We start from the raw sequence: 72,089 nt of genomic DNA on the forward strand, positions 1-72,089 counted from the left end.
GGAAATTTTACTTTTCTTTCACTACCAATGCATACCACCCTATGCTTGGTGTTTTCCCATAAAAACCCTAACTCACATCTTCTAGCCCAATAAAGGTAGCTAAGCTATGGCCACTCTTGTATTACCTTAACCTCCTCTCTTAAGAAAACATTTGAAGCTTTGGACAAAAGTCACCAAACATCTTTTGTTTTGTCCTATGACTCAAAATAATAATTCAAAGGATCTTGCCAAAAATATTTCTTTTAAAGTGGCTATGGTCACCTCAGATCATATTATCACAAAAAGGTTTCTATATATATTTTGTTTTGACCCAAATAATTTTCCAAGTGGCTTACCCATAAATTGTGTATCTTTAAAATTATATAAAAGCTTTTATATGCAGTCTTGGTTTCCTAAGGAAAATGGAATGATCCATTTTTTTCATAGATCTTTGAACTCTTAACACATCCTCTCTCATTTCCAAATATTTCAAGTAAGCCTATTTATCTAGTTTAAATCAAATCAAGGCCATAGGCACCAAATTAAATTTTAAAGACTATTTGATTTGTGATCAAATATCCATGGTCATTGCCACTAATACATCACCATGATATTTGTGCAAGCCAAGGTTCCCACTACTACTCTCGTTCAAAAACCTCCTCTTTTTGCAAACAAAACGATTTGTCTCTCGTGCCCTATACAATTCTTTCACTCTTTTCTTGTTTCATTTTGTTTGCTTAAAATGAGGTTTGAAGATAATTTCTTCACTTATTCTTCCAACTTTATTCCTATTTGAATTTTGTTTCCTCCCTCATTTTCCACTTAAAACTATCTCTCCGGTTGGTTATCAAAAAAATTTACAAAGTGGTTTTTAGCGTTTGATATCAAGAAAAGAGTGTGAGGAGTAATACCTCATTAGTTTTCTAAAAATAATATTTAAAAATGTATACTCTTATTTCGAAATGGAATGATGTTTATATCATTTCTTGCATCAAAACTTATATTTTAATATATGGTAAAATTATGCAATACCACAATTAGGCAAAGATCATAACTGGCCCAAGGACCATCTTGGTTATTTTCAAACTTTCCAAATCCCCAACATTATATCTACTTTGAGTTTACTTCGAAAGCAAATAACATAAAAAGAGCAACAAAATCTTTTCTGAAAAATTTCCAAAGAATTGTGGAGTAATGCACCACACCTTTTCATAGCTTTTGCACTAGGAAGAATACACCTCTTGAGTTAAGAGTTTTGGGAATCTTTTTCAAACTCAAATTTTGAGAGTTTTGGACAAAACACGTTTCTTCTTCTTTTCTTCTCAACCCTATTTTTCTTGAACTCTGCACTTCATCTATCGCACATCCTTTTTTTCTCTCTCTCTCTCTTTTCTTGGACAGCCCTGCACTCTTCCCTTCCTACAGCTATCTTCCTCACATTCCTCTCTATTTTGGCAAGAAATATAGGGGAGAAGCAGGGAGATGGCCGAGGCAGAGTTTCAGCCAAACCTTGTACGTACTTGCCATTGCCCAAATCATTACCACTTGAACAAACTAACCTAGAAAACCACGACCCAGAACCACCACGGCAGCAAGCCAGAACGCACGCAGCCACACACGACCTGCCCGTGCTCATCACGCTCGTTCGTAATCGCCACGAACATGTCCTAGAACGGCACAGTAAACCAAACCTGATCGTCCATTCCCTGGACGCAAATCCTCGCGCACACACACGACCCAGACCAACCCAACACGGACCAGGTGCACCCTGCCGTGTCCGACGCTCCCGAACGCTCAGCACACGAGCGCACGCACGCAGAACTCCTCCCCTGCTCGACCTCTCTCCTTTCCCGCGCTCGTGCCGTCCTCTGCTGACGCAAGCACCGCGACGTCATCACCCCGCGCCGCCCAGACGTCAGCAAACGCGCGGCCATTGGCCAATGCCACCGCCGCGCTCCACCATTGGTCGAGGTCACCGCCCACCCCCGCCTGCTGCCTCCCGCTCGGCTATAAAAGCCGCCACTGCCACTCCTTCTCCGCACCACACCGCTCCTCTCCACCTCCCAGAGTCCGCGCAAGAAGCGCAAGAACGCTCCCCTGGTCGCCGGCATGGTCGCCACCATGGATGGTCACCGCGAGGTGGCCGGTGAAGGCTGCAGTCGCCCGACCCCTTTTTCCCTCCCTATTTATTCCATTCTGATTGCCATAATCTTCCCGTCCTAACGCGTGCCTCCGCGTCGTCCAGGTTCGCCGGAAACCGCCGCCATCAACGCTCGTCCGGGAGCATCTGCGGAGGAGCCGCCCGAGCCTGCGTCGGAGGGACGGCTACAGGAGGAGAAGGAGCCTCCAGACGCGTCCCTGCGCCCACCGCCGTCTGCCGGAGCTCCGCCGCCGTCCGCTGCGGCCGCCGGTGAGCCTAGCCCCGCCCCTCCTTTTCTTCTCTGTCGCTGCCAGCCGCCCGCCCGCGTAACTGCGTGGCCTCATGAAGACGACGAGGGCGTGGCCTCCCGATCAAGATCCCACGGGCTGCATGGCCCATGCAGCCACGTAGGCCATGCAGGCCTGGCCCGCCTGGGCCCCTCCTCCCTCTCCTTTTCTTTTGTTTTTTTTTCTCCTCCTTCCACCTGGAAAAGCCTCCTGGGCCGGCCCACTCCTCAAAAACCGCACAGCCCAGTATTTTCCCGCCCCCTTTTAAAATTTGAATTACTGAAACTTTTTGTTAAAACCAGTAGCACTGTTTTGAGTATAACTCGAGATCCACAAACCCAAATCGAGTGAAACCAATTGTATTAGTTTATAAATTTGAATACCTTTCCAATGCCACTGACCTCATATTTTTAGGATTTTTGTACGAATTTTAGTGCATTAAACATGATCACTGCATTTTGTTTAGTGTTTGTAATTCCTAAAATTGTAGGATTAATACTTTTGGGTGAATCCAATTGGATTAGTCTTGTTTTAGTACTGGCCATCTAGGAAAAATATTGGTAGTCTCTGTTCATGCATATTTGTTACTGTTTGTGTTAATATGTGTATCGCATGAAATGTTGTACCAAAACTTTTGTTTATTTAAAATCTTTAACCAACTCTTTTTATTTAAAAATGGTCAACCTATGTTTTATTCTTGCAAAACAAAACCTTTTCAACTTAACCTTAGTCCTATTGTTTTGCTTAAGTTTTCAAAAGAGTGTAGCATATTGTTTACCTCCTATTTTTGTATAGTGTCTACTAGCCAAATAAACTAGGAAAATGATTTCCTACTTTTACAACAATGTTTAAAAATAAAATATGAATGCTTTTGATGCCTAACCAATGCACTTGTCTTCTTTGTGGTGTTATATACCAGGGGATAATTAATTTATGCCATGGTGATACCCAAGGAGGCAATTGATAATTGGTGAGGCTCTTATGCCCTTATTAGGTGAATAAATTGGGTTTTCTAAAATCAAAACTCTTAAAGTTGTTTTGTAGTATCTATAACGCCTTAGTATGTTATCCCTTAGTAGAGTGGTTATCTATTGATTGTTGATTGTTGTATGTTGTTTTGTTGGTCCAATGTGTTGATTGTGTTCTTTTTATATTTTCCGGCGATAGATGCGAACAATTCCGGGAAAGAAGAAGAAGTGGTTTGGACAAGGATTTTATTTATATTGTTGGGATTCTTATATTGATGGAGTTGAAGAAGTCCAGGGACAAATAAGCCAAGGCAAGCCATTTTTTGATCTCTTGCTATTTATCCTTCTTGTTGTGTTCATTGTTCCATTACATACTTAGTTCCTTGTATCATGTGTGATGTTTGGTCCTCTACTCTATGCATACTTATTCCCAAGTATGTTGAACCCCTTGTTGATACTATGCATACTTACTCCCAAGTATGTTGAACCCCTTGTTGATGTTAGGCATGCTTACCCTAAGCATGTATGCCCCCTTGACCACATATATTGTCACCTTCTTAGTGGTATGATGATTAACACCATGACCCTTGTAGAATCATCTTATTTATGATGTCCCTATGCATGCTTATCCTAAGTATGTATGATCCCCTTGACACCTCAATTATAATCTCCTTAGTAGTATGATGGCTAGCATCATGCGTTGATGTATCTTAGTTCATCCATAAAACTATAGGTTGGGAACCCCCTTGGAAAAATACCTTGTTGAAAAGAATTTTTGAAAACCTTGGGTGAGTTGGACTTACTCAAGCGTGTGTTTATGAAAGGAAAGGATCTTGGCAAAGATGGTTGGAAATAAAATCTGGTTTTCAAAAACTTTGGCGCCTAAGTATTCACCCGTGACAATTAACCCGCGCAACCACGTCTACTCCAACGTGGGCACGGAGCTTAGCTTGACGTTTGTTCTTCTTAGCATGAGGCACCGCACAACTATACAAGGGTACGGTTACCCCCGAGTCCGGGTTGTCATGGTTGGGACAATAGTATAACGGGAGGCCTTCGGGGCTGACCCGTCCGGAAGACACTATGGGTCTCCTGGCTTGGCGGTGGAGCCACGCTCAAAGGGAGGTGAGCTGCCACGGTGCCGGGGAGGTACATACTCCATAGGGTAGGACCTCTTGCTAAGTCGAATGGGCGAAAGGCTATGTTCGGGTATCCGTCGTGGCATATGTTGTTATGCGGGGATGATGCCCACACGATAGGTATCCGGATAGAGGTGGGGAAAGTGTGCAAACTCTGCAGAGTAAAATCTATTCGAATAGCCGCGTCCGCGGTCATGGACGGTTGGAATGGCTGTTGCTTAGCCTGATGAGTTTTGTTTTACAAAAATTGTTTGACAAAGGAAAGGAAAGAACTTGTTTTGAAGTACCGGAAGGGTACGGGAGAGGATGTGTCGACCATATGGAGATGGTCGGGAAGGATAAATAAAATTGGGTTACCCCATCCTAGTGTTTTATGTTGTGGAACTCTTTTAAAAGTATCTTCTTCAATCAAAGATATAGAGATGTCATAGAACCCTCTTAGTGTCCCCTTCAACTGCGATGTTGGGATGCTATATCCACAAGAGAAACTGGTTCTCTTTCACATGCTATATCCACAAGAGAAACTGGTTCTCTTTCACATGCTATATCCACAAGAGAAACTATTCTTCCTCTCTTGTCTTCTTTAGTTAGAATTGTTATCACCTTCTTGATGGTTTGCGAGTACAATTCCAAATGTACTCACGGCTTTGTCCCTGGCTATTTACTTGGCCAGACTTGGAGGAATTCGACCAGAAGAAGAAGGAGTTGACGACGTCTATGCGAGCTAGGAACGTCTTCCCAGTCAGTTGCCTGTAGGGTTATGGCAGATGACTTGGGCTCTACGCTGATTGAAGTGTTTTCGCGACTCTGATGATTAGATTAGGCCCTTCAAGGCTATTATGTAAAGATTGGTCATGTGACCGCATTGTAATTTTCTTATTCCGTTTTGTAATGGATGATGTAATTTGATATCAGTTCAGTTATGTGTTCACGGCGTACTGATCATGGGATTGTGAACTGTATACATAACAGGGTATTTCGGACAGTTAGTCCGGGGTCCCCACAGAGCTGGTATCAGAGCCATCCTGACTGTAGGAGACCTTAGTTAGCATGGACGTTAGCTAGAAAACAAGTACTTGGGAAAAACTATTTACGAAACAAATTTCTTTCTTTAATCGAAAGAATAGCTTCTACTCCTCTTACTTCTTCAAAACTTCTAAATTCTTATCTCCCCGCTTTATTAAAATGTTTGAAAATTCTTACTCTATTGTCTCATCCACTTCAAACCTACATATTGGACGATGTCCCCAAATCAGACCGGAGACTCGAAATCTAAGATGGATCAACCTTACATGAAATCTCAAGTATCTCCAACGACATCTATTGAAGATTGGATGCCGACTTAGTCATAAAAGGGATAATTAGATCATGTCTTGGGTTATCGCCAAAGTCTGTCAAGGAGCTGACCTTGTTCCTCCATGGACTTGCACCTTTTTGCAGTCGTCTGGGATCAAGTCCTCAGTTCTTGACTAGTAATTTTTAGGCCAGCCACCAGAAGTTGTCAACTTTGGGAGTTCCTCAACAGCTACCCCTCTGAAGACCTCATGTCCCCGGGATGTTGAGACTAGAAGATCTACACAGTTTTCGCCTCCGTCTCAACATCGACGACACAATACCAGGCCCGCTCCACCCCCAAGTGTTCCGAGAATCCTTGTTGAAGTCAATGTCAGCAAGATGAAGACATCAACATATGTGACCAGCCCCAAACCTATAGGATGGATAGGACGAACTCAATCACTTTGATTAAGATACCCCCACGTATTAGGTATCCCTAGCTACTTAGAGTGCCTTGTTTGGTGTGATGATTGCTTGTTGTTTCCAAGTGTGCTGCCTGGAGTGTTTTTATCTGTTTGTTGTGTGTATGATTGTCTTGGTCTTTAGGCCCGAAAAACACTCTTGGTGTGATAACCTAGCTTACAAAGCCTCCCTAAGATGTTTTCACCCTCATCTACCTCGCCGATGAAGTTGCTAACTGCTAGTTAGTTGGATAGGTTACCGAAAGACTCTAACTCTAAACCCGTTAGCAGTTGTTTTTCAACCATCAAAAAAAAAAAACTAACCCAGACCCCTATCTGCACTAACTATTTTCAAGATCAGCGGGAGCATCTCTAATACGCCAATAAAGCCGAAACCCCTACCTTCAAGAGTGACTGCACCTCTGCGAGAAGACATACTAACTTTGTCTAACCTTGGAGTATAATCGAGCTAACCTCGAGGATAACTTTTTGAAAACTACCCTCTAACCCCACCGTCAAACCAACTGAGAAACAATAGCGCCAAAGCCAAGCTACATCACATGGTTCATCTGGTCCTCATCAAGTGAAGCTCCTGAAGATACCTCAAGACTCCAGATTAGGTGTATTTTACCTGCTCACTTCTTAAGTGGTATAAGTCAGCACCGACCCTCAAGCAGATTGTCTTCGATGACCTTTGTTGCTGCTTCATATGGATACCAACCACGCGTTTCGTCGACTTACTAACTCACCGCGCGTCCCCTATAGTTTAGTTAACACCGTGAGTGCCTTTTTCAAGTTGTGGTCTGCACGTCGCCCCCGAAGATTCTTCAGCTAAACAAGGAAGACCGATGACTTCTTCAGAAGCCCAGACAGAACTACAAGGCAGAAGCTCTGAGTTTTTCTGAGAACCCGATGAAAAATCTTAAGGGTGGAAGACTTCGTCTTCCACTAAAAATAGGAGCTGACCCTTAAATTTTAAACCTTTCTAAAACACCGTTCGAAACTTGGGATGCACTAACTCCCCTTGAAGCCGTGGACTGCACATCGCCCCCCTGAAGATGTTCAACTCAAGACGAGAGATTGATGACTCCTTCGAAGGCACCGACAAGACCCGTGGCTGAGGCTCTATGATTTCAGGAACCCCGCTGAACAGTCTTAAGGGTGGAAGACTTCGTCTTCCACTAAAATCAAGCTAACTCTAAAAAAGTTTTCAGCCCTGCTCAAGCACCGTTGGGGCGCACTAAATCTCCTATAATCATAAACCCCGCTAGGATCGTTAAGAAGCTTCAGATCTAACACCTGCATGGAGTAGGCAACCTCTTCACGAAGCTTGCCCTCGGTAGAATCTTATCATGTCTCTCGAAGCTATGACCCCGACGACAACAACACATCTACAAGAAGATGGAGTCTAACTTAAGTCGACATATACAACCTCCCTAGTCCTACGCTTAGTAATCTCGGGACGAGATTATTTTAAGGGTGGAAGATCTGTCACACCCCAACTTTTGCAACCTTGATTAGTTGTCCATATTTTAAAAAAATCAGGGGGAAACAAAAACTTTTTCTATAAACTAATTAGATGAATTGCCTTAATCTGTTTGTTATAATGATTGCTTTGATCTGTTGGTAGATGAATTGTCTTGTTCTGCTTGTTGAGTTTTGTCTTGAGCTACCTCAAAGAACAACACCCCTAGTGGTAAAACAAACCAACTCACCTAACAAAACACATGTGTGGCCCTGGAAATTTTACTTTTCTTTCACTACCAATGCATACCACCCTATGCTTGGTGTTTTCCCATAAAAACCCTAACTCACATCTTCTAGCCCAATAAAGGTAGCTAAGCTATGGCCACTCTTGTATTACCTTAACCTCCTCTCTTAAGAAAACATTTGAAGCTTTGGACAAAAGTCACCAAACATCTTTTGTTTTGTCCTATGACTCCAAATAATAATTCAAAGGATCTTGCCAAAAATATTTCTTTTAAAGTGGCTATGGTCACCTCAGATCATATTATCACAAAAAGGTTTCTATATATATTTTGTTTTGACCCAAATAATTTTCCAAGTGGCTTACCCATAAATTGTGTATCTTTAAAATTATATAAAAGCTTTTATATGCAGTCTTGGTTTCCTAAGGAAAATGGAATGATCCATTTTTTTCATAGATCTTTGAACTCTTAACACATCCTCTCTCATTTCCAAATATTTCAAGTAAGCCTATTTATCTAGTTTAAATCAAATCAAGGCCATAGGCACCAAATTAAATTTTAAAGACTATTTGATTTGTGATCAAATATCCATGGTCATTGCCACTAATACATCACCATGATATTTGTGCAAGCCAAGGTTCCCACTACTACTCTGTTCAAAAACCTCCTCTTTTTGCAAACAAAACGATTTGTCTCTGTGCCCTATACAATTCTTTCACTCTTTTCTTGTTTCATTTTGTTTGCTTAAAATGAGGTTTGAAGATAATTTCTTCACTTATTCTTCCAACTTTATTCCTATTTGAATTTTGTTTCCTCCCTCATTTTCCACTTAAAACTATCTCTCCGGTTGGTTATCAAAAAAATTTACAAAGTGGTTTTTAGCGTTTGATATCAAGAAAAGAGTGTGAGGAGTAATACCTCATTAGTTTTCTAAAAATAATATTTAAAAATGTATACTCTTATTTCGAAATGGAATGATGTTTATATCATTTCTTGCATCAAAACTTATATTTTAATATATGGTAAAATTATGCAATACCACAATTAGGCAAAGATCATAACTGGCCCAAGGACCATCTTGGTTATTTTCAAACTTTCCAAATCCCCAACATTATATCTACTTTGAGTTTACTTCGAAAGCAAATAACATAAAAAGAGCAACAAAATCTTTTCTGAAAAATTTCCAAAGAATTGTGGAGTAATGCACCACACCTTTTCATAGCTTTTGCACTAGGAAGAATACACCTCTTGAGTTAAGAGTTTTGGGAATCTTTTTCAAACTCAAATTTTGAGAGTTTTGGACAAAACACGTTTCTTCTTCTTTTCTTCTCAACCCTATTTTTCTTGAACTCTGCACTTCATCTATCGCACATCCTTTTTTTTCTCTCTCTCTCTCTTTTCTTGGACAGCCCTGCACTCTTCCCTTCCTACAGCTATCTTCCTCACATTCCTCTCTATTTTGGCAAGAAATATAGGGGAGAAGCAGGGAGATGGCCGAGGCAGAGTTTCAGCCAAACCTTGTACGTACTTGCCATTGCCCAAATCATTACCACTTGAACAAACTAACCTAGAAAACCACGACCCAGAACCACCACGGCAGCAAGCCAGAACGCACGCAGCCACACACGACCTGCCCGTGCTCATCACGCTCGTTCGTAATCGCCACGAACATGTCCTAGAACGGCACGAGTAAACCAAACCTGATCGTCCATTCCCTGGACGCAAATCCTCGCGCACACACACGGCCCAGACCAACCCAACACGGACAAGGAGCACCCTGCCGTGTCCGACGCTCCCGAACGCTCGACACACGAGCGCACGCACACAGAACTCCTCCCCTGCTCGGCCTCTCTCCTTTCCCGTGATCGTGCCCTCCTCTGCTGACGCCAGCCCTGCGACGTCATCACTCCGCGCCGCCCAGACGTCAGCAAATGCGCGGCCATTGGCCAATGCCACCGCCGCGCTCCACCATTGGTCGAGGTCACCGCCCACCCCCGCCTGCTGCCTCCCGCTCGGCTATAAAAGCCGCCACTGCCACTCCTTCTCCGCACCACACCGCTCCTCTCCACCTCCCAGAGTCCGCGCAAGAAGCGCAAGAACGCTCCCCTGGTCGCCGGCATGGTCGCCACCATGGATGGTCACCGCGAGGTGGCCGGTGAAGGCTGCAGTCGCCCGACCCCTTTTCCCTCCCTATTTATTCCATTCTGATTGCCATAATCTTCCCGCCCTAACGCGCGCCTCCGCGTCGTCCAGGTTCGCCGGAAACCGCCGCCATCAACGCCGTCCGGGAACATCTGCGGAGGAGCCGCCCGAGCCTGCGTCGAAGGGACGGCTACAGGAGGAGAAGGAGCCTCCGGACGCGTCCCTGCGCCCACCGCCGTCTGCCGGAGCTCCGCCGCCGTCCGCTGCGGCCGCCGGTGAGCCTAGCCCCGCCCCTCCTTTTCTTCTCTGTCGCTGCCAGCCGCCCGCCCGCGTAACTGCGTGGCCTCATGAAGACGACGAGGGCGTGGCCTCCCGATCAAGATCCCACGGGCTGCATGGCCCATGCAGCCACGTAGGCCATGCAGGCCTGGCCCGCCTGGGCCCCTCCTCCCTCTCCTTTTCTTTTGTTTTTTTTCTCCTCCTTCCACCTGGAAAAGCCTCCTGGGCCGGCCCACTCCTCAAAAACCGCACAGCCCAGTATTTTCCCGCCCCCTTTTAAAATTTGAATTACTGAAACTTTTTGTTAAAACCAGTAGCACTGTTTTGAGTATAACTCGAGATCCACAAACCCAAATCGAGTGAAACCAATTGTATTAGTTTATAAATTTGAATACCTTTCCAATGACACTGACCTCATATTTTTAGGATTTTTGTACGAATTTTAGTGCATTAAACATGATCACTGCATTCTGTTTAGTGTTTGTAATTCCTAAAATTGTAGGATTAATACTTTTGGGTGAATCCAATTGGATTAGTCTTGTTTTAGTACTGGCCATCTAGGAAAAATATTGGTAGTCTCTGTTCATGCATATTTGTTACTGTTTGTGTTAATATGTGTATCGCATGAAATGTTGTACCAAAACTTTTGTTTATTTAAAATCTTTAACCAACTCTTTTTATTTAAAAATGGTCAACCTATGTTTTATTCTTTCAAAACAAAACCTTTTCAACTTAACCTTAGTCCTATTGTTTTGCTTAAGTTTTCAAAAGAGTGTAGCATATTGTTTACCTCCTATTTTTGTATAGTGTCTACTAGCCAAATAAACTAGGAAAATGATTTCCTACTTTTACAACAATGTTTAAAAATAAAATATGAATGCTTTTGATGCCTAACCAATGCACTTGTCTTCTTTGTGGTGTTATATACCAGGGGATAATTAATTTATGCCATGGTGATACCCAAGGAGGCAATTGATAATTGGTGAGGCTCTTATGCCCTTATTAGGTGAATAAATTGGGTTTTCTAAAATCAAAACTCTTAAAGTTGTTTTGTAGTATCTATAACGCCTTAGTATGTTATCCCTTAGTAGAGTGGTTATCTATTGATTGTTGATTGTTGTATGTTGTTTTGTTGGTCCAATGTGTTGATTGTGTTCTTTTTATATTTTCCGGCGATAGATGCGAACAATTCCGGAAAGAAGAAGAAGTGGTTTGGACAAGGATTTTATTTATATTGTTGGGATTCTTATATTGATGGAGTTGAAGAAGTCCAGGGACAAATAAGCCAAGGCAAGCCATTTTTTGATCTCTTGCTATTTATCCTTCTTGTTGTGTTCATTGTTCCATTACATACTTAGTTCCTTGTATCATGTGTGATGTTTGGTCCTCTACTCTATGCATACTTATTCCCAAGTATGTTGAACCCCTTGTTGATACTATGCATACTTACTCCCAAGTATGTTGAACCCCTTGTTGATGTTAGGCATGCTTACCCTAAGCATGTATGCCCCCTTGACCACATATATTGTCACCTTCTTAGTGGTATGATGATTAACACCATGACCCTTGTAGAATCATCTTATTTATGATGTCCCTATGCATGCTTATCCTAAGTATGTATGATCCCCTTGACACCTCAATTATAATCTCCTTAGTAGTATGATGGCTAGCATCATGCGTTGATGTATCTTAGTTCATCCATAAAACTATAGGTTGGGAACCCCCTTGGAAAAATACCTTGTTGAAAAGAATTTTTGAAAACCTTGGGTGAGTTGGACTTACTCAAGCGTGTGTTTATGAAAGGAAAGGATCTTGGCAAAGATGGTTGGAAATAAAATCTGGTTTTCAAAAACTTTGGCGCCTAAGTATTCACCCGTGACAATTAACCCGCGCAACCACAGCTACTCCAACGTGGGCACGGAGCTTAGCTTGACGTTTGTTCTTCTTAGCATGAGGCACCGCACAACTATACAAGGGTACGGTTACCCCCGAGTCCGGGTTGTCATGGTTGGGACAATAGTATAACGGGAGGCCTTCGGGGCTGACCCGTCCGGAAGACACTATGGGTCTCCTGGCTTGGCGGTGGAGCCACGCTCAAAGGGAGGTGAGCTGCCACGGTGCCGGGGAGGTACATACTCCATAGGGTAGGACCTCTTGCTAAGTCGAATGGGCGAAAGGCTATGTTCGGGTATCCGTCGTGGCATATGTTGTTATGCGGGGATGATGCCCACACGATAGGTATCCGGATAGAGGTGGGGAAAGTGTGCAAACTCCGCGAGTAAAATCTATTCGAATAGCCGCGTCCGCGGTCATGGACGGTTGGAATGGCTGTTGCTTAGCCTGATGAGTTTTGTTTTACAAAAATTGTTTGACAAAGGAAAAGGAAAGAACTTGTTTTGAAGTACCGGAAGGGTACGGGAGAGGATGTGTCGACCATATGGAGATGGTCGGGAAGGATAAATAAAATTGGGTTACCCCATCCTAGTGTTTTATGTTGTGGAACTCTTTTAAAAGTATCTTCTTCAATCAAAGATATAGAGATGTCATAGAACCCTCTTAGTGTCCCCTTCAACTGCGATGTTGGGATGCTATATCCACAAGAGAAACTGGTTCTCTTTCACATGCTATATCCACAAGAGAAACTGGTTCTCTTTCACATGCTATATCCACAAGAGAAACTATTCTTCCTCTCTTGTCTTCTTTAGTTAGAATTGTTATCACCTTCTTGATGGTTTGCGAGTACAATTCCAAATGTACTCACGGCTTTGTCCCTGGCTATTTACTTGGCCAGACTTGGAGGAATTCGACCAGAAGAAGAAGGAGTTGACGACGTCTATGCGAGCTAGGAACGTCTTCCCAGTCAGTTGCCTGTAGGGTTATGGCAGATGACTTGGGCTCTACGCTGATTGAAGTGTTTTCGCGACTCTGATGATTAGATTAGGCCCTTCAAGGCTATTATGTAAAGATTGGTCATGTGACCGCATTGTAATTTTCTTATTCCGTTTTGTAATGGATGATGTAATTTGATATCAGTTCAGTTATGTGTTCACGGCGTACTGATCATGGGATCGTGAACTGTATACATAACAGGGTATTTCGGACAGTTAGTCCGGGGTCCCCACACCCACTCTTAATCATTTGGTGTTAGCACACAGAAGTCCTGAAGCTGCAGCACAGCACATGGATAGCTGTAAGTCTTTATTGACCACGATGTATCTTTTACACATGAAGATGAGAGGTGAGATTGACCACATGCTAGCTGAGTTCACGGACCCTGATAAAGTCCAAACTCGGATGCGAGATTTGAGGGCACAACCACAACATACTACACCTTTCTTTAACCCAGAAAGCGATGTAGATTTGAGTGACCAGTGGTTCAAAAGAAATCTACCTACAAGAGATCCACTTACACCTAACTTTGTTCCGCACTACCCACACGTGTCAGCATCATATGATACTGGATATGGGGAGACCACTCATGGAACATAAATTGCTCGGAGTCACCAATCGAGAACTCGACGGGTTGGCGTTTCGGGGAACCTTTTGGTGATGAGGAGGAGCCAATTCCATGTGATACGAGGAGATGAGAGTGGTGGGGTTACCCAACCCTACGGGCGGGAAGAGAAAGGTACCGATTCCATTTCTTTAGATTTGGAGATGGGATTATCTAAACCATCACAGGTACGAAGTAGGTGAGAGTTACGGAACCAAGAAAAAGAAGAAGAAGAAGATGAGGGGTCGAGTGAATAGGAATCCTTCATGGATGATCGAAGAAGGAGGTATGTATCCTATCGGGGATATGTACGAGTCATTGTCTAGCTACTTAGGCATGACTGATCTCTGTCTCGGCACTTCGTCCGATTCAGATTACATACCTACTGGAAGGACCTTTGTCCCGGATGGTGTCCGAAAGACAAGTCGCTGTACCGGATGGACCCCAGGGATGTACGCGGAGGCGAGCTATGATGATGGGGAGTAGAGCTCCAAGGAAGAATAAAGTAATCTAGGTGGTATTGTAATAGAACGTATTTTAAATTCCCGTTGGCTTGGGCTTTGAGCCAAATAAGTGGTTTATATATACCACATGTAATATACGTTTGTGAGTGTGTTATGTATTATACGGTGTATATACATAATAAATGTTTGTTTTGGATTTGCTTCTTGATTTTATTGTGTGACTAGTTCTGGGCAATGAGTTGAGCTCAGAAAACATTTGCATGGTGTAATTATGAGTAATCGCTCTTTGTTACAGGACTAGGGGGAAATGGCGTTAGTAGAAACCGAAGAGGCTCGCAGAGAGCGGGAAGAAAGAGAGAAAGAGGAGGCAGATGCGAGCAGCTAGAGCGAGAGAACGCACCACCACCACCACACCCAATGTTGCACCCGGACTTCCAACGGTATATGAGGTCAATGGAGGAAGATAGGAGGCGTTACCAGGAAAGCCGTAACAAGAACATGCAAGATTTCTTTACCCATGTCATCAATGATAGGGGTAATGAAGGCAAGGGAGTAACACTATCGGACTTCCAAAATGCAAGACCACTACCATTCACATCAGCCCCAGAACCAATGGACGCTGAAGATTGGCTTATGGATACTGAACGGAAATTGAAGACCGTTGGTTGCAACGATGAGGAGAAGATCAGATATACCACTTATCTGTTGTCAGGACCAGCAGCATCATGGTGGGAGAACCTTGTAGCAGTACACCCTCCAGATAAAGTATTCACCTGGGAGGAGTTCAAGAAGAAGTTTCGAGATGCTCATGTTCCGGACAGCGTGGTGGAGCTGAAGAAGAGGGAGTTTGAAGAACTGAGACAGAATACTGCACCAATCATGCAGTATGTTCGGGATTTCAATAGGTTATCCAAGTATGCACCTGAGGATGTAGATACAGAGGAGAAGCGGAAGAAACGGTTCATGAAAGGCATGAATCCATACATGAAGATGCAACTAAGGTTGACAAGGACTGCCGAATTCCAGGAACTGATTGACTCGGCAATCACTTTCGAGGATGATTACAGGCAAGTCCAAGAGGACAGAAGGAAAAGGGCTCGTATAGAGCCAAGGAAGTACCCAATAAGTAAACCAATACCTGATCGGAGTTTCAAACCCCGATACAGACCTACTACTGGTAACCAATACAACCGGGGAGGTCAGAGTCAGAACCCAATCAGCCAAATCATCTGCAACAATTGTGGCCTAAAGGGTCATTTGCAGAAGGATTGCCAGAAACCCAGAATCATCTGTTATGGTTGTGGGAAGGATGGACACATCAAGCCGGAGTGTCCAAACAAGTCGTCGTGGAGCGGACAGAGCTCTGGAGGACGAGGTGGAAACAACAACAACAACAACAACAACCGCAACAACAACAACAACAACAACCGCAACTACAACTACAACAACAAGAAGGGAAAGCCTTATGGAAAGCTGAATTGCACATCTTTGGAACAAGCGGAAGAGTCGGATCAAACAGTCTTAGGTACGCTAAGCATTCTTACTCATCCTGGCAAAGTATTATTTGATACGGGAGCAACCACATCATTTCTTGCATTGGAATTTGTGGAAAAATTCGGGCTTAGATGTTCTAAGTTAGAAACCCCTATAACTGTCCTATCCGCGGGGGGAACGATCTTAGTAACCCACGTGAAAGAAGCACAAGTCATAACCATATGTGACTGTGTGTATTTCGCGGACCTATTCATCATACCCATGAAGGACATATCAGTCATCCTAGGGATGGATTGGTTGACAGAAAATGGAGCGGTGATTAACTGTGGAGACAAAACAGTATCACTTCGCAACTCCATCGGAGGTCGAATAGTGTTCCAAGGAGATAAGTACAGTGAGTTGGAGATCGGATTGGAACTAAATAGTCTAAAGGAGGTGAGAATTGAAGATATTCCTGTAGTGAATGAGTTTAAGGATGTATTTCCTAAGGAACTACCGGGAATGCCACCCGATAGAGAGATAGAATTCACAATCGACCTGATTCCAGGCACAGCACCAATAGCACAACCACCATATAAGATGGGGCCAAAGGAGTTAGTGGAACCGAAAGCTCGGATAGATGAGCTGGAACAGAAGGGATTTATTCAAGAAAGTGTGTCACCATGGGGTACACCGAGTTATTTTTGTGGATAAAAGAGATGGAGGAAAGAGAATGTGTGGAGATTACGAAATTTGAACAATGTAACTATCAAGAACAAGTATCCTTTACCTAGAATTCAAGACCTTTTTGATCAAGTTCAAGGAGCGAGGAGTCTTCTCGAAGATAGATTTAAGGTCAGGATACCATCAAATCAAGATCAAGAAGGAGGATGTACCAAAAACAGCATTCGTATCAAGGTATGGACACCATGAATACTTGGTTGTACCATTTGGACTAACAAATGCACCAGCAATTTTCATGAATTTGATGAACAAGATATTCATGAAGTACTTGGACAAGTTTGTGATAGTGTTCATAGATGATATTTTAATCTATTCCAAAGATAAAGAAGAACATGCCAAGCATTTGAAGATAGTTCCGCAAACTTTGAGGGAACATCAGCTATATGCAAAGTTCAAGCAAGTGCAAATTTTGGTTAGATAGTGTTGAATTTCTTGGACATGTCATAACCAAAGAAGGCATAGCGGTGAATCCAAGCAAGGTTCAGTCCGTATTGGAATGGAAATCACCTAAAAATGCTAAGGAGATACGAGGATTTCTTGGTATGGCAGGCTACTATCGGAGATTCATAGAGGGATTTTCGAAGATTGCAGGACCAATGACCAAGTTACTCAAGAAAAATACTCCATTTGTGTGGACAGATGAGTGTGAAGCCAGTTTCCAAACACTCAAAGATAAGTTAACCACAGCACCTGTGTTAGCAGTTCTCGAACCAGGAAAGGATTACACAGTGTATTGTGATGCTTCCAAGAATGGACTTGGATGTGTTCTGATGCAAGATCGGAAGGTAATAGCTTATGGATCAAGGCAGTTGAAACCACATGAACACAACTACCCAGTACATGATCTAGAGTTAGCGGCAGTTGTGTATGCTCTGAAGAGTTGGAGACAATTTCTATACGGATCCAAGTGTGAGTTATACACCGATCATAAAAGTTTGAAATATTTCTTCACTCGAAGGAATTAAACATGAGGCGAAGAGATGGTTAGAGTTGATTAAGGATTACGACCTTAAGATCAACTATACCCCGAGCAAGGCTAATGTAGTAGCAGATGCCTTAAGCGAGAAGAGTACGGAGAATCAACCTATGGAATGGGAGATTCCAAAGGAACTTCGGAAAGAGCTAGAGGATGCTCGGATTTTGTTTATTCAAGGTGATGTTAAGAGAAGTGTAGCAACCATGAGGATTATGGATGAGATGTATTCAGATTTGAAATATGAGATTATCCGAAAGCAAGCGGATGATTTGTTCATCCAAGAGGAAATCAAGAGGATTGGAGAAGGAAAACCATCGAATTCCATCTAGGGGATTTTGATTCATTATACTTCCGGAAAAGGATCCGTATACCGGATGATCCGAAGTGAAGTCAATCATATTAAAGGAAGCACATGAAACCCCTTATTCAATACATCCGGGAAGTACTAAAATGTATATGGATTTGAAGGAAATGTTCCGGTGGAATAACATGAAAAGAGAAATAGCACAATATGTTTCGGAATGTCATACATGTCAACGAGTGAAGGCGAGAACATCGAGTCTCGCGGGATTACTCAAACCACTAGAGATACCGGAATGGAAATGGGATGAAATCGGAATGGATTTTGTTACTGGTCTACCAATGACTAGTAAGAAGAAGGATATGATATGGGTAATAGTGGACAGGCTTACCAAGAGTGCTCACTTCATAGCCGTAAACACAAAGGATACTGCAGAAAAGCTTGTGGATATATATGTAAAGGAGATTGTGAGTAAGCATGGAGTACCAAAGAAGATAGTCTCAGATAGAGGTTCAACTTTCACATCAGCATTCTGGAAACAACTACAAGAATCTTTGGGATCCAAGCTGGATTTCAGTACAGCATATCATCCACAAACCGGAGGACAAACCGAAAGAACCAATCAGATACTTGAAGACATGCTTAGAGCTTGTGCTCTGAACTTTGGAGGTTCGTGGGAGGATCATTTACCTTTAGCGGAATTCTCATATAACAATAGTTATCAGAGTAGTATTCAGATGGCACCGTACGAAGCATTGTACGGAAGGAAGTGTAGATCACCAATTTGTTGGTTTGAAACCGGAGAAAACAAGGAATTTACACCAGACTACATCAAGGAGAGACAAGACGTCATCGAGGTAATCAGGGATAGACTCAAAATAGCTCAGAGTCGTCAGAAGAGTTACGCCGACTTAAAGAGAAGAGATTGGGAACCGAAAGTGGGAGACATGGTTTATCTGAAGGTTAGCCCAATGAAAGGACTTAAGAGGTTCGGAGTGGAAGGAAAGTTAAGCCCTCGATATATTGGACCATTTAAGATAATCAGTCAGAATCGAGGAACAGCTTTTGAGTTGGAGTTACCGGCACAACTAAGTCAAGTTCATAATGTATTTCATGTATCACAACTCAGAAAATGTTTGAAAGCACCGGATGATCCTATCACATATGAGGAAATAGAATTGCAATCTGATTTAACTTATGTGGAAAGACCAGAAAAGATCTTAGAAGTACAATGGAAGAAGTTAAGAAACAGGGCAATCAAATACTGTAAAGTGCAATGGCAACATCATCCTGAGCGAGAAGCAACTTGGGAGACGGAAGAAGAATTAAGGAAGTCTTACCCCGAGATGTTCGGGTACCAATCTTAACTTCGGGACGAAGTTTCTGTTAAGGGGAGAGGCTGTAATAACCCAGAACATAGGAACAACGAAGGGTAGATTTAGAAATGGGATGTGCATTTCATCGCAAAACGGGGGAAATTTTCGCGCTTTATTGCAACTAAACCTAAGAGGGATCGAGGTTCTCTCTCATCTTGCACTTAGGATTAGGCAATGTGAGTTGGGGAAATTTCGATATGATCTCTTTTGTATCTTGTTGATTTGGGGAATTGATTTCATTTGACAAGTGTTAATACATTTAACAATAAGCATTGAACAATATAAAAGTAGAATTCATAATTTAAAACACAACTTATGAATTCAAACAACTTTGAATTTCAAAGTAAATCATAAATACAATGTTTATTTCAGAATAGAAATGTCACATAATCAAAAGCTCATAAACAAAAACCTTGGGCTTTATTGATATCAACACAGATTACAAAGTCTTTACAATATTCTTGATACAAGAATTGATGTACAATAATAACAGAAATAAAAATGAAGATTACAATTTGATTCCTAAACTAAAACCTAGACTATATAACTTGAAGTATATCTTCTGGTCATGTCCATTTTCAAAACCTGCAAGAAAAAGAACCAACACTAGCCAGAACATAAGTGTTAACACAATATTCAGTTGGACAGTTAGCAAACAACACAATATTCAGTTTGGACAGAACCAAGTGACATGCACACTTGTGCTTGTCCAAAACCAGGACAGCACAAGATAAGGGCAGCAGCAGACCAAACCTGAGCACACACCAGGGGCTCAAGTTTCAGCATATGAGAGCACACAGCTCAAGTGTGCTGGGCAGCAATAGCAAGGCAATGCAAGGGCTTAGTCACCAAGCATGCCAGGCTTGTGTGTCAATGCAGAGAGAGAAGTAGGGATCATATAAAAGGAGCACAAACCCTAGAACCAGTGACCAGTCGACCAGATAAGATCACCAGGTAAGGGTGAAGCAAAAACAAGCATAGTTCATCCTGTTCTTGAGCAAGAACAGAACCAACACACACAACTCCTCAAGCCACCAGAGATCATGGTGACCTAGAAGATCATCCAAGATCTGGAGGTGAAGGGCTGTGAACAAACCACAAGTCTGCATCAACACAAAATCTCATACTAGGAGCTGGAACAAGGTATACCAAGTTCCTGGAGCAGATCCAATGGATCTAATCCATAAAACATGCATGACATAGTCATGGGGTTGAGCAGATGCTCAACGGGGTGAATCATCACTTGGTTTTCACCAAGGATCACCGCTAGTCTAAAAAGCCACCAAAATAGAAACCATCCGGATACGGATCTTGTGCACGAAGCAAGATCTGATGCACAGATAGCACCAGTAGATGTATTGCAATAAATAGCAGCTAGTATAGACTACACAGAAAATCCTAGGCACATAACCATCAGTAAAACCCTAGATTTCATCACAGGCAGGCATATTGGCATTCATAGTTAATATGATTCCCAAATATGCAAGCAAAGTTGAGTAGCCACAAGATCCAACCAACCATGTGAGCAACCAGTCAGTAGCAAGGCTACTAAGGTCACATCACATTTAGCACCAATTAAGAGAAAGCCAAATAGATCACATCACTATCCAGAAATGGATTCAGACTTTAATTGCTTGTAAAAGAATCATGAACAGCAAATTCATATACAAGCAAGTCATTTAAATCATCACTGCATAAGCAGTTCATCATAATTAAGTAATCCAAGCATGAATTTATCACAGATCCATGCTAAACATTGACAGCAGCATACTGTTAAGCAACACAGTTTAATCCATAACCACTAGAACAAGTCTAGATAGCTAAGATGAGCAACATCACAAGTAGGCATCAGCATCACAAGAAAAATTGAATCATTTAGCCACAGTATTAACCAGTAAGCTATCACTGATAATAGGATTGATCAAGTGGATCAATCCTAGCAAGCCAAGTTACACAGAGAGGTTAGCCAACAAGCAAGAAATGATCCAATGGATCATTGGCTTGCATAGGAAGCACTGAAGCATATCACAGGCACCACTGGCACACACACAAGTGTCACAGATGCAACACAAGTACACCTAGACAAGCAAGTATGATAGCCCAGTAAGCACAAGCAAATCCTAATCAAGCATAGCATGGAATAGTTAGCTCTTGAGCAAGCACAGTAGAGCATGACAAGTGTAGAGCATGCTAGGAGCAGCAGAGAAGCAAGCACAGCATGAACAGCAAGCAAAGCAGCATGTGCCGCACCAGTAAATGGTAATTGGGCCATGAACTTGCAATTAACAGAAGCACAGGCAATTTGCATAGGAATAGCATGGCTCTGTGTGATCACAGGATCACCAGAGAGCAGCAGAACATGAGGAGGAAGAAGAACAGTAGCTTGAGAGGCGCAGGCATGGAGAGGAGAAGGAGATGAAGAGAAGTACTTACACACGCCCGGTGGCGGAGGCTATGGCATGGCGAGGCGGTGCTCGCGCGGCCATAGCAGCACTGCAAGGCCGAGGAAGGCGCCGGCGTTACGCCGACGAACACCACCACAGCAGCACGGCACGGAGACGACGGCACGAGTGCACGCGAGCAGCACCTGCGCCAGGTCGGTCTCGGAGGCGCACACGTCGACGGCGAAGGCGAGAGCTCGTCGGAGACCACCAGATCGCCCATGGCGATTCTCCACGAGATCCAGATGGAGGCGATTCGCCAGGAGAGGACGAGAAGGGAAAAACGGCGCGGACGGATCGATAGATCTGCTCGCGGCGGTTCAGGAGCGGTAGGTGGCTACGGCGGAGGAGCACGGCAATGGCCGGAGCAAGGCGGCGGCCATGGCGGCGACGCCATCGCCACGGGAGTCGCAGGAGCCTAGGGTTAGGGACGAAGAGAGTGAGAGGGCCGAGTGAGTGAGTGGGTGGGCCGTTCGGCGCCACCAAGCCACTATGGGGCAAGCCGTAATGGGCTGTCCCATGGGCTTTGAGTATTGGGCTGGGCCCAATAGGGGCCGGGGGCATTTTTGTCTTTTAACAATTATTAAAAAGCCCAAAACTTTACCAAATTTTAATAAATCAAATTACAACTCTAAAAATCCATTAAAAATTGGATTTATGAATGAAAAATAAATCTTAACAAAGAATAAAATATGAAATGGAATTTATGAAACAAATTCAAAATTATGAATTTTAAGAATTTAAATAATAACTTGGAATTTAAAATTATTATTTCCTTGTATTTAAAATTCAAGGAAAAATCTCAAATAAGTTCAAATACTTATTTTCAAACATTTCAAAATGAAATTCTAATATTCCAAGTCATTTCTATTGCAAAAGGGTATTTTTCCAAGAAAAATACTATACTCCTTTTTATTCCAAAAAAAAACTATAGAGGTAACTTTATAATTTCAATTATTTTTGGAATAATTAAGGGAATTACCAAGTAAATAGTTTTACTTTAAATTGTTGTACTTTGTGTGAATTAAAAATGGTTTATACTTTTAAATCAATTGTAAATTACCAGTCAAAGACATAAATCTTAATACAACTCTAAATTGTAATAACTCCACGGGGAAAGGGATTCAACATAAAATAATACATCCATGATTGCATTATTTGATTTTATAACATTGTCCTTACCGGACAATGATGCTTCTTACGGAACCCGAGGTTCGGGTTCCATCAACCGCATTGAACCGCACTATCTCGCAGATCCACGAGCAAGTTCACCCTTGCTCATGTCAATTTGATTATTTTCTACTACTTTAATGCAAAGCTATATACTTATCATTCCTGCATCGCAAATGAAATGTTATTTTCCAACTATGAATATGACTATGTGGATGGCAATGGAACCATGGTATGTGTTGATATGGTGGAGGTTCCATTGCAATGGGTTATATCACCCTAGGATTAAATTACCAATGCCGTCCAGTGATTCTAGCGCCGTACAAACCGCGTTGACCATGAGATCTATAATGGCTCCGGGGAAGCCAGCCGTATCTTTTCCCTTCTGCACGCCAACGGATTGGTAGAGCCGGCGGGGTGTTGGAGGCACTGCCGTAGGTTGGGATAGCCTTTTAAATCCCCATCCATTAGTGATGATGGCTCTACGATCTATGAAGGATTGTCCAAAGTACACCATGAGTAAAGCCGTATTATCTGGGGAAGTCTACTGGAGGTGTGCGGGTGGACAAAAGGGTGGGTTTGCAGTCGCGGAGAAGGCGGTGTGGGCTTGGATCTTTATACCCGGCCTCACACCAAAGGAAGTGTGAACGGGGGCAAGTCCCTGCGGATGGCAAAAAGGGTGAGATCTCTTGTGGGAAAAGTAACGCACCTCTGCAGAGTGTATCAAATTGTGGCTGTCACTCCTTGTTCCGGGAAGGGAGCTGCGAACGCGGCAGGAAAGGAACTCCACGAAGTTCTAGTCAACTCGTGAAGACCGACGGGCATAGTTTTCATAATAAAAGCAACCTTTTGAAGAAATGATTACGAAACATGCATTGACCGGCGATTTCCTGATCAATGGTCGTAGCTAGTGCATCAAACACCTTTTTATTCTTTTAGAACTTGCTTGAGTACCTCCGTACTCACTTTCTTCCGACACCCTTGCTAGATCGTGATCCGGAAGTGGAGGCTATCAACGATGGAGCACCGGAAGGAAGCTACGAGCTGGTCTACGAAGAACCCGATCTTACCGGCGGAGTGGAAGGCGTAGACTATGGGATAGTCTACGGACCGGACGACACGGAGGTGGAGGAGTAGTGACATACCCTAGCATCATAGAGCCGAGCAACGTAGAACTTACCTAAATAAGTTGTTGAGCTCTCTTTTATATTGTTATGAGTTGTAATCGTACTTAAGTAGTATCTTAGGGTGTTCTCATAGGACTCGTGAGAGTACCAACTTGTTAAGACAATGTTTGTAATAAAGTATGGAGTGTTATGACCTGCAATGTTTCGTTGTACCACTGCGAGGGATATGGCAAATTGTGAAGAAGTCCCTTCGCAAAGATCATATCAACGACTTGTATACTACAACATGCAGGTGGTATGCTTCGGGTCACCGCACCGCAATACTTGTTTTTACCGTTTTCTCTGCAAACAATCATCTTCCACACAATACGGTTAATCCTTTGTTACGACAAGCCGGTGAGATTGACAACCTCACCTGCTTCGTTGGGGCAAAGTACTTTGGTTGTGTTGTGCGAGTTCCACGTTGGCGCCGGAATCCCCGGTGTTGCGCCGCACTACATCCCACCGCCATCAACCTTCAACGTGCTTCTTGGCTCCTCCTGGTTCGATAAACCTTGGTTTCTTTCTGAGGGAAAACTTGCTGCTGTGCGCATCATACCTTCTTCTTGGGGTTCCCAACGAACGTGTGAATTACACGCCATCAGGTGCCACGGACCTAAGGTTGCTGTGCCCATGATAGCCCCTCGGAAGCAATCACTCCGGGAGGCAAATCTCGAGTGAGGCTTCGCGAGGCACAAAGCCCTCATGAAGACATCAAGCCGAAGGAGAGGACGGGCTTGGGGAGGAACTCCTCGCAGAGGTCCCGAGTCACGAACTTATCCACGCATGAAGCTCCATTGAAGGTGACAAGACCTATTGGGGAGCTTAGGATTCCTTCTCCACCAAGCCTGTTGCAAGGACTGGCGGAGTGGGCTCCCAAGCTACCGGACAAGCAAGTTCTGCGCCACTCGCGTCATGGCTGAGGTCACAAAGCTCCATCCCGAGGAGGCAAGATTCCTTTGCCCCTTTGATGATTAAAGCGGGCTCGACGAGGACCAGAAGACCAAGACCCTGCCGTTGGCTCATTAGTGCAAGGCTGGTTGGACGGCACTAGCTGCCAACAGAGGCGTCATTGATGACATCAGCATCTGCCATGGACCAGCACTTTAATCGGACATGGACTAAGTCCATCTTGTAAAGGGCGGGGAGTTTCCCGCCCTTAGTTTGGAGATGTGGGAACCCTTCCCCCTCAAGATATTTTGTGGGGAAGAGGACCAACTCCTCTATAAAAGGGCTATCCTGGCTACAGTAGAGGGGGACGATCCTTAGAGATCACAAATCCTAGACATCTGTACGGTCATCTTCTCCATTGTGACCTGCAATACATACATCAAGGCAGGACGTAGGGGTTTTACCTCTCTGATGGCGCTGAACCTGGGTAACTGCTGTGCCTCTCTATGCAGTGCCTAGCGTCGGTGAGACGACGGCGAGATCTTGAGTCCCCTGTGTTCGAACCTTTCGGGTTCGGTGATACCCGTGTTCCTTTGCGGACACAAATCTCCCGCACCTTCGACGCGCTTCTGACTCGCTCTTTAAATTCTTGACTTTCTTGCAGCAGTGGTACCCGATGTGTAGACAGCGAGACACGGGCCGGCTGGACGACATACTGGAGGACTTCCTGGCGGCGGCGCGGCGCCTTTCGACGCCTCCCAGCTGATGTGATGCCCCCTTGACGAGGGGTTTTTTAGGGTGTTGGTCGTTTGTTTTGTTGTCGCCCCAACAGACTTGGTTGTGTTGCGGTTGTGTTTCCTTCTTCAGCATCTCGGCTTGTATGTGGATCTTGTATGGATGTGGTTGATTTATTTATAAAGCGGGGCGAAAGCCTATTCAAGGAGGAAATGTAAGGCATCTAAAGATTAGTCAAAAGTCAATATTTTTAAGTTTGACAAGTTTATACACCAAAATATGAACATTTACAATACTAAATAAGTATCAATAGATTCACCATAAAGTATGTCCATTCGATATTGTAGATGTAAATATTTTTTCCTAAATATTTGGTTAAAGTTAGTAAGTTTGACTTTTGACCAATCCTTAGACCCTTATATTTTGGGATGGAGAGAGTATTTTTTATTTGGTTAAGACGACGATCGCGGGCAGAGCTCACGCCACCGATCACGCCGTACCCGCCCTCCTCGCCGACCTCTGTCATCCCCGAGTCTCCAACGACCAAGGGCTGCGGCCAGGAGCTGTTGAGGCTGTCCGCCGCAGGGCATGAAGATGACACGATCACCGTATCTCCGCATGTGCCCTCTACGGCCGGTGCAGCGATGGCGCTTGCGTTGCTTGCGCCGGACTCCTTTGTCGACATCAGCCCTTCATCGAGGCCCCCTGGCTTCGAGGCAACGCCTGAGCCTCGGACTCCGCCGCTCGACACCGACGGTTCGCCGGCTCGCACCCCTGAGCCCACGCCTAGGCCTCGTCGCATCCATGCTGCCCCTGCACCGGTGATCACCAGCATTGCCAGGGAGTCGCTGACGCCGCTCTTCGTGGCTCCTCTGCCACCAATCCTCTCGCCACCAACGTCCTCGCCCCCGTTGCGGCCACTGCTAAGAAGGAAGACTCTGGCGGGAGCTGACATTACCAGGACAGTCAGGTTCTCGCTGCGGAAGGCAGGCACCCGCGGCAAACAACGCATGACAACGGCACCAATCGCGCGGAAGGCAAAGACGATGGTTTGTAAGGGGCTCGACATCTTAAAGGATGGAGAAGAGGTTACTGAATGGGCCTTGGCGGAATTTGCAAGCCGATTCAAAGGGCGAGTTGATGAAGAGGTGATCAACGCGATGAGGGCGCTCTTCAAGGTTGGATCGGAGGAAGACGATGCCATCGATGATGCTATGCTGGAGCATGGCGGAGCTTCGGCTTTGGACCTGGACAGGCCAACGGCAGGTTCAGCCACGGCTGATGCCTGAAGACCTGCCCTTCTGCTGCTGTTTGGGCCATCTATAGTTTATCATGTTAGATTGTCTCCTATGCTTTAGTTTTTCCTTTGGGGCTGGTTGCTTGCTGGGGGTTGCTGTGCATCCCTGCTTCCATTCAGTATTACACAACTTGTATCGCCACGCTTTATTTCCAGTTCCTCCATCTCATGTGTCTGTGTGGGTTTTCGTTGTCCAATTGTTAGAACAACTGCCGAATTTCCTGGGTTGGAATGTAAGGTGCTTAAACGATCAAGATCGCAAAGACACCGTCCACGAGACCATCGCCAACTCTTCTTGTCACATTGCTTGTTTACAGGAAACTAAGCTAAAACACATCTCCCCGATCGATGCCGCATACATTGGCGGCTATAGGCTCAGAAGCTTCGCATACAAGCCGGCCAATGGCACAAGGGGTGGAATTCTTCTCCTTTGGGATGATTCAATGATATCCATCTCCAATGCGACTATCTCCGAGTTTTGTCTGTCCGCGGAGGTCACCCTATCCAATGCATCGGAGAATGGGGACTTCAAAATTACCACCGTCTATGGGCCTACGGATCATGCGCTTAAGGATCAATTCTTCGCCAAGCTTATCGGCCTCAAGCCTCCACAGGGGGGATGATGGCTTGTTCTAGGGGACTTCAATCAAATTAGAAGAGCGAGGGACAAGAGCAAAGGAAATGTCAATAGAAGTCGCATGGTTCGTTTTAGAGACGCTCTACAATCTTGTGACCTAAACGAGATACACTTGCAGAACCGCCGGTTCACTTGGTCCAACGAAAGAGCGAGCCCGACCCTATGTAAGCTTGACGCTTTTTGTTGCAATGTGGAGTGGGACCTACGCTTCGACACGCATATCCTATGCGCGCTATCCTCCTCGCTTTCGGACCATTGCCCCCTCCTCCGTGCCGACGATAGTGGCCCAAAGCGGCCTAGATCCTCCAAATTTGAGAACTTCTGGATTAAACTTCCAGGGTTCAACGACGTGGTTAAGGAGGCATGGGACAAACCAACTACCCACACGGAACCCTGCCAAGTCCTTTTCCACAAGATGAAGGAAACCGGAAAATTCCTTAGAAGATGGGGGAAGGGAATCTATTCCAACACTAAGGTGATGCTTCACGCGGCACTCCTTGTTATCCTCCATTTTGACTTGGCCCAAGAGGCAAGACAAATTTTTCCGGAGGAGGTTGACCTTCGCGCTCGTCTGAAGAGGAAGGTGATTGCACTTGCCGTCGTGGAGAGAGCTAGAAAAAAGGAATGTGCACGGATTTCAAACATCATAGAGGGAGACGCCAATACCAAATTCTTCCATATGCGGGTCAATGCTAGAAGAAGGAAGAATCACATCCATCGTCTCAAGCAAAACAATGGTTGGGTTACGGGGCACGACGAAAAAGAGAAAATCATCTACGAGCACTTCCAAACGGTGATGGGTAGAGGGGAACCTAGTAGCCACGACTTCAATTGGGCGGAGCTGATTTTTCCGATCCCTTCACCGAGGAAGATGTCAAATTGGCCATCAACCAATTGCCCGGCGATAAAGCCCCGGGCCAGATGGCTTCACCGGGCACTTCTTCAAGAGATGTTGGAACACTATAAAAGTTGAGGTCTTGAACGTTGGTCCAACTTTTTGGGAACCTACATGTTGAAAACTTCCATTGGCGGAACTCCACAAACATCGCTCTTTTGCCTAAGAAGGACGACGCCGAGGAGATCTCCGACTACCGGCCTATTAGCTTGATTCATGGCATTGCAAAGATTGTATCCAAGATGCTTGCAAACCGGTTGGGGCCTCTCATGGACGAGCTCGTTTCAAACGCTCAAAGTGCCTTCATCAAGAGGCGAAGCATCCACGATAACTTCCTCTATGTTAAAAATCTTGCCACAAGATTCCACAAAAATAAGACCCCATCCCACCTTTTCAAGCTCGACATCCGGAAGGCTTTTGATTCTATCCGTTGGGATACCTTTTTGATATTCTTGACAAGATGGGCTTCCCGGACCGTTTCCGGAATTGGATTGCCGCACTTCTCAACACCGCCTCATCACGGGTGCTTCTTAATGGTGTGGCCGGCCACCCCATTCGTCATGGCCGGGGGCTACGACAAGGAGACCCTTTGTCTCCAGTTCTCTTTGTCCTTGCCATTGATACCCTTGCACAAATTTTGGAGAGAGCCACGACTCATGATTTGATTCATAAGCTCCGGGGTAGAGGATCCATCCTTCGCACCTCTCTTTACGCGGACGATGCGGCATTTTTTCTTGCACCTTTGAAAGAAGATGTTCAAAATCCTGCACACATTCTATACGACTTCGGCAAGGTCATCGGCATTTGTACAAACTTCCATAAAAGCTCCGTTGTGCCAATAAGATGTGCTAATCTTAACCTTAACGATATCCTACTCGATATTCCGGCCAAGAGAGAATCCTTCCCCCTACGCTACCTTGGGCTACCCCTTACGGTACGAGGCCTAAGAAGGAAAGATATCCAACACCTTGAAGACAAATGCGCCGGGAAGCTTCCCACTTGGAATGGGAATTTCATTACTACGGCCGGCCGTGCTGCCTTGGTAAAATCTTTCATCGCTTTTCAAGCCACATACTACTTGACACCCCTATCCATCCCGGCGAGCACCATCTCCTTCATCAACAAGATTGAGAGAGCCTTCCTTTGGTCCGCTAGCGACCACACGTCGGGAGCCAAGTGCAAGGTCAATTGGGAGTTAGTTTGTCGACCAAAGAAACTTGGTGGTCTTCGTATCATTCATACGGACAAGTTCGCAACGGCCCTTCGTCTTAGATGGCCGTGGATGGAATGGAAAGAACCTAACAAAATTTGGGTGGGTTCCGGTAACCCTTGCTCGGAACACGACATGGACATCTTTTACTCCGCCACGTCCATTACGGTTGGCAATGGAATGAAGACACCTTTTTGGTATGCTCATTGGCTTGATGGGAGAAATCCTATTGAGATTGCTCCGCTTATCTATGCTTCCTCCAAGCGCAAAAATTGGAAGGTGGCTCATGCTCTACGGAACAATGCTTGGGTGCAAAAAGTTGCCTTGGGAGATGATTTTTCTTTGGAGCACCTTTCGCAATTTGTGGAGCTATGGGGACTTATAGAAACTTCCACCATAATGACGACCTTCAGGACGACATTACTTAAGCTCACCGAAAGTAGCCACTACTCTTCCAAGGTCCGCCCGAGTTGCAGTTTTTGGGGTCCACCCTCTCAATCTTATACAAGTCCATGTGAAAAATGTGGGCGCCGCCTAAGATCAAGTTGTTCACTTGGCTTGTTTTCCAAAATAGAATTTAGACCGCCGACCGCTTGGCAAAACGGGGGTGGACAAATTGCGGGCTTTGCCCCTTATGCGACCAATGCATGGAATCCGTAGACCACCTTCTTGTTCATTGCCGCTTCACCTTGCGTCTTTGGGACAAGGCCAAAGAAGGGTTCGACATTCTGGTTTCTCATGTCAATAATTGGGCGAGCCTATCCTTCCCGGAATGGTGGACCATGATATCTTCAGGCCAAAACCGTAAGGGTATGGCTTCCCTCGCCATGCTCATCATTTGGGAGGTTTGGAATAAGAGAAATGATAGAGTCTTCAAGAACAAATGCTGCTGCGGAACAGAGTGGTCGCTCTTGCGACGTTGTTGAAATCACATCTGGCTATCATGGGTGGTATTCGATTGTTCAGATTTGCGTTCCATTTTGAACTCCAGCGCCATCTCTATTTGATTCAGCTCTATCGTAATTCCAACTTTTTTATTTGGCGGTTCATAATATAGCTGTATCCCAGACTCCCAGTCTATAGAAGAAATCAAAATCTAAAATTACTGGGTATCATTAGATCTGTTAGTTCAGTATTTTTTATCATGCATTTATAATTTATTTGTTTTTGATATATTTCTTTTCTTTGTGAAGTTTTTAATTAAGTTGAGGTTGGGTCTGAAGAACCGACAGGGGTGCATATGTAGGGCAAAGAAGAGAATACTACACACATCTTTGTTGTTTTTCCGGTGCCAAATTCCATCTTTGGGACCGGCTTTAGAACTTTGCTGAATTTTACGGTTGTACTTGTACTACATAGTGACCGCAAATATTTGGTGGAAGCAGTTCGAGGAACAAATCAAGGAGTGGAGCGCGTATTGGAGGCTCTTTTTGTCATGATGGAACTAATATGTATGATTTTTTTTTTATCAGTAGGAGCACTAGTGCCCAAAAGCCAAAGACACTTTTCGGTGTAGCACACGGTTTCAACCCGACTTAAAACCACACCTAGTGGACAAACCGTGTAAGCCCAGGAGCCAAAGACACTTCTAGTGGCCAAACATTGGAACTGACTTCGTTTGGGTTGGGTCGGTGAGTTGTCCGGTTTGGAACCGAACCCTGCACAGGCTGAGATCTGATCAATACTCTGATGAGGTCAACTGTGCTGGCTCTTACCATCAACTACTTTTGGATGCCGTCAGTTGTGCTTTCTCCTACTAGGGCTCTCTTCGCTCGATAGTACGTAGCACTAACTGGATACAATGTGCGGTTTCTGGTGGGTCCACACATCCGTGCTGTTTTTGAGCATCTTCACATGAACTACTTTTGGATGATGTCAGCTGCGATTGTTTGTTTTCAGGAAAGTCAATGGAGGAATGTTTGAGAAGTTTGGTGCGGCATGAACACATCCACCGTGGAAACCCACCCTACAAACAGCTCTCACATCAACATGTTATTGGAGAAGAGCGGGACGAATTATTGAAGTTGTCTTGATGAAGCTATAGCTACCGTCTGGTGTGCTTGATGCTGATACCTGACGGAGCACACTAACTGGATGAGTTTATTCTTATATCTTCAATAATGTATCTGGTTGTTCTTATTTATTAAAAAGTTGTGAGAGTCTAAATAAAAATAAAAGGCAACAATTTATCGCTAAACTGTCACACATATCTTGCATTAGCTATATCTGATGCCTAGTTTTGATGATTGTACTCTGTTTTTCAAACAGTTTCGACTCGTGCTTTGGGATGGAGCAGATTTTTATGAAAACATCAAAGTAGTCACTAAGGGAAAGACCAAGTTTTGTTTGGTAGCGACAAGTATGCAGGAATTTGCACTTCAATGGAACTACCGATCTACTATTTCTGCCGAAATGGTCGAACTCCAAATTTAATTATTCCTACTTGGGTGTACCTCTCATGTTATATAGTATACACATTTCTGGAACATGTAAAGAATTCATCTATTGCTCATTGTATTGCAAGTTGAGGATCTCAAATAAGTTGCAGTAGTGGTTTTGTAAGAGGCCAGAAGATAAACTAGGTTCTCCCAAGTTCAGAGTCAACTAAATCACAACTTGGCGTGCAACTCCATGCAAGTGTTGCTATTGTAAAGAGAAGAACTGAAGAAGAATCAGTCGCTCATCTAAATAACAACTTGGCGAGCAACTTTCATTTTGCAAGGTTCAACTGATGTATGGTGAAGAAGAACGAGTCGGTCAACGCCACAAGTTTGTTGGTCCCGTGAAACCCTAGCCGTTAAAAGGTTAAATTGAAGTGTCTCTCTCAACCTCCAGTTCTCTTCGTCCCTCCCTGCTTCCGATCGATGACTGATTCAGCGTCACAAGGTATGGGAGGCCCCACTTCTCGGCTTGTTACCATCATTTTGCTTAGGTTTGAAATATGTTTTTTCTGGTTTCTCTGTGTCTTTTGTCATGTTCATCAAAAGGACGGTAAATAGCAATCACAATAGTCATGACGGCTCTCTGTTGACAAGAGATGTATGCCTCTGACACTGTCTCCGATAGCTGGCTAGTAAGACAAGTATATCAAGAATCTGTAGTAGCAATATTGAGAGATATATGGCGTGCTATTGATATGTTTTTTTGGTTGTCTTCCATTTGCGCTTTCAACTTCAGCCAACCGGGGCAGTGATTTCAAATGTTCGACCTGCCAAGTTGGGGTTAAGGCCCTAACTGACAAATGATAATGTATGTTATCATGGATCTTATGCTCTCGCCTTTCGTGGCATGCTTCAACTGTGGCAATGAAGACTTTAGGTCCTATCTTGCCTTGTGCACTTGTGGTGTGGTTGTACACCTATGAAGTCGCTGATGGAGCTATCCTTAGGGTTGTGTGTGTTCCCCTGTAAAATGTGACATGCGTCTTATGTTTGTAGGGTTGGTTCATTAAAAGTCTTTGTATGTGATGTGGTGTCCGTTCTTTTTGGTCTGTTTTGTGCTTCGTTTAGTACCTTATTTCCTAAAATGATTCCATTATGATGCCTTCTTCAAGCACAGTAACAATGAAGGTACATGTCAACACTCCCTCCTCGCACAGTTTAATATTATTTGTCACGTATTCAGATTTATCTATACTTAAAATGTCTAGATACTTCCAAATCAACAACAATTAATATAAAACAGAGGGAGTATATAACAAGATTTCTAAATCTTAAGTTGCTATCACGTACTCCCTCCGTTCCATATTAACTTTCACAAATTTGTACGTATTTTAGTGTGTACATACATGTGAATCTTGTTATAAACGCGGCAAGAAATAACAAAGAACGAAAAGAAAATCACAGCGGAGACATAAGACTTTAACATAGAAAACCCTCTCTAACAAAGAGAGGTAAAAACCACGGGCGTCAGCCAACAAAATTACACTATACCGGAGAGTGTTTACAAACAACGTGTGTTATCTTACAAAGCGATAAACCCTAATCGGCGGCTTACAAGAGGTATAAATTGGCTACCGGTGATGGAAGTTAACATTCTTAATTATAAATTTGGATCACAATACAACAAATCTAGCTAGATAAATCCGCAGCGGTTAATAGGGAACCAATGTTGTATGACGTTTGATGGATCATCACACGTGTATAGTTCTGATAGTGTTTTCTCTTGTGCTTATTTACTGGCTTTGGAAGAAAGCAATAAATTTAACTGATCTCCTTAATATTTATAGTGAAGCTTTACTGAAATTCTGGACATTTCAGTTATCTTAGTGGAAGAATTTGTCTGATGCACCGGACCTCAGTTTACATGTTTAGAAACTTCAAAATTTTAAGAAACGAATTAGAGTGCATAGATAGAACATGAATGCAACACTCTAAAAAAAAGTGAACTTTATATTCAGAATACAAGTAAATAACAAAAATAAAAATAAAACAGAATGAAAAGTTCTAATGGCCAAATTCACAGCCCAATTTAGGCTAGCTAAAATTCACATTGTGTTTTAAATTTTATCTGGAATTTTTTTTTGAAACAAGGCAAAAGACTTGCCATTTTCATTGATAAACAAGAAGTTTTAGAGTTTTACATTCCCATACTTGGCCAAAAGGCCAAGCCAAAAAACCTACACCTACTCAATGCTTTCGCTCCCACCATACTCCACGTAGCAACCTCATCTTTGATCTTTGTTATTACCATGTCCGTGGTGGAAGCTTTGTTTTGGAAAACACGCGCATTTCGTTCCTTCCATATTTTCCATGATAGCAACATAGCAAGAGAAGCCATGGCCTTTCTACCTTGCATTTGCTTATGGATCTCCTTCGTCCACCATTCTTTGACATTTCTTCTAGAATGCCAAGCACTTGGGTCAACATCATGTAGCCCTAGCCAACTTCTCACACTTGACCAAACTCTAATGGTGAAACGACACTTGAAGAACAAGTGGGAGGCAGATTCATGAACTTGGTTGCAAAGCTTGCACCTTCCACAATTTGGCCATCCCCTCTTTTGGAGCCTATCCGTCGTCCAAACTCTATTTTGAATAATCAACCATGCGAATGTTTTGCATTTAGGTGGAGCCCAAGGTTTCCAAACAAGGGAAGGCAAAGATGATTTTGTGTGACCCAAGAATTGCATATTGTATGCCGATTTGGAGGAGTAGCATCCGCTATTGGTGAGATTCCAAGAGATGAAATCCGGGGTGTTAGAGTTCAATTGCACCAGTTGAATCATTTCCCAAAGGGTTGCAAATTGCGTGATGTGCTCAAGTGTTATGCCATCATTGGTGTTGATCTTAGAGATCCAAAAATTGTCATCCAAAGCCTTGCTAACGGAACATCTTTTTCCTTGTGAGATTTTGTAGACGAGGGGTGCGATGTCTTTCGGTCTTTTCCCATCATGCCAAGGGTCGTCCCAAAAAAGTGCCTTCTTTCCATTTCCAATGGAGATCTTTGTCGCCGCGGCGAATAGCTCTTTATCTTGGTTGTTGCATGGGTTTCCAAGGCCAACCCACGGTCTTGCATCATCACTCCATTCATGCCAAAGCCATCTCATGCGAAGAGACGAAGTGAATTCAGCAAGGTTTAGAATCCCAAGACCTCCATATTCCTTGGGCTTACACACCATATCCCAACTAACTTTGCATTTTCCTCCGGTGACTTTATCACTTGCCGCCCAAAGAAAGGCTCTTCGAATGCTATCAATTTTAATGAGCACCTCCACCAGCACATTGAGGACGGTAATGTAGTAGATGACAATGCTAGTGAGGACGGACTTCACAAGGGCGGACTGGCCGGCCATGGTGACATGTTTCCCAATACATGGCAAGAGCTTGGCGGCCACTTTATCTTTTAATGGTTGGAAGTGTATCCTTTTTAGCCTAGTGACCGAAAGAGGAAGTCTGAGGTACTTCATTGGGAAGCTTGTACGGGAAGCCAGAAAGGTCAGTGAGATCAAGCTCCGTACATCTAATCGCCGCCACTTGACTTTTTGCGCAATTAATGACAAGACCGGTTACATCTCCAAAGTGTTTCAAGGTGGTAGAAAGGTAGTTGATGTCATCCTTGTTGGGAACCATGAAAGTAGCAGCATCGTCGGCATAGAGAGAGGTGCGAACCGTGGGGCCCTCCACCTCAACTTATGGAGATGCCCTTGTTCGGTGGCCTTCCGGAGAATGTGATGAAGTATATCAATGGCCAACACAAAGAGGAGAGGAGACAACGGGTCCCCTTGTCGGAGCCCCCTTCCAAGCTTGATGGGGTCTCCGGCGATGCCATTGAGAAGCACTCTTGAAGATGAGGTTGATAGGAGGGCAGCGATCCAATCCCTAAATTTGCTTGGGAAGCCCAAGTGTTGGAGCAAATCCATCAAGTAGTCCCATCTAACCGAGTCAAATGCTTTTTTATGCCAAGCTTGAATAGAAGCGTTGGCGTTTTGACCTATGTAATTTCCTTGCCAAGTTCCAAACATACAAGAAGTTGTCATGGATACTCATTTTCTTAATGAAGGCACTTTGGGCATTTGAGACAAGCATATTCATGTAGGGTGCAAGACGAGTGGCCAACATCTTGGATATTAATTTTGCGATGGCATGAATGAGGCTTATTGGGTGGAAGTCGGTGATCTCCTCCGCTCCTTCTTTCTTTGGAATGAGAGCAATGTTAAAGGAGTTGAGCCAATGGAGGTGATTGGTTCGCAAGCTCGAAAATTGGATGACCACCGCCATGACATCGACCTTTATTGTGCCCCAACAAGCTTCAAAAAAATCCCCCTTAAAGCCATCCGGGCCCGGGGCTTTATCACTGTTGCGTGCAGTTAACACACGTCCGTTGGGAACCCCAAGAGGAAGGTGTGATGCATACAGTAGCAAGTTTTCCCTCAGTAAGAAACCAAGGTTATCGAACCAGTAGGAGTCAAGGAACACGTGAAGGTTGTTGGTGACGGAGTGTAGTGCGGCGCAACACCAGGGATTCCGGCGCCAACGTGGAACCTGCACAACACAATCAAAGTACTTTGCCCCAACGTAACAGTGAGGTTGTCAATCTCACCGGCTTGCTGTAAACAAAGGATTAGATGTATAGTGTGGATGATGATGTTTGTTTGCGAAGAACACTAAAGAACAATTGCAGTAGATTGTATTTCAGATGTAAAGAATGGACCAGGGTCCACAGTTCACTAGTGGTGTCTCTCCCATAAGATAAATAACATGTTGGGTGAACAAATTACAGTTGGGCAATTGACAAATAAAGAAGGCATAACAATGCACATACATATATCATGATGAGTACTATGAGATTTAATCGGGGCATTACGACAAAGTACATAGACCGCTATCCGAGCATGCATCTATGCCTAAAAAGTCCACTTTCAGGTTATCATCCGAACCCCTTCCAGTATTAAGTTGCAAACAACGAGACAATTGCATTAAGTATGGTGCGTAATGTAATCAACACAAATATCCTTAGACAAAGCATCGATGTTTTATCCCTAGTGGCAACAAGCACATCCACAACCTTAGAACTTTCGTCACATCGTCCCGGATTCAATGGAGGCATAAACCCACTATCGAGCATAAATACTCCCTCTTGGAGTTACAAGTATCAACTTGGCCAGAGCCTCTACTAGCAACGGAGAGCATGCAAGAACATAAACAACATATATATGATAGATTGATAATCAACTTGACATAGTATTCAATATTCATCGTATCCCAACAAACACAACATGTAGCATTGCAAATAAATGATCTTGATCATGATAGGCAGCTCACAAGATCTAACATGATAGCACAATGAGGAGAAGACAACCATCTAGCTACTGCTATGGACCCATAGTCCAGGGGTGAACTACTCACACATCGATCCGGAGGCGATCATGGCGATGAAGAGACCTCCGGGAGATGATTCCCCTCTCCGGCAGGGTGCCGGAGGCGATCTCCTGAATCCCCCGAGATTGGATTGGCGGCGGCGTCGTCTCTGGAAGTTTTTCCGTATCGTGGCTCTCGGTACAGAGGGTTTCGCGACGAAGGCTTTAAGTAGGTGGAAGGGCGGAGTCGGAGGGCTGACAGGGCCCCCACACGCTAGGGCGGCACCCCCCCCTTAGGCTGCGCGGCCCTAGTGTGGCGGCGCCTCGTCGCCCCACTTCGTAATCCTTTCGGTCTTCTGGAAGCTTCGTGGAAAAATAAGACCCTGGACGTTGATTTCGTCCAATTCTGAGAATATTTCCTTTGTACGATTTCTGAAACCAAAAACAGCAGAAAACGACAAGCGGCTCTTCGGCATCTCGTCAATAGGTTAGTGCCGGAAAATGCATAATAATGACATATAATGTGTATAAAACATGTGAGTATCATCATAAAAGTAGCATGGAACATAAGAAATTATAGATACGTTTGAGATGTATCAAGCATCCCCAAGCTTAGTTCCTACTTACCCTCGAGTAGGTAAACGATAACAAGGATAATTTCTGAAGTGACATGCTATCATAATCTTGATCAATACTATTGTAAAGCATATGAGATGAATGCAGCAATTCGAAGCAATGGTAAAGACAATGGTTAAACAACTGAACGATATAGCAAAGACTTTTCATGAATAGTACTTTCAAGACAAGCATCAATAAGACTTGCATAAGAGTTAACTCATAAAGCAATAAATTCTTAGTAGAAAGCTTTGAAACAACACAAAGGAAGATATAAGTTTCAGCGGTTGCTTTCAACTTCAACATGTTTATCTCATGGATAATTGTCAACACAAAGTAATATAACAAGTGCAATAGGTAGACATGTAAGAATCAATGCACACAGTTGACACAAGTGTTTGCTTCTAAGATAGAAGGAAGTAGGTAAACTGACTCAACATAAAGTAGAAGAATGGCCCTTCGTAGAGGGAAGCATGGATTACTATTTTTGTGCTAGAGCTTTTCATTTTGAAAACATAAAAACAATTTTGTCAACGGTAGTAATAAATCATATGTGTTATGTATAAGACATCCTATAAGTTGCAAGCCTCATGCATAGAATACTAATAGTGCTCGCACCTTGTCCTAATTAGCTTGAATTAACATGGATTATCATTGCATAGCATATGTTTCAACCAAGTGTCACAAAGGGTACCTCTATGCCGCCTGTACAGAGGTCTAAGGAGAAAGTTCGCATTGGATTTCTCGCTTTTGATTATTCTCAACTTAGACATCCATACCGGGACAACATAGACAACAAATAATGGACTCCTCTTTTAATGCTTAAGCATTTAACAACAGATAATATTCTTATAAGAGATTGAGGATTTGTGTCCAAACTGAAACTTCCACCATGATTCATGGCTTTAGTTAGCGGCCCAATGTTCTTCTCTAACAATATGCATACTCAAACCATTTGATCATGAAAATCGCCCTTACTTCAGACAAGACGAACATGCATAGCAACTCACATGATATTCAACAAAGGTGTAGTAGTTGATGGCGTCCCCAGAAACATGGTTACCGCTCAACAAGCAACTTATTAAGAAATAAGACACATAGCAACATATTCAATACCACAATAGTTTTTAAGGCTATTTTCCCATGAGCTATATATTGTAAAGACAAAGAATAGAATTTTAAAGGTAACACTCAAGTAATGTACTTTGGAATGGCAGAGAAATACCATGTAGGAGGTAGGTATGGTGGACACAAATGGCATAGTTTTTGGCTCAAGGATTTGGATGCACGAGAAGTAATCCCTCTCAATACAAGGCTTAGGCTAGCAAGGTTGTTTGAAGCAAACTCAAGTATAAAATGGTGCAGAAAGACTCACATATGAACATATTGTAAGCATTATAAGACTTTACATCGTCTCCTTGTTGTTCAAACACCTTAACCAGAAAATATCTAGACTCTAGAGACCAATCATGCAAACCAAATTTTAACAAGCTCTATGTAGTTCTTCATTAATAGGTGCAAAGTACATGATGCAAGAGCTTAAACATGATCTATATAAGCACAACAATTGCCAAGTATCAAATTATTCAAGACATTATACCAATTACCACATGAAGCATTTTCCGTTTCCAACCATATAACAATGAACGAAGTAGTTCAACCTTCGCAATGAACATTAAGAATAAAGCTAAGAACATATGTGTTCATACGAAACAGCGGAGCGTGTCTCTCTCCCAAACAAAGAATGCTAGGATCCGATTTTATTCAAACAAAAACAAAAATAAAAACAAACGAGACGCTCCAAGTAAAGCACATAAGATGTGACTGAATAAAAATATAGTTTCACTAGAGGTGACCTGATAAGTTGTCGATGAAGAAGGGGATGCCTTGGGCATCCCCAAGCTTACATGCTTGAGTCTTCTTGAAATATGCAGGGATGAACCACGGGGGCATCTCCAAGCTTAGACTTTTCACTCTTCTTGATCATATTGTATCATCCTCCTCTCTTGACCCTTGAAAACTTCCTCCACACCAAACTCGAAACAAACTCATTACAGGGTTAGTGCATAATTGAAAATTCATATATTCAGAGGTGACATAATCATTCTTAACACTTTTGGATATTTCACAAAGCTACTGAAAGTTAATGGAGCAAAGAAATCCATCAAACATAGCAAAACAGGCAATGCGAAATAAAAGGCAGAATCTGTCAAAACAGCACAGTCCGTAAAGACGAATTTTTCTGGGGCACTTAACTTGCTCAGATGAAAAAGCTCAAATTGAATGAAAGTTGCGTACATATCTGAGGATCACGCACGTAAATTGGCAGATTTTTCTGAGTTACCTACAGAGAATTCTACTCAAATTCGTGACAGTAATAAATCTGTTTCTGCGCAGTAATCTAAATCTAGTATCAATATTACTATCAAAGACTTTACTTGGCACAAGAATGCAATAAAATAAAGATAAGGAGAGGTTGCTACAGTAGTAACAACTTCCAAGACTCAAATATAAAACAAAAGTGCAGAAGTAAAATAATGGGTTGTCTCCCATAAGCGCTTTTCTTTAACGCCTTTCAGCTAGGCGCGGAAAGTGTGAATCAAGTATTGTCAAGAGATGAAGCATCAACATCATAATTTGTTCTAATAATAGAATCATAAGGTAACTTCATTCTCTTTCTAGGGAAGTGTTCCATACATTTCTTGAGAGGAAATTGATATTTAATATTACCTTCCTTCATATCAATAGTAGCACCAACAGTTCGAAGAAAAAGGTCTTCCCAATATAATGGGACAAGATGCATTGCATTCAATATCCAAGACAACAAAATCAACGGGGACAAGGTTATTGTTAACCATAATACGAACATTATCAATCCTCCCCAAAGGTTTCTTTATAGCATTATCAGCGAGATTAACATCCAAATAACAATTTTCAATGGTGGCAAGTCAAGCATATCATAGATTTTCTTAGGCATAACAGAAATACTTGCACCAAGATCACATAAAGCATTACAATCAAAATCATTGACCCTCATCTTAATGATGGGCTCCCAACCATCTTCTAACTTCCTAGGAATAGAAGTTTCAAGTTTTAGTTTATCTTCTCTAGCTTTTATGAGAGCATTTGTAATATGTTTTGTAAAGGCCAAATTTATAGCACTAGCATTAGGACTTCTAGAAAGTCTTTGTAAGAACTTTATAACTTCAGAGATGTGTGATACGTCTCCGATGTATCGATAATTTCTTATGTTCCATGCTACATTATTGATGATATCTACATGTTTTATACACATTATATGTCGTATTTATGCATTTTCCGGCACTAACCTATTAACAAGATGCCGAAGAGCCGATTCTTTGTTTTCTGCTGTTTTTGGTTTCAGAAATCCTACAAAGGAAATATTCTCGGAATTGGACGAAATCAACGCCCGGGGTCCTATTTTGCCACGAAGCTTCCAGAAGACCGAGGGGAAAGGAAGTGGGGCCACGAGGCGCCGACACGCTAGGGCGGCGCGGCCTGGCCCTTGGCCGCGCCAGCCTGGCGTGTGGGGCCCTCGTGTGGCCCCCCGCGTTGCCCTTCCGCCTACTTAAAGCCTTCGTCGCGAAACCCTCTGTACCGAGAGCCACGATACGGAAAACCTTACTGAGACGCCGCCGCCGCCAATCCCATCTCGGGGGATTCTGGAGATCACCTCCGGCACCCTGCCGGAGAGGGGATTCATCTCCCGGAGGACTCTTCATCGCCATGATCGCCTCCGAAGTGATGAGTGAGTAGTTCACCCCTGTACTATGGGTCCATAGCAGTAGCTAGATGGTTGTCTTCTCCTCATTGTGCTTCATTGTTGGATCTTGTGAGCTGCCTAACATGATCAAGATCATCTATCCGTAATACTATATGTTGTGTTTGTCGGGATCCGATGGATAGAGAATACTATGTTATGTTAATTATCAAGTTATTACCTATGTGTTGTTTATGATCTTGCATGCTCTCCGTTATTAGTAGAGGCTCTGGCCAAGTTTTTGCTCTTAACTCCAAGAGGGAGTATTTATGCTCGATAATGGGTTCATGCCTCCATTAAATCTGGGACAGTGACAGAAAGTTCTAAGGTTGTGGATGTGCTGTTGCCACTAGGGATAAATCATTGATGCTATGTCTAAGGATGTAGTTATTGATTACATTACGCACCATACTTAATGCAATTGTCTGTTGTTTTGCAACTTAATACTGGAAGGGGTTCGGATGATAACCTGAAGGTGGACTTTTTAGGCATAGATGCATGCTGGATAGCGGTCTATGTACTTTGTCGTAATGCCCAATTAAATCTCACTATATTTATCATATCATGTATGTGCATTGTTATGCCCTCTCTATTTGTCAAGACTGTAATTTGTTCACCCAACATGCTTTTATCTTATGGGAGAGACACCTCTAGTGAACTGTGGACCCCGGTCCTATTCTTTACATCGCATACAATCTACTGCAATACTTGTTTTACTGTTTTCAGCAAACAATCATCTTCCACACAATACGGTTAATCCTTTGTTACGGCAAGCCGGTGAGATTGACAACCTCCACTGTTTCGTTGGGGCAAAGTACTTTGGTTGTGTTGTGCAGGTTCCACGTTGGCGCCGGAATCCCTGGTGTTGCGCCGCATTACATTCCGCCACCATCAACCTTCAACGTGCTTCTTGGCTCCTCCTGGTTCGATAAACCTTGGTTTCTTTCTGAGGGAAAACTTGCTACTTGTACGCATCACACCTTCCTCTTGGGGTTCCCAACGGACGTGTGTCAACTGCACGCATCAAGCTCTTTTTCTGGCGCTGTTGCCGAGGAGATCAAGACAAGCTGCAAGGGGAGTCTCCACAATCCAATCTCTTTACTTTGTTTTTGTCTTGCTTTATTTTATTTACTACTTTGTTTGCTGCATTATATCAAAACACAAAAAAATTAGTTGCTAGCTTTACTTTATTTACTTGTCTTGCACTCTATATCAAAAACACAAAAAAAATAGTTACTTGCATTTGCTTTACTTATTTCAACATGTTTCCTTTTAATTTTACTTGTAAAAGATATACCTGTGGGACAAGGGTCTATAATTGGAAGAGATAATATAGAAGAATTTTTCACCCATGTTAGTATGCATGAAGATCTTAAAGATATACCCCTTGCAAAAGTCTGTCCCTACTTATGAAGATGCCTCTGTTTGTTTGGTACGCATGATGGAAGCTAGATTTATTAGTCTCAACCCCATGATACAACACATGTTTTTTACACTTTCCGATATGGAGCGGGGAGAGAAGAGAGATTTTGTTCTAAAAGTCTTAGTGCGAGAATTTGCAGATATAGCTAAAGAAGCTAGAAAAGTTTTTAGTAAGCATGAGAGGCTTGGTACGATCACCGATTTTAAAAGAACACTTGAAAAAATGGATATGGATAGAATAAAGTACACTAATAATGTTAATGATGGTGGGGAGATTAAAGCACCAATACCATGTAAGCTCCTAGCAATGCATGAAGCTCTAGATAATAATTATGCTTGGCTTGTTCCTGAAAATTTGTTTGATGAGAGCAGCAAGCCCAAGACTAATGAAAAGGGAGCCGCTGAAACTTATGTATCCAGCATACTATGCATGGTTGAGAAAACTCCCAACACCCAAGGTAATGTTGATGCTTCATCTCTCGATAATACTTGATATACACTTTCTGCGCCTAGCTGAAAGGCGTTAAAGAAAAGCGCTTATGGGAGACAACCCATGTTTTACTACAGTACTTTTATTTTACATTTGAGTCTTGAAAGTTGTTTACTACTGTAGCAACCTCTCCTTATCTTAGTTTTGTGCTTTGTTGTGCCAAGTAAAGTCTTTGATAGTAAAGTGAATACTAGATTTGGATTACTGCGCAGTTACAGATTTCTTTGCTGTCACGAATTTCGACCTGCCTCCCTGTAGGTAGCTCAGAAAATTAAGCCAATTTACGTGCGTGATCCTCAGATATGTACGCAACTTTCATTCAATTTGGGCATTTTCATTTGAGCAAGTCTGGTGCCACAATAAAATCCATTTTTACGGACTGTTCTGTTTTGACAGATTCTGCCTTTTATTTCGCATTGCCTCTTTTGCTATGTTGGATGAATTTCTTTGATCCATTAATGTCCAGTAGCTTTATGCAATGTCCAGAAGTGTTAAGAATTATTGTTTCACCTCTGAACATGTTAATTTTTATTGTGCACTAACCCTCTAATGAGTTGTTTCGAGTTTGGTGTGGAGGAAGTTTTCAAGGATCAAGAGAGGAGTATGATACAATATGATCAAGGAGAGTGAAAGCTCTAAGCTTGGGGATGCCCCGGTGGTTCACCCCTGCATATTCTAAGAAGACTCAAGCGTCTAAGCTTGGGGATGCCCAAGGCATCCCCTTCTTCATCAACAACATTATCAGGTTCCTCCCCTGAAACTATATTTTTATTCCGTCACATCTTATGTACTTTACTTGGAGCGTCGGTTTGTTTTGTTTAAAATGGATCCTAGCATTCATTGTGTGGGGGAGAGACACGCTCCGCTGTTGCATATGGACAAATATGTCCTTAGGCTTTACTCATAGTATTCATGGCGAAGGTTGAATCTTCTTCGTTAAATTGTTATATGGTTGGAATCGGGAAATGCTACATGTAGTAATTCTAAAATGTCTTGAATAATTTGATACTTGGCAATTGTGTGCTCATGTTTAAGCTCTTGCATCATATAGTTTGCACCAATTAATGAAGAAATACGAAGAGCTTGCTAAAATTTGGTTTGCATATTTGGTTTCTCTAAAGTCTAGATAATTTCTAGTATTGAGTTTTGAACAACAAGGAAGACGGTGTAGAGTCTTATAATGTTTACAATATGACTTTTATGTGAGTTTTGCTGCACCGGTTCATCCTTGTGTTTGTTTCAAATAACCTTGCTAGCCTAAAACCTTGTATCGAGAGGGAATACTTCTCATGCATCCAAAATTCTTGAGCCAACCACTATGCCATTTGTGTCCACCATACTTACCTACTACATGGTATTTCTCCGCCATTCCAAAGTAAATTGCTTGAGTGCTACCTTTAAAATTTCCATTCTTTACCTTTGCAATATATAGCTCATGGGACAAATAGCTTAAAAACTATTGTGGTATTGAATATGTACTTATGCACTTTATCTCTTATTAAGTTGCTTGTTGTGCGATAACCATGTTCCTGGGGACGCCATCAACTATTCTTTGTTGAATATCATGTGAGTTGCTATGCATGTCCGTCTTGTCTGAAGTAAGAGAGATCTACCACCTTAATGGTTGGAGCATGCATATTGTTAGAGAAGAACATTGGGCCGCTAACTAAAGCTATGAATCATGGTGCAAGTTTCAGTTTTGGACATATATCCTCAATCTCATATGAGAACACTAATTGTTGCCACATGCTTATGCATTAAAGAGGAGTCCATTATCTGTTGTCCATGTTGTCCCGGTATGGATGTCTAAGTTGAGAATAATCAAAAGCGAGAAATCCAAAATGCGAGCTTTCTCCTTAGACCTTTGTACAAGGCGGCATGGAGGTACCCCATTGTGACACTTGGTTAAAACATGTGTATTGCGATGATCCGATAGTCCAAGCTAATTAGGACAAGGTGCGGGCACTATTAGTATACTATGCATGAGGCTTGCAACTTGTAAGATATAATTTACATAACTCATATGCTTTATTACTACCGTTGACAAAATTGTTTCATGTTTTCAAAATAAAAGCTCTAGCACAAATATAGCAATCGATGCTTTCCTCTTTGAAGGACCTTTCTTTTACTTTTATGTTGAGTCAGTTCACCTATTTCTCTCCACCTCAAGAAGCAAACACTTTGTGTGAACTGTGCATTGATTCCTACATACTTGCATATTGCACTTATTATATTACTTTACATTGACACTATCCATGAGATATAGATGTTATAAGTTGAAAGCAACCGCTGAAACTTAATCTTCCTTTGTGTTGCTTCAATACCTTTACTTTGATTTATTTCTTTATGAGTTAACTCTTATACAAGACTTATTGATGCTTGTCTTGAAGTACTATTCATGAAAAGTCTTTGCTTTATGATTCATTTGTTTACTCATGTCATTACCATTGTTTTGATCGCTGCATTCATTACATATGCTTACAATAGTATGATCAAGGTTATGATGGCATGTCACTGCAGAAATTATCTTTGTTATCGTTTACCTGCTCGGGACGAGCGTAACTAAGCTTGGGGATGCCGATACGTCTCCGACGTATCGATAATTTCTTATGTTCCATGCTACATTATTGATGATATCTACATGTTTTATACACATTATATGTCGTATTTATGCATTTTCCGGCACTAACCTATTAACAAGATGCCGAAGAGCCGATTGTTGTTTTCTGCTGTTTTTGGTTTCAGAAATCCTACAAAGGAAATATTCTCGGAATTGGACGAAATCAACGCCCAGGGTCCTATTTTGCCACGAAGCTTCCAGAAGACCGAGGGGGAAAGGAAGTGGGGCCACGAGGCACCGACACGCTAGGGCGGCGCGGCCTGGCGTGTGGGGCCCTCGTGTGGCCCCCCGCGTTGCCCTTCCGCCTACTTAAAGCCTTCGTCGCGAAACCCTCTGTACCGAGAGCCACGATACGGAAAACCTTACTGAGACACCGCCGCCGCCAATCCCATCTCGGGGGATTCTGGAGATCACCTCCGGCACCCTGCCGGAGAGGGGATTCATCTCTCGGAGGACTCTTCATCGCCATGATTGCCTCCGGAGTGATGAGTGAGTAGTTCACCCCTGGACTATGGGTCCATAGCAGTAGCTAGATGGTTGTCTTCTCCTCATTGTGCTTCATTGTTGGATCTTGTGAGCTGCCTAACATGATCAAGATCATCTATCCGTAATACTATATGTTGTGTTTGTCGGGATCCGATGGATAGAGAATACTATGTTATGTTAATTATCAAGTTATTACCTATGTGTTGTTTATGATCTTGCATGCTCTCCGTTATTAGTAGAGGCTCGGCCAAGTTTTTGCTCTTAACTCCAAGAGGGAGTATTTATGCTCGATAATGGGTTCATGCCTCCATTAAATCGCGGGACGATGTGATGAAAGTTCTAAGGTTGTGGATGTCTTGTTGCCACTAGGGATAAAACATTGATGCTATGTCTAAGGATGTAGTTATTGATTACATTACGCACCATACTTAATGCAATTGTCTCGTTGTTTTGCAACTTAATAATGGAAGGGGTTCGGATGATAACTCGAAGGTGGACTTTTTAGGCATAGATGCATGCCTGGATAGCGGTCTATGTACTTTGTCGTAATGCCCAATTAAATCTCACTATATTTATCATATCATGTATGTGCATTGTTATGCCCTCTCTATTTGTCAATTGCCCGACTGTAATTTTTTCACCCAACATGATTTTATCTTATGGGAGAGACACCTCTAGTGAACTGTGGATCCCGGTCCTATTCTTTACATCGCATACAATCTACTGCAATACTTGTTTTGTCGTTTTTCGCAAACAATCATCTTCCACACAATACGGTTAATCCTTTGTTACAGCAAGCCGGTGAGATTGACAACCTCACTGTTTCGTTGGGGCAAAGTACTTTGGTTGTGTTGTGAAGGTTCCACGTTGGCGCCGGAATCCCTGGTGTTGCGCCGCATTACATTCCGCCACCATCAACCTTCAACGTGCTTCTTGGCTCCTCCTAGTTCGATAAACCTTGGTTTCTTTCTGAGGGAAAACTTGCTACTGTCTGCATCACACCTTCCTCTTGGGGTTCCCAACGGACGTGTGTCAACTGCACGCATCAATGTGACAATCATCAAAATCTAAACCATTATGATCTACAGCAATGGGATCATTGTCCCCAATATTTTGAAAAATTTCAGCAGTTTTATCACAAGCGGTTTCAGCAGTTTCAGGCAATTTTGCACGCTTTGCACTAGGAGTAGAAACATTGCCAACACCAATTATTTTACCATTGATAGTATGAGGTGTAGCAACATGTGAAGCATCAACATTACTAGTGGTGGTAATAGTCCAAACTTTAGCTACATTATTCTCTTTAGCAAGTTTTTCGTTTTCTTCTCTTTCCCACCTAGCATGCAATTCAGCCATCAATCTAATATTCTCATTAATTCGAACTTGGATGGCGTTTGTTGTAGTAACAATCTTATTATCATTATCCTTATTAGGCATAACTTTCAATTTTAAAAGATCAACATCGAGGCAAGTCTATCAACCTTAGAAGCAAGAATATCAATTTTATCAAGCTTTTCCTCAACAGATTTGTTAAAAGTAGTTTGTGTACTAATAAATTCTTTAAGCATGGCTTCAAGACCAGAGGGTGCATTCCTATTATTGTTGTAAGAATTCCCATAAGAATTACCATAACCATTACTATTATTAGAAGGATATGGCCTATAGTTGTTACCAGAATTATTCCTATAAGCATTGTTGTTGAAATTATTATTTTTAATGAAGTTCACATCAACATATTCTTCTCGGGCAACCAATGAAGCTAAAGGAACATTATTAGGATCAACATTGGATCTACCATTCACAAGCATAGACATAATCACATCAATCTTATCACTCAAGGAAGAGGTTTCTTCAACAGAATTTACCTTCTTACCTTGTGGAGCTCTTTCCGTGTGCCATTCAGAGTAACTTGTCATCATATCATAAAGAAGCTTTGTTGCCGCCCCCTAAGTAATGGACATAAAGGTACCTCTAGCAGCTGAATCCAATAGGTTCCGCGAAGAAAAATTTAATCCTGCATAGAAGGTTTGGATGATCATCCAAGTAGTTAGTCCATGGGTTGGGAAATTCTTCACCAAAGATTTCATTCTCTCCCATGCTTGAGCAACATGTTCATTATCTAATTGCTTAAAATTCATTATGCTACTTCTCAAAGATATAATTTTAGCGGGAGGATAATATCTAACAATAAAAGCATCCTTACATTTAGTCCATGAATCAATACTATTCTTAGGCAAAGATAGCAACCAATCTTTAGCTCTTCCTCTTAAGGAGAAAGGAAACAATTTCATTTTTATAATATCACCATCTATATCCTTATACTTTTTGCATTTCACAAAGTTCAACAAAATTATTAAGATGGGCAGCAGCATCATCAGAACTAACACCAGAAAATTGCTCTCTCATAACAAGATTTAGTAAAGCAGGTTTAATTTCAAAAAATTCTGCTGTAGTAGCAGGTGGAGCACTAGGTGTGCATAGGAAATCATTATTATTTGTGCTAGTGAAATCACACAACTTAGTATTCTCAACAGTAGCCATTTTAGCAGTAGTAAATAAAGCAAACTAAATAAAGTAAATGCAAGTAACTAATTTTTTTGTGTTTTTAATATGGAGAACAAGACAGTAAATAAAGTAAAGCTAGCAACTAATTTTTGTGTGTTTTTGATATAAAGAGCAAACAAAGCAGTAAATAAATAAAGCAAGACAAAAACAAAGTAAAGAGATTGGAAGTGGGAGACTCCCCTTGCAGCGTGTCTTGATCTCCCCGGCAACGGCGCCAGAAAAAGAGCTTGTTGTGTGCAGTTAACTGATACGTCCCAAACGTATCTATAATTTCTTATGTTCCATGCTACTTTTATAATGATACTCACATGTTTTATACACATTATATGTCATTATTATGCATTTTCCGGCACTAACCTATTGACGAGATGCCGAAGAGCCAGTTGTTGTTTTCTGCTGTTTTTGGTTTCAGAAATCCTAAGGAAATATTCTCGGAATTGGACGAAATCAATGCCCAGGGTCCTATTTTTCCACGAAGCTTCCAGAAGTCCAAAGAGGAAACGAAGTGGGGCCACGAGGCGGCGACACGCCAGGGCGGCGCGGCCCAGGTGCTGGCCACGCGGCCCTGTTGTGTGGGCCCCTCGTGACTCCTCCTGACCTGCCCTTCCGCCTACTTAAAGCCTCCGTCGCGAACCCCCCAGTACGGAGAGCCACGATACGGAAAACCTTCCAGAGACGCCGCCGCCGCCAATCCCATCTCGGGGGATTCAGGAGATCGCCTCCGGCACCCTGCCGGAGAGGGGAATCATCTCCCGGAGGTCTCTTCATCGCCATGATCGCCTCCGGATCGATGTGTGAGTAGTTCACCCCTGGAAATGAATACTCCTGAGAACACTAAGTTGAGTGATTTCACTAGTTAGGCTTAATGGAAAACAACAAAAATATTAGAGATCTTTATAGTATTTATCTTGAATTAGGACATGATGAGTTTGAAGAGAGAATTAAAAAACCCGTGGAACTTTATATGCATGCTAATGGGAATGTTATTAGTATGAATGCTTTGAATACCATTGTTGCTAATGCTATGGAAAATTCTAAGCTTGGGGAAGCTGGCTTTGATGAGCATGATATTTTTAGTCCCCCAAGCATTGAGGAGAAAATTTTCTTTGATGATACTTTGCCTCCTATTTATGATGATTATAATGATAGTGGTCTTTTGGTGCCGCCTACTATGGAGAGTAAATTTTATTATGATTATACTATGCCTCCTACACTTGATGAGAATAATAATGATAGCTACTTTGTTAAATTTGCTCCCACTACAACTAATAAAAATGATTATGCTTATGTGGAGAGTAATAATTTTATGCATATAGCTCATGATAAGAATGTTTCATTTGATAGTTATATTGTTGAGTTTGTTCATGATGCTACTGAAATTTATTATGAGAGAGGGAAACATGGTTATATGCATCTTAATAATATTAAGTTTCCCCTCTTTGTGTTGAGAATTTTGAAGTTACTCTTGTTTTATCTTCCTATGCTTGTCACTTTGTTCTTCATGAATTTATTTGTGTACAAGATTCCCTTTCATAGGAAATGGGTTAGACTTAAATGTGTTTTGAATTTGCTTCTTGATGCTCTCTTTTGCTTCAACTCTTATTTCTTGCGCGAGCATCATTAAAATTGCTGAGCCCATCTTAATGGCTATAAAGAAAGAACTTCTTGGGAGATAACCCATGTCTTTATTTTACTTCTGCACTTTGTTTTATATTTGAGTCTTGGAAGTTGTTTACTACTGTAGAAACCTCTCCTTATCTTTATTTTATTACATTGTTGTGCCAAGTAAAGTCTTTGATAGTAAAGCCAATACTAGATTTGGATTACTGCGCAGGAACAGATTTCTTGCTGTCACAAATTTGAGCAGTAGTCTCTGTAGAAAAATCAAAAAAATCTGCCAATTTACGTGCGTGATCCTCAGATATGTGCGCAACTTTCATTCAATTTGGGCATTTTCATCTGAGCAAGGCTGGTGCCACTTTAAAATTCGTCTTTACGAACTGTTCTGTTTTGATAGATTCTGCCTTTTATTTCGCATTGCCTGTTTTGTTTTGTTAGATGGATTTCTTTGTTCCATTAACTTTCAGTAGCTTTGTGCAATGTCCAGAAGTGTTAAGAATGATTATGTCACCTCTGAATATATGAATTATGCACTGACCCTCTAATGAGTTTGTTTCGAGTTTGGTGTGGAGGAAGTTTTCAAGGGTCAAGAGAGGAGGATGATACAATATGATCAAGAAGAGTGAAAAGTCAAAGCTTGGGGATACCCCCGTGGTTCATCCCTGCATATTTTAAGAATACTCAAGCGTCTAAGCTTGGGGATGCCCAAGGCATCCCTTCTTCATCGACAACTTATCAGGTTCCTCTAGTGAAACTATATTTTTATTCCGTCACATCTTATGTGCTTTACTTGGAGCGTCTGTTTGTTTTTGTTTTTATTTTCGTTTTGTTTGAATAAGATCGGATCCTAGCATTATTTGTTTGGGAGAGAGACACGCTCCGCTGTTTCGTATGAACACATATGTTCTTAGCTTTATCTTTAATGTTCATTGCGAAAGTTGGACTATTTCATTCATTGTTATATGGTTGGAAACGGAAAATACCGCATGTGGTAAATGGTTTAATGTCTTGAATAATGTGATACTTGGCAATTGTTGTGCTCATATAGATCATGTTTAAGCTCTTGCATCATGTACCTTGTACTCATTAATGAATAACTACATAGAGCTTGTTAAAATTTGGTTTGCATGATTGATCTCTAGAGTCTAGATATTTTCTCGGTTGAGGTGTTTGAACAACAAGGAGACAATATAAAGTCTTATAATAGCTACAATATGTTCATATGTAAGCTTTGCTGCACCTTTTATACTTGAGTTTACTTCAAACAACCTTGCTAGCCTAGCCTTGTATTGAGAGGGAATTCTTCTCATGCATCCAAATCCTTGAGCCAATAACCATGCCATTTGTGTCCACCATACCTACCTACCACATGGTATTTCTCTGCCATTCCAAAGTACATTACTTGAGTGCTACCTTTAAACTTCTATTCTTTGCCTTTACAATACATAGCTCATGGGAAAATAGCCTTAAAAACTATTGTGGTGAAGAATATGTACTTATGTGTCTTATTTCTTAATAAGTTGCTTGTTGAGCGATAACCATGTTCCTGGGGACGCCATCAACTTTTACCTATGTTGAATATCATGTGAGTTGCTATGCATGTTCGTCTTGTCTGAAGTAAGGGCGATTTTCATGATCAAATGGTTTGAGTATGCATATTGTTAGAGAAGAACATTGGGCCGCTAACTAAAGCCATGAATCATGGTGGAAGTTTCAGTTTGGACACAAATCCTCAATCTCTTATGAGAATATTAACTGTTGTTGAATGCTTATGCATTAAAGAGGCGTCCATTATCTGTTGTCTATGTTGTCCCGGTATGGATGTCTAAGTTGAGAATAATCAAAAGCGAGAAATCCTATGCGAACTTTCTCCTTAGACCTCTGTACAGGCGGCATAGAGGTACCCCTTTGTGACACTTGGTTGAAATATATGTTATGCAATGATAATCCGTGTTAATCCAAGTTAATTAGGACAAGGTGCGAGCACTATTAGTATACTATGCATGAGGCTTGCAACTTATAAGATGTCTTATACATAACACATATGATTTATTACTACCGTTGACAAAATTGTTTCTTGTTTTCAAAATGAAAGCTCTAGCACAAATATAGTAATCAATGCTTCCCTCTGCGAAGGGCCTATCTTTTACTTTATTGTTGAGTCAGTTTGCCTATTCTTTCTATCCCGAAGCAAACACTTGTATCAACTGTGTGCATTGATTCTTACATGTTTACTTATTGCACTTGTTATATTGCTTTATGTTGACAATTATCCATGAGATATATATGTTGAAGTTGAAAGCAACCGCTGAAACTATATCTTCCTTTGTGTTGCTTCAACGCCTTTACTTTGAATCTATTGCTTTATGAGTTAGCTCTTATGCAAGACTTATTGATGCTTGTCTTGAAAGTACTATTCATGAAAAGTCTTTGTTATATGATTCATTTGTTTACTCATTATCTTCATCATTGCTTCGAATCGCTGCATTCATCTCATATGCTTTACAATAGTATGATCAAGATTATGATAGCATGTCACTTCAGAAATTATCTTTGTTATCGTTTACCTACTCGAGGGCGAGTAGGAACTAAGCTTGGGGATGATTGATACGTCCCAAACGTATCTGTAATTTCTTATGTTCCATGCTACTTTTATGATGATACTCACATGTTTTATACACATTATATGTCATTATTATGCATTTTCCGGCACTAACCTATTGACGAGATGCCGAAGAGCCAGTTGTTGTTTTCTCGCTGTTTTTGATTTCAGAAATCCTAGTAAGGAAATATTCTCGGAATTGGACGAAATCAACGCCCGGTGACATAGGCATCCCCAATGGGCCTGCCGAAGATAGTACCCGGGGTTATCGAAGGCCCACTACCCGAAGAATAAGAAGATTCGGAAGCCCAAGATATTGTTAAGGAAAGCTAGAGTTGTAATAGGAAGCATTGTTTGTAATCTTGCGGGAGGAGTTAGAAACCTTCTCGGACTCGTAACTTGTACAATACGAATCCCTCGGCTCCACCTCATATATAAGGGGAGTCGAGGGACAAAGAAAGCATCGAATCATTGTTCCTCAAACCCTAGTTTCATAATCGTCGAGTACTTTTCGACTCGAAACCTTCGAGATCTACTTGCCCTCTACTTCCAACTAAACCCTAGTCTACAACTCGTAGGCATTGATAAGTTGATACCTTGTCAATTGGCGCCGTCTGTGGGAATTAGAGGCGTCAAGGATCCGATCTCGATGGCACGTTCAAGATCGTCGACTTCATCAACCGCAAACAACGCAATGGATCGAGGTAAACAGATCGCAACTGGTCTTGTCGATTTTGTTCCTCACCCGCCCTCCCGTTTGGATGCATATGCATATATGGAGGAGCCTATGGAGATGATGTTCGGAAGGTTTCACTTTCGCGTCGAGAAAGAAGGATCGTATCGTGTCGAAATTCCGATTTCATCGGGATCGTCGGCGGTCGATTCCGATTTTTCAAGTTATACATCGTCAACCGAATCAGGAGAGGAAGAAACTTCATCGTCACGCTTCATCAGCACTAGGGCAAGAGAAAACTCGCCAAGATCTTCAGCGACATGTCGTTTGAGTCATCTCGCGGACTCCTATATAAGCGATGGCTCAAGCAGTGTCGACAGCTACAACTTCATCGACAAATCTACCACAATGGGCAAGGTCTTCACCAGTCTCAATGATGGTGTCACCAAACCCAACATAGATCTGAATACAAAGTGATGTCTACGTTCCCCCTCCTTTCCTGTAGACAGTGTTGGGCCCCCAAGAGCAGAGGTTTGTAGAACAGCAGCAAGTTTTCCCTTAAGTGGATCACCCAAGGTTTATCGAACTCGTGGAGGAAGAGGTCAAAGATATCCCTCTCATGCAACCCAAGCAACCACAAAGCAAGAAGTCTCTTGTGTCCCCAACACACCAAATAGGTGCACTAGTTCGGCGAAGAGATAGTGAAATACAGGTGGTATGAATAAGCAGTAGCAACGGCACCGGAAAAGTGCTTTGCCCGAGACAGTAAACAAGCAGTAGTAACGCAAAGAAAACAAGTAAACAAACAGCGATAGCGATATTTAGGAACAAGGCCTAGGGATTAGACTTTCACTAGTGGACACTCTCAACATTGATCACATAACAGAATAGATAAATGCATACTCTACACTTTTGTTGGATGATGAACACATTGCGTAGGATTACACGAACCCTCAATGCCGGAGTTAACAAGCTCCACAATAATGCTCATATTTTAGTAACCTTTAGTGTAAGATAGATCAAAAGACTAAACCAAGTACTAGCATAGCATGCACACTCGTCACCTTCATGCATATGTAGGAGGAATAGATCACATCAATATTATCATAGCAATAGTTAACTTCGCAATTTACAAGAGATCATGATCATAGCATAAACCAAGTACTAACACGGTGCACACACTGTCACCTTTGCACACGTACAGGAGGAATAAAACTACTTTAATAACATTGCTAGAGTAGCACATAGATAAATTGTGATACAAAACATATTGCAATCATAAAGAGATATAAATAAGCACTTCACTACGCCACTCATAACAGTGAGTAAGTATTCTGTGAAATATAGCCTAAGAGACCCACACGGTGCACACACTGTCACCTTTACACACGTGGGACAAGGAGTCTCCGGAGATCACATAAGTAAAACTCACTTGACTAGCATAATGACATCTAGATTACAAGCATCATCATATGAATCTCAATCATGTAAGGCAGCTCATGAGATTATTGTATTGAAGCACATAGAAGAGAGATGAACCACATAGCTACCGGTACAGCCCCGAGCCTCGATGGAGAACTACTCCCTCCTCATGGGAGCAGCAGCGGTGATGAAGATGGCGGTGGAGATGGCAGCGGTGTCGATGGAGAAGCCTTCCGGGGCACTTCCCCGCTCCGGCAGGGTGCCGGAACAGAGACTCCTGTCCCCCAGATCTTGGCTTCGCGATGGCGGCGGCTCTGGAAGGTTTTCCGTATCGTGGTTTTTCGCATCAGGGGTTTCGCGACGGAGGCTTTATGTGGGGACCCCGGACTAGCTGTCCGAAATTCCCTGTTATGTATACAGTTCACGATCCCATGATCAGTGCGCCGTGAACACATAACCGAACTGATATCAAATTACACCATCCATTACAAAGCGGAAGAAGAAAATTACAACATGGTCACATGACCGATAATTACATAATAGCCTCGAAGGGCCTAACTAAACATCAGAGTAGCATCATCACTTCAGCAGCGAAGTACCCAAGTCATCTGCCATAACCCTACAAGCAACTGACTGGGAAGACGTTCCTAGCTCGCATAGACGTCGTCAACTCCTTCTTCATCCATCGTGTTCCTCCAAGTCTGGCCAAGTAAATAGCCAGGGACAAAGCCGTGAGTACATTTGGAATTGTACTCGCAAACCATCAAGAAAGGTACTTTGCAAGAGTGCAAGATAACAAGTGTGTGGTGACCCGGCATACCACTGCATGGTGTAGTATGCAAGTCTGATATAACACCAATGAAACACCGTTCCACTAGTATTATATCGCTCAGAGTGGTACAACAGAAACATATGCGGGTCCAAGGCATGTCTATAGAATTACATACGGACTCGTTACATAAGATCAGCACAGACCTCCTACTTTACAATGAGGTAAATCCGCAAATAAACTCCGGAAGAACGACTCGTAGTCTAGTCTTATCACGGACTCTATTTGTAGAGTATTTAACTAGCTACGAGAGGCTATGAATAGATTCTAGCTAAATAGGAGCTAGGTTTAGGAAGCTAGTTCCCCTCTATGGCTAAGCTAGGTTTTCTCCTTGTTGGATGTGGTATCTGACTCCTCTGACAGGGTCCTGTCTCTTGAAGTAGTTGTTGACTCCTTGGTCTTCGAGTTGCGTTGTAGATCCTCCTTCGATGCCTCCATATCTAAGCAGGGGATTTAAGAGTGGGATGAGTACGAGCGTACTCAACAAGTTCATTATAGGAAAGAGGTGTTTAATGCACTAGCTACAGCATTAGACCGTAAAGTCTAATACCAATGCAAGTTTTCATAACCATTTCTTCAAAAGGTTGCTTTTATTCGGAAGAACTATGTCCGTCGGCCTTCACCGGTTTACTAGAACTTCATGGAGCTCCTTTCCGGCCGCGTTCGCAGTTCCATATCCCGGAACAGGGAGTGACAGGTCACGGTTCTTTACACTCGCAGAGGTGTGTTGCTTTACCCATAAGAGATCTTAACCTTGGTGCCAACCGGGAATGACCCGTCCACACTTCCTATGGTGTGAGGCCCGGTATAAGGTCTAGCCAATCATGTTCCTCCGCTACCTCGAACACCCACCCGTTGTTGCATACCCCGACCCTGGGTCCTCGTCGGTCCCATTATTCCCGTAATTTCGGGGTGGACCCCGACCACGACAACAGTTTGGGACTCGTTAACCAAACTCCTTCGCCGTAGCCGCAACCCATCATAGACCACATTACCGTGGGGAATTAGAAGGGGATCCCCACCCTCAAGTTGTTCCGCAAGCAAGAACCGCTACGGTAAGCAACAGCTATACCGTGGGGAATTAGAAGGGGCTCCCCACCCTCAAGTTACTCCGCAAGACACAACTCGCTACGGTAAGCGCATCCGTTGATGAACGAGAGGTGGAAACACTTTTGACTACTCCGTCCCACTCCGGATCTTATGGTTAACACGGTTATTACGGCACAAGAATCACTGGCGACATTTGTTGTTTAATCCTAGATGGATATAAACCCGTGCAATGGAACCTCCACCATATCAACACAATCCATGGTTCCATTGCCCACCACATAGTCATATTCATAGTTATGAAAGTAGTGGTTTTGATTTTTGTGCAATAGTGGTAACCATAATACTTTGCAAGTAATTTGATAAAAATACTCAAATGACATGAGCAAGCGATGAACTTGCCTTTCTTGACTGCAAGATTATGCAGCAAGGTCTTCGATACGCAATAACTCCAAATTCTGAAATAGCATCATCGTCCGGTAAGGACGATGTTTAAAAGATTGGAAAGGATGCAATAATGCATAAGAATGAGATGCAATCGCTCTAAACGTGACCTAACCCCGATGATTTAGGATTAGTGAGTTGTAATGATTAGTTCAGGGTGTGTTGCACTTTTAGAGTGAATCACAAACAAGGTTCTTATTCGGGTGTGGTTACATGGTATCATAAACAGAGTGCTGCAATATATAATAACAATAATATTAATAGCACATAACTATAACATTTGGTATAATCTTAACATGTAATGAATAGTGGTTGGTTTTAACACTACATGGCATGGTTAATGATTAATTATCATATACTTCAAAAGAATAACTTTTGAAGAACATGTTCTTTAATAAAGAACAGGTATGATAATTAGGGTTGTGGGGTTCTATGGTTTACTATGGTTTCCATTGCTTCTGGAGTAAGTAGTAGATGGATCACAACAATGTTGGATTCATCGACACCTAGGGCTTGTAAGGTTGAGTTAAGTCTAAACATCTTAATTACCAATAGTTGCTATCGTGGTGGTATATCTTGTTGGTGATACCAGGCTAGGGTTTGTAGGTCCATATGAGCAGGGTTGATGATGATTCTTTATTTATTTCAAAAGAATAACTTTTGAAGAACATACTTCTTAAGTAATAAGAAGTATATCAGTTAGGGTTGAGGTTGTCTAGGTTTTGCTATTTGATCCACTATGTAAGGAATGATTGGCTCCTAAATAGGAGGGTTCATAATTATGAAGTATTTGTAGGGTTCAGTGGACTATGGTGATGTAATGATAAATAATAAGCATGATTGCTATTTGGGTTCATCACAATGGTGTGATGCTAAATAGGGATACTTAATAATGATGGCTTTGGTAATAGAATCTAGGGTTTACACTAGGTTGACCCTAATTGATCATTTAGGTTTGATGAACACATGGGATGCTATTTAGTAGTGATAGGGTTCCCATATTTTATGTGGATTTGAACTAGTATTTAGTTGTTAGATATGGATCTATAATAACTAATGAAGTGACATGATCACATGTTATTTGGGGTTTGGTTTTGGGAAACCATTTAGGTTTCACACATAAAATAATGGAGCTAGGTTCTAAATGGTATTAGGGTTTTAGGATCCCCCATGAAATTATGGGGTTGTAATATCAATCAATATGGAACTAGGGTTTGCTATTAACTATATAGTTCTATGGTTAATAACTTCAATTTAAATTTGAAGTTATTAATAACTTGTAAATTAATTGATATTGAATTTGGCATTTTATTATTTTTAAACAATTAATAATTAGGTAATTATTAATTAGGGTTTAAATTCTCCTAATAAAGAGTTAACAACATAACAAATAAATAAAAGTAGTTTGCATCTTTTCTTTATTTGCTTACTGGTTTTTATTTATTTTAGAACTTTTTCTTAATTTCTGGATTTTAATTGAATTTAGAATTAGTAAATAAGACTTAAATATCAAGTATTGAATAATTAAATTTTTATTAAAAATTAAAATTTCATTTTATATTTTTATTGGATAGATTTCATTTTTAGGAACATTTTAATATCTCATTTGCATTTTTCTGAATTAAAATGGATTTTCTATGTATTTGTAAAGTTTTCGATATTTTCCGGAATTTGAATTAACTAGAATTCACTAAACCTACCCGATTAAACTACCTATATAGACACCGACTAGTGGGCCTTAGACCACGTCGACCGCCACGGTAGCATTGACTGTGGTCAAAATTGCCAACAAGGCAATGGGCACGGTGGCCGGCGGACTGTGGCGATGATCGCCGGCGTTGGGCTTCACCCGCGGGCGCGTGCGTGTGTTGGCTCGACGCAGGGCGATGCGCTGAGCCATAAAGTAGCGGCGCCGCTCCGATACGGTTACCGGAGCATGGCCGGCGGCGTGGTTCTGCGGCGGCGGGCACGGGTGAACGGCGCGGCGAAACTACAGCGGGCTAGAGAGCAAGGCGAGCATGCTAGGCGATAGAGGAGCTCACCGCGGTCACGACGGGCGTGTCGGTGAGACCTGGTGGTGGCCTATATCGACGGCGAACGTCGGCGTCTGCGGGTGACCGGCGGAGAAACGACGACCCGATTCGTCGGTTGTAGGGCTTCCCGGCAAGCACGCGTCGACGAGGGGGTTGCTGGCGACAAGGCTAAGCTCCAGAGCTTCACGGCGCGGCTTGAAGATGCTCCAATCGACGGTGAGACGAATCGGCCGGCGAGCTAGGGTTTGCTAAATTGGGGCAAATGAGGAAGAAAGCGGGGCTTAGAACTCGTCGTGGGCTTTTATATGGCGATGATCTGCGCCTCGTCACGACGCCGAGCGAGGAGAGCGTGCCAGCGCGAGGGAGAAGACGAGCACGTCTTCGTGCTGTCGTCCACGCGCCTGAGAGGATGAGGACGACCTCCTCACTCTGTTTTTTAGACGAAGGGTTATGTTGGGCTGGTCTGGGCCGTGTTGGGCTGGGATTTGCTGGGCTGCTGGTGGGCTACACGGCCAGGTAAGTCCAGGTGAGGCCTTTCTTCTTTTTCTCTTTTTCTCGTTTTCATTTTCTCGTTTTATAATTTACCAAATTGAACTCATATTTGAATTCTATTATTTTTGGTAGGTCTCAATTGTGTTAATTCCATTTGGATGTTGTGAAATGACTATTACACCCATAATCCATTTGAAACAAGTATTTTATAAAGCATTATATTACATACTTGTGTTTTATTCAAAATAGCAAATGAGCATGAATTTATATCCTCATTTTTTTATGTTTTTCTTCTCTTGTGGATCAATCTATTTGAAGTATTAGAGTTGGTAAGTCCAGCTCAAGGTATTTTAGAGTTTATCATTAGGACTTTTTTTCTTATTTAAGAAGTTGGTTCTTCACATATGATTTTATGTGAGCATCAATCTGTTAGGGTTTTATGGTTGTTATTACAATCCCCTTGTAAAGTTAACACTATTATTATTATTAAAAGGATCTAAGGTAGGTAGTATTCTATTATGGTTGTTCTTGGTTACCAAGATAAATAGTTGATCATTACACATATGGTTTTAACTATATAATGTAGCACAAGGTTTTTCTTATGTTGAAGAACTGAAGCATAAGATTTTAATTAGTGAGCAATTCTAGGGTTAAAAGCATATTCACCTAATGGCACATGGTTTGGAATTTAATTGTGGCTTAGTTCATATTATGATCACCCAAGTAATACTCAAACTAGGGTTGAGTTATAATTCTAGGTTATAGAGATGGGATGACACCATATTGCATGTGCTAGGGTTTAATCTCCCCTAACCATGATAAAGTGGTTACTTGCTTAATATTTCATGTGCTTCCCTAATTGCTAAGGATTTGAGAGTTGGTTTTATATTATACAAATAGATTTCTATTTTATCCTTTAATTTATTGTTATAGTAACTAAAGTTTTTATAGTTCTTTTTATAGTTAACTTTGGTCCTATGAATGGATGGTTTCTCACCATATTAGGTATGGAGTTTTACTCTAAGGTTTTCTTAGGTTCTTTAATTTATGAAACATAGATATGGTAGGATTCTACTTATGATCCTAGGTGATTCACAAGGTAAGTTTGGGATATAAACCTAGGGTTGCTTACTAGTGATCTCCCTATAATTTCATGTGGTGAATGATATCTACTTATTATATAGGATTGAACTTATGGCTTATTCTTCTATTTCTCCATAGCATGGTCATGAATTAGATATGATCCATTTATTCTTAATGTCTTCTACTTCAAGTTCTTAGGGTTTATGATCATTACCCCATGGTGATGATCATGCATGGTATGGACTTCCTAAAGTATCACTAGATTTATTTGGATATGGTTATACCAATTACCCCTCTTACTCTACAAGGACTTGGACTTTAATCTAGGTTTCTACTCAAGGAATGATGATATGATTATCTAAGCATGTGGTCTGCCTAAGAATTCTACCTTGCTATCTTTTGTAGCTTGTTCTTCAGGAAATCTGATAAACCTGCATCTTGTGGCATGCCTCCACCTCCTAGCTGCTTCATCTTGATCCTAACTATTTTATGGAGTGGCTCAATGTGTTGGTCTTCTTGCATCAAGGTGCAAGATGATGAAATGGATGGAGTGTGAGGCTCCTTTTATAGGCTTGGGCATGCTCTAGTAACATGACACATGGGTGGATGACTCTTGCTTTAATTTGATGAGTAAGGTGCTTGGTTGTCATGCTCTCATCCATATCAATCCTTTAAGCATGAGGTGGCATAGCTTAGGATTCAAGTTATGTAGATATTTTCATCCTATGTGGCATGGGTATTATCCTCTCATGTGATTTATTTTTGGATAGCCAAGTGGCTTTTGCTACTAAATATCTTGTGAATGATCTCATGCTTATGGGTGAGTCACTATATCATATGTGATGGTATTTATATCATTCTTGGGATCAAAATGTCAAAGATAAGGATTATACCCCAATTTTGAATGGTGATGTTTGATTTCACCAAGGCATGATCATATGAGTTTCAAAGTACTCATATCTTATTTTATTCAAATAGTTGGAACTATAATTCGTAATGTAAACGAATTTAGTTTTGTGATATTCCACATATTTAATAAGTTATGATTGCAATAAGAATGTGTGGCTTTTATGCACTTAGGTCCTTGGGTTTTGCTATATTTGGTATTTAGTTTTAAAGTGAATTCAATTGTACCTCAAGGTAGTTGCATAACTTTTAAGTGTTAATAATTTAGAGTTTGCTTCTTATCTCTTTGTTGGTTATATACCTCTCCCATCTCTAGGGTTTAATGATAAGCCTTTGTTGGGGTTAAGTTCAAGAGTTTAATTCAAGAAATACCATGAGGTTCATGGTAGGAATATTTATTTGTTAAAGACATGGAAAAGATAAGTGAAGAATGGTTTCTCCATTTATGGTTACTTGATTTCTAATTGAATAGATGTTCTTATGTTCTGTCAAGGAATACCATGTTATGATCTTTTATGAGATCAAGCAATTGATCATTGAGTAAAGTGTTGTTGTGTTAACTTTAGTTCCATTTGATCTAACCCCTTAGATCAAATCATATTTTCCCAAAACAAGGTTTTAGCAAAGTCACATTGAGGTTTATAGTGCTTGACTTGATGAGCTACTTCAATTCCACCAAGGTCAAGTGAAACTTCGATATCTGTGACTCGTTTTACTTTAAAGCGCGAAAATTACCTGCATTTTCTATGCATGAATGCAATGCACACATCTCGTTTCCTCTATTTTTGTAACCCCATTACCTGGGATATTACAGTCTCTACCCCTTAAACTAAACTTCGTCCTCGAAGTTTGAACTCTCTCACGTTTCGGAGTGTGGATCTGACTTGTATAGACTACAAACTTTCTTGAACTCCGTATTGTTCTTTCTGGATATAATTGAATATATCCCTTGTCCAGATTCTTCCTGGAATCCATTAGTGTTTGACATCAAACAACTATTACTTCCCTTACTTCCATGATTTCCTCAAATATTATAAGCTTGTTTCCTTTCTCTTTGAATATTCAATGATTAGGACTTCTTCTTGTCCTGGCAGTCTTTATTGAGGACTAATTGGATAACATTCTCCTATTTGATAAAATAGGTCTTTGTTTTCCCCTTACTACCAAAACTTCAATATTGGTACTTCGTAAGGTACTTATTATGGAAATGATCGTGATGGTTTATTCCTAAGAATGGATTAGACTCATTTAGTCCATCCAATCATGGTTTATAGGTGATACCTAAAACTATTTTGGGTTATTTAGGTTCTATGAAAGGAATCATTCAAATAGACTTTAGTTTTGGTATGGTCAATCTACTTCAGTCTTTGGCCTTCTTGAGTTGTATTTAGTCTATGGTGTTTTCTTCGTCCAACATCTTTATGCTTGACTTACTTGAGCTTTCGTACTTCTGAGTAAATACTACTCACTTTCTCAAGTTATAGTCCACTTCTTACTTCCTCGAGGTATAAATCTCGGCTTCTGGTCTGACATTCTTCTGAAAGTATTGTTTAATAATCTTATGAAAATAAGATCAAACTTCCTCTCAGCTCAGACCTTCTTCATCTATCCTGCTCAAAATATTGAGTTATTGTACGTCCAACTCAATCTTTACTCTACCCCTTAGAGTTTTCTTATGGTCTTCAATTCCTTTTATTCCAACCATTGGATTGATGGTTAGAATATTGGTCTAGGTGTAGCGTATGGTTTATATTCTTCTAAGGTCTTGTGAAGAATCCTTGTGGTGTATCCACTCAATTGTGGACATCCAATGTGAATCCTTCGACTAAATGTTTATAGATCTAGCTATTTGGCTGACAAGATTTTTATTTGTTCACAAACTTTTGTTACAAATAATTAAATCGTGGACTATTTGTATTACCAGCTGATACCGGCTGTGGTTATTATACCAACTATGGCTATTTGATATCTAAAAATGGATTCTATTATAGGTTCTTATAAACTGGTCGAGACATCTTCTATTTTATCTCGCAGTATTGATCCTATACCAATTGTGGTCTTCTGATATCAACTACGGTTTTCTTATATCTGCTATGGTTTCTTATATCATCTTCCTTCTTCGAGGGTTTATTTTGCAAGAAAACCACTAGCTGACACTATGATTATAGTATCCTAAGTGATTTCCCATGCATTCCCTCTTCTATGTTGACTATGGATCTGCTTCAGCTTCACCATAATCACCATATTTCTTACCTTCATGCTTCTCCTGTACTAAAGTACTCCTCTGTTGAGGTAAAGCATGAATGTTGATTGGCACTTCCTTCAGAGTATTGTGGTTGCTTCCCACAACTTTGTTTCCTTTATCTGATGAACCTTCATCTGGTCTTCAAAATATACAGAATTCGTCACTTCCTCACACGAATACCATTACCCTCTAGATCTATAGCATCAAGTAAGGACTTGATATAGTAACATGCATTTGCATATCAAAGTCAAACTTCATGTATGGATCTAGTCAAACAATGAAAATCCAATAAAATCCAAGAAGATTCAGCTTTGTGCTTATAATACACATCATCATAAGCCTGAATATGATTGTTGAGTAAGACATCTCTAAACATCAGGCTGAGATGTGTAGTATATAACACCACATAACATAGGTTTATATCGTGATACTTAGCACGAATATGGGGAGTTCTACTATTTATCTCAACATTTACCTTAATTGCACATTTGCAATGAGATAAACTTGAAACAAAGTGGTCTAGGATAGTTGCGGTTAACCTAATTTTCTTTGGAAGTACTAACTGAGCTTCCATTTTGCTGAGGACTAGTTCAATGATATGTCTGTTTCTAACATCACTATTCTAGACACATAACTATTGGAATATAGCTCCTATACTTCCAAGTTATTGTATCGTAAGGCTATGGACCTAATGTTCTTGACACAGTTCCCATGGTTTTTGGAACATAATTCTTGCACTATTGTTTAGCACTTGGCTTCTTATTGTACTCCTCCAAAATTCTTGTAATGTTCTATTCCATCACATAATGATTCTCAATTGAATCATATATGATTAACAACTCTACCATGTAAGTTGACATATATTCTTCTTATCTCTCTTCCTTATCTCCCATGATTGACTCATCATGGTCTCTACTACCTCATATGACTCATAGTTATCACTTACTATCAGTTGTTTCACATGTCTAGATAAGTTTACTCACTTATTACTTATATTGGTCTACATCTTCTATTAGGGTATCTTAATTATCTACATCACTTGTTATTACTTCTAGTGCAGGTCTAAGTAATTCTTATTTAACTATAACATGTGTTGGTACACCTCTTCCAATAGGATAGCTTCCTTATGGTTGTATCCTCTCTTTGGACTACCATGTATTGTATACCAACTGTGGTCTACTCATCTATTGTTCTAAGGACTTAATGGTATACTACCTACTTGGGATTAACTAACTAACTTTATTTTATCTTGGTAAGCTAGATAAGAAATGTTGACTCAAGTGTGTCAGGATTATTCTCAAGTGAATATCCATCTCAAGTCATAAAAATATTTGGTCTAACTAAGACAACTTCCTATAGACACTACCAATCCTATAGGTCTCCTTTAAAGGTTTTAATCCTAAGGTCAAAGCATTTGCTCTGATACCAACTGTGGTGACCCGGCATACCACTGCATGGTGTAGTATGCAAGTCTGATATAACACCAATGAAACACCGTTCCACTAGTATTATATCGCTCAGAGTGGTACAACGAAACATATGCGGGTCCAAGGCATGTCTATAGAATTACATACAGTACTCGTTACATAAGATCAAGACATGACCTCCTACTTTACAATGAGGTAAATCCGCAAATAAACTCCGGAAGAACGACTCGTAGTCTAGTCTTATCACGGACTCTATTTGTAGAGTATTTAACTAGCTACGAGAGGCTATGAATAGATTCTAGCTAAATAGGAGCTAGGTTTAGGAAGCTAGTTCCCCTCTATGGCTAAGCTAGGTTTTCTCCTTGTTGGATGTGGTATCTGACTCCTCTGACAGGGTCCTGTCTCTTGAAGTAGTTGTTGACTCCTTGGTCTTCGAGTTGCGTTGTAGATCCTCCTTCGATGCCTCCATATCTAAGCGGGGATTTAAGAGTGGGATGAGTACGAGCGTACTCAACAAGTTCATTATAGGAAAGAGGTGTTTAATGCACTAGCTACAGCATTAGACCAGAAAGTCTAATACCAATGCAAGTTTTCATAACCATTTCTTCAAAAGGTTGCTTTTATTCGGAAGAACTATGTCCGTCAGCCTTCACCGGTTTACTAGAACTTCATGGAGCTCCTTTCCGGCCGCGTTCGCAGCTCCATATCCCGGAACAGGGAGTGACGAGTCACGGTTCTTTACACTCGCAGAGGTGTGTTGCTTTACCCATAAGAGATCTTAACCTTGGTGCCAACCGGGAATGACCCGTCCACACTTCCTATGGTGTGAGGCCCGGTATAAGGTCTAGCCAATCATGTTCCTCCGCTACCTCGAACACCCACCCGTTGTTGCATACCCCGACCCTGGGTCCTCGTCGGTCCCATTATTCCCGTAATTTCAGGGTGGACCCCGACCACGACAACAGTTTGGGACTCGTTAACCAAACTCCTTCGCCGGTAGCCGCAACCCATCATAGACCACATTACCGTGGGGAATTAGAAGGGGATCCCCACCCTCAAGTTGTTCCGCAAGCAAGAACCGCTACGGTAAGCAACAGCCTATACCGTGGGGAATTAGAAGGGGCTCCCCACCCTCAAGTTACTCCGCAAGACACAACAGCTACGGTAAGCGCATCCGTTGATGAACGAGAGGTGGAAACACTTTTGACTACTCCGTCCCACTCCGGATCTTATGGTTAACACGGTTATTACGGCACAAGAATCACCGGCGACATTTGTTGTTTAATCCTAGATGGATATAAACCCGTGCAATGGAACCTCCACCATATCAACACAATCCATGGTTCCATTGCCCACCACATAGTCATATTCATAGTTATGAAAGTAGTGGTTTTGATTTTTGTGCAATAGTGGTAACCATAATACTTTGCAAGTAATTTGATAAAAATACTCAAATGACATGAGCAAGCGATGAACTTGCCTTTCTTGACTGCAAGATTATGCAGGCAAGGTCTTCGATACGCAATAACTCCAAATTCTGAAATAGCATCATCGTCCGGTAAGGACGATGTTTAAAAGATTGGAAAGGATGCAATAATGCATAAGAATGAGATGCAATCGCTCTAAACGTGACCTAACCCCGATGATTTAGGATTAGTGAGTTGTAATGATTAGTTCAGGGTGTGTTGCACTTTTAGAGTGAATCACAAACAAGGTTCTTATTCGGGTGTGGTTACATGGTATCATAAACAGGTGCTGCAATATATAATAACAATAATATTAATAGCACATAACTATAACATTTGGTATAATCTTAACATGTAATGAATAGTGGTTGGTTTTAACACTACATGGCATGGTTAATGATTAATTATCATATACTTCAAAAGAATAACTTTTGAAGAACATGTTCTTTAATAAAGAACAGGTATGATAATTAGGGTTGTGGGGTTCTATGGTTTACTATGGTTTCCATTGCTTCTGGAGTAAGTAGTAGATGGATCACAACAATGTTGGATTCATCGACACCTAGGGCTTGTAAGGTTGAGTTAAGTCTAAACATCTTAATTACCAATAGTTGCTATCGTGGTGGTATATCTTGTTGGTGATACCGAGGCTAGGGTTTGTAGGTCCATATGAGCAGTGGTTGATGATGATTCTTTATTTATTTCAAAAGAATAACTTTTGAAGAACATACTTCTTAAGTAATAAGAAGTATATCAGTTAGGGTTGAGGTTGTCTAGGTTTTGCTATTTGATCCACTATGTAAGGAATGATTGGCTCCTAAATAGGAGGGTTCATAATTATGAAGTATTTGTAGGGTTCAGTGGACTATGGTGATGTAATGATAAATAATAAGCATGATTGCTATTTGGGTTCATCACAATGGTGTGATGCTAAATAGGGATACTTAATAATGATGGCTTTGGTAATAGAATCTAGGGTTTACACTAGGTTGACCCTAATTGATCATTTAGGTTTGATGAACACATGGGATGCTATTTAGTAGTGATAGGGTTCCCATATTTTATGTGGATTTGAACTAGTATTTAGTTGTTAGATATGGATCTATAATAACTAATGAAGTGACATGATCACATGTTATTTGGGGTTTGGTTTTGGGAAACCATTTAGGTTTCACACATAAAATAATGGAGCTAGGTTCTAAATGGTATTAGGGTTTTAGGATCCCCCATGAAATTATGGGGTTGTAATATCAATCAATATGGAACTAGGGTTTGCTATTAACTATATAGTTCTATGGTTAATAACTTCAATTTAAATTTGAAGTTATTAATAACTTGTAAATTAATTGATATTGAATTTGGCATTTTATTATTTTTAAACAATTAATAATTAGGTAATTATTAATTAGGGTTTAAATTCTCCTAATAAAGAGTTAACAACATAACAAATAAATAAAAGTAGTTTGCATCTTTTCTTTATTTGCTTACCGGTTTTTATTTATTTTAGAACTTTTTCTTAATTTCTGGATTTTAATTGAATTTAGAATTAGTAAATAAGACTTAAATATCAAGTATTGAATAATTAAATTTTTATTAAAAATTAAAATTTCATTTTATATTTTTATTGGATAGATTTCATTTTTAGGAACATTTTAATATCTCATTTGCATTTTTCTGAATTAAAATGGATTTTCTATGTATTTGTAAAGTTTTCAGTATTTTCTGGAATTTGAATTAACTAGAATTCACTAAACCTACCCGATTAAACTACCTATATAGACACCGACTAGTGGGCCTTAGACCACGTCACCTGCCACGCGTAGCATTGATCGTGGTCAAAATTGCCAACAAGGCAATGGGCACGGTGGCCGGCGGACCGTGGCGATGATCGCCGGCGTTGGGCTTCACCCGCGGGCGCGTGCGTGTGTTGGCTCGACGCAGGGCGATGCGCCGAGCCATGAGGCAGCGGCGCCGCTCCGATACGGTTACCGGAGCATGGCCGGCGGCGTGGTCTCGCGGCGGCGGGCACGGGTGAACGGCGCGGCGAAACTACGAGCGGGCTAGAGAGCAAGGCGAGCATGCTAGGCGATAGAGGAGCTCACCGCGGTCACGACGGGCGTGTCGGTGAGACCGGTGGTGGCCTATATCGACGGCGAACGTCGGCGTCCGCGCGGTGACCGGCGGAGAAACGACGACCCGATTCGTCGGCTGTAGGGCTTCCCGCAAGCACGCGTCGACGAGGGGGTTGCTGGCGACAAGGCTAAGCTCCAGAGCTTCACGGCGCGGCTTGAAGATGCTCCAATCGACGGCGAGACGAATCGGCCGGCGAGCTAGGGTTTGCTAAATTGGGGCAAATGAGGAAGAAAGCGGGGCTTAGAACTCGTCGTGGGCTTTTATATGGCGATGATCTGCGCCTCGTCACGACGCCGAGCGAGGAGAGCGTGCCGGCCGCGAGGGAGAAGACGAGCACGTCTTCGTGCCGTCGTCCACGCGCCCGAGAGGATGAGGACGACCTCCTCACTCGTTTTTTAGACGAAGGGTTATGTTGGGCTGGTCCGGGCCGTGTTGGGCTGGGATTTGCTCGGGCTGCCGGTGGGCTACACGGCCAGGTAAGTCCAGGTGAGGCCTTTCTTCTTTTTCTCTTTTTCTCGTTTTCATTTTCTCGTTTTATAATTTACCAAATTGAACTCATATTTGAATTCTATTATTTTTGGTAGGTCTCAATTGTGTTAATTCCATTTGGATGTTGTGAAATGACTATTACACCCATAATCCATTTGAAACAAGTATTTTATAAAGCATTATATTACATACTTGTGTTTTATTCAAAATAGCAAATGAGCATGAATTTATATCCTCATTTTTTTATGTTTTTCTTCTCTTGTGGATCAATCTATTTGAAGTATTAGAGTTGGTAAGTCCAGCTTCAAGGTATTTTAGAGTTTATCATTAGGACTTTTTTTCTTATTTAAGAAGTTGGTTCTTCACATATGATTTTATGTGAGCATCAATCTGTTAGGGTTTTATGGTTGTTATTACAATCCCCTTGTAAAGTTAACACTATTATTATTATTAAAAGGATCTAAGGTAGGTAGTATTCTATTATGGTTGTTCTTGGTTACCAAGATAAATAGTTGATCATTACACATATGGTTTTAACTATATAATGTAGCACAAGGTTTTTCTTATGTTGAAGAACTGAAGCATAAGATTTTAATTAGTGAGCAATTCTAGGGTTAAAAGCATATTCACCTAATGGCACATGGTTTGGAATTTAATTGTGGCTTAGTTCATATTATGATCACCCAAGTAATACTCAAACTAGGGTTGAGTTATAATTCTAGGTTATAGAGATGGGATGACACCATATTGCATGTGCTAGGGTTTAATCTCCCCTAACCATGATAAAGTGGTTACTTGCTTAATATTTCATGTGCTTCCCTAATTGCTAAGGATTTGAGAGTTGGTTTTATATTATACAAATAGATTTCTATTTTATCCTTTAATTTATTGTTATAGTAACTAAAGTTTTTATAGTTCTTTTTATAGTTAACTTTGGTCCTATGAATGGATGGTTTCTCACCATATTAGGTATGGAGTTTTACTCTAAGGTTTTCTTAGGTTCTTTAATTTATGAAACATAGATATGGTAGGATTCTACTTATGATCCTAGGTGATTCACAAGGTAAGTTTGGGATATAAACCTAGGGTTGCTTACTAGTGATCTCCCTATAATTTCATGTGGTGAATGATATCTACTTATTATATAGGATTGAACTTATGGCTTATTCTTCTATTTCTCCATAGCATGGTCATGAATTAGATATGATCCATTTATTCTTAATGTCTTCTACTTCAAGTTCTTAGGGTTTATGATCATTACCCCATGGTGATGATCATGCATGGTATGGACTTCCTAAAGTATCACTAGATTTATTTGGATATGGTTATACCAATTACCCCTCTTACTCTACAAGGACTTGGACTTTAATCTAGGTTTCTACTCAAGGAATGATGATATGATTATCTAAGCATGTGGTCTGCCTAAGAATTCTACCTTGCTATCTTTTGTAGCTTGTTCTTCAGAAATCTGATAAACCCGCATCTTGTGGCATGCCTCCACCTCCTAGCTGCTTCATCTTGATCCTAACTATTTTATGGAGTGGCTCAATGTGTTGGTCTTCTTGCATCAAGGTGCAAGATGATGAAATGGATGGAGTGTGAGGCTCCTTTTATAGGCTTGGGCATGCTCTAGTAACATGACACATGGGTGGATGACTCTTGCTTTAATTTGATGAGTAAGGTGCTTGGTTGTCATGCTCTCATCCATATCAATCCTTTAAGCATGAGGTGGCATAGCTTAGGATTCAAGTTAT

Source organism: Lolium rigidum, chromosome 5 (genome assembly GCF_022539505.1).
Source record: "Lolium rigidum isolate FL_2022 chromosome 5, APGP_CSIRO_Lrig_0.1, whole genome shotgun sequence".
Taxonomy (NCBI): Eukaryota; Viridiplantae; Streptophyta; class Magnoliopsida; order Poales; family Poaceae; genus Lolium; species Lolium rigidum.